General features: G+C 39.6%; 1 protein-coding gene across 5 annotated transcripts; it reads left to right on the top strand.

Annotated features, from left to right (window-relative positions):
* Positions 1 to 41,118: 41,118 nt before the first annotated feature.
* LOC111885976 (uncharacterized) lies at positions 41,119 to 47,381 on the top strand. 5 transcript variants are annotated; one of them, XR_008225246.1, is made up of 15 exons: positions 41,119 to 41,290; positions 41,382 to 43,161; positions 43,233 to 43,270; positions 43,370 to 43,469; positions 43,588 to 43,644; positions 43,725 to 43,819; positions 44,087 to 44,179; positions 44,311 to 44,371; positions 44,497 to 44,551; positions 44,663 to 44,717; positions 44,811 to 44,850; positions 45,269 to 46,135; positions 46,393 to 46,621; positions 47,002 to 47,109; positions 47,215 to 47,381. XR_008225246.1 is itself a non-coding variant. In XM_052765741.1 (2 exons), exons 1-2 carry the CDS (start codon positions 44,598 to 44,600, stop codon positions 44,991 to 44,993), a joined length of 303 nt encoding a protein of 100 aa, XP_052621701.1. In that variant the 5' UTR covers positions 44,561 to 44,597; the 3' UTR covers positions 44,994 to 45,262. The 5 variants fall into 5 exon arrangements, 1 of the variants encoding a protein (XP_052621701.1); XR_008225244.1 differs by having other exon boundaries at positions 43,588 to 43,819; XR_008225245.1 differs by having other exon boundaries at positions 43,370 to 43,644.
* Positions 47,382 to 72,089: the final 24,708 nt, after the last annotated feature.

Genomic DNA, 72,089 nt, shown 5'->3' with positions numbered 1-72,089 from the left:
AACGCCGAAATCCGAGTTATAACGAAGAAGTTATGACCTATCGAAGTTTCGCGAAAGAACCGGCACGACACAACGCGACGTAAATAGTGAATTTACGTTAGAGCGATATTTAGCCAAAACAATCTAAATGAGAATTGAAGATCTCATCAATAATAGTGCAACTACAGATAGACAGACAAAAACGGACGTCAGACGAAAGAGTTATGAGTTTATAACAGAGTTTTCCTATCCCGGCCTACAAAAAAATAATATATTAAAAATAAAGTCAAAATTAGCCAACGGATTCTAAATGAAAGTTGTAGATCTTGTTTTTACCTACGTGTCGATATAAAAAACGTCGAAACCGGAGCTCGCATGCGAAAGTTATGAATTTCTGAAGTTCAGGGCGCGAAACCCCAAAACTGTCAGATACCACGATGTGGCAAGCAGTGCCACGACGTGGCCAGTCTTCTGACACCTCCGGGAGTCCCCTAGATGCAACTTGCGATGACGCATGCAGTGACGACCAAGCCCACGCCGTGGAAAACGGTGTCACGACGTGGCAAGGGCAAATTTTGCCCTATAAATAGATTTGAAGGGCCAGCCGAGTTTGGTTGCTCATTCTCTCATCTCTCACCTGTATTGGATTGATTTACGTGCAAAGAAATACCCCCAAAGCCCCGGTATCAACCCCGAGACCCGAAGCAAGTATTGAAGCCCGAAGATCCCGAGAAGAAAAGAGTTTCCGAGCCAAAGCTCTGTCCGCGAGAAACCTGGTGTGTGAAGTGATCCCGGTTTCACCGAAGAATATCTACTTGAAGAGCTGTAGTGCTGTCCGATCATCTTCTGATCAAGTGAGTGTGTGGTCACTTTCTTCGAACACATAAATATTAAGTATTTGCTATGAAATACGTGCTATGTGTATAATATAAAGTTGTTTATATGTGTGGGTGTATAGTCCCTTTCATAAACATGAGTATAATAAAAGTATTGTTTGAATGTATTAAGTATATGTTTGGGTAAGTGTGTAGTTACTTTCTTCTAACACATAAATACGAAGTATTTGCTATGAAATATGTGCTATGTGTTTATATATTATTTGTCTATTTGAGATGGGCATGGAATTGATGTTTTATATAGGTTTTAAATGAGTTAAACTGTATATGTATTTTATCTCTACAAATATGTTGGGTAGAACATGGGTAGACGAAATAGTTGGTGTGTGATGAAGGATGAGTTTGAGGATGAGACGAAAGATAAACCTTGGTAGCTATGGATTTAGTACTGTAAAAATAAGCCTCGATAGCTATGGATTTAGTACTGTAAAGATAAGCCTCGGTAGCTATGGATTTAGTACTTTATATAGATGAACCTTGGTAGCTATGGATTTAGTACTGTATAGACGAACGTTGGTAGCTATGGATTTAGTACTGTTAGATAGACGATGATAGCTATGGACTTAGTACCTGTTAGATAAATGTTGGTAGCTATGGACTTAGTACTTACACTGGTAGCTATGGATTTAGTACCCGATGAATGAACCATAACAGCTATGGAATCAGTGGTTTACGAAAGAACCTTGGCAACTATTGTCTTAGTGCCTAATAAAGAATCCTGGCAGCTATTGTCTTAGTGCCTATTACGAAGTGAACGAATAGATGACTCTTAGGGTAGACCGTTAAGAGTAAGGAAGATAATGAGGATGGGTAATTGGAATGATCGTTTGATGATTGAATATATATATATATATATATATATATATATATATATATATATATATATATATATATATATATATATATATATATAAGATATAATATTGTGGGTTGAAAACCCTATATGCTCACCAGGCTCCCAAGCCTGACCCAATCAGTTTTCTTTGCATTACAGGTAATAACACAAGAGTATAAGTTGGTGGACTTGACGAGAGATTTTGGAATATAGATCAGTAGTTATAAATAACTGTTGTAAGGTCTATTTTTGTTCTGTTTATGCTTTTGGTCTGTATTGAACATGACATCCCGAGATTTTGTTATATAACGAAAATACATTTCTTTAAACAAATGATTTGATAAATTCTTATCATATTTTGTTTTGGAAACAAATTCCGCAACTGTTTTCTTTAAAAGATTACTCTGATTTTAAAAACAAACCATAAAAAAATCGATCTTTTCTGGCCGTGAAATTGGGGATGTCACAACTGTACTGCTTTGTGCTATCAGTCAACAGATCGGGGCATTCCAACCGAAAGGTTGTAGGCCAAGGAATTCCAATCGGAAGGTTTTGGGCTGGGGTAATCCACCCAGGAGGTTGTGGACCCGTTATGTATGGGGCAAGCCAACCGAAAGGTTGTGGGTCGGGGCATTCCAACCGAAAGGTTGTGGGACGGGGGAAATCCAACTAGGAGGTTGTGGACCCGTTATCTATTTGATTATATGTCTTTGTGGTGATACTTTGGGGGAACTCACTAAGTTTTGGCTTACAGTTTTAGTTTATGGTTTCAGGTACTTCTGAGGATCGCGAGAAGGCAAATGTGTGATCGTACTCAGCTTCTTGTTTTTATGTCTTCGAGTCTTAGGAAAACTCTGATTTGTAATAATTCTTTTGAAATAATGACTCTATCTTTGTAAACAATATTGATTTATGGTTGGTTAGAAATTTTAAGTGTTACAATGGAAATGTCTCGATCATAGACATCCTTGTTTCACTAATTTATCCAATAAGAGAAGTTGTACAAAAATAATACATGGGTAATGGTATTTTACTTTATTCTTTATTTAATTTTGATTAAATACATATATATATATATATATATATATATATATATTCATTATTTTTAATTATTACATATGCTTAGAATAATTGAATTTTTTGTTTCATGTTATTATTATATGTAATAAAAAGCAAATAGCTTATGAAAAGTAAACTTTTGGGTTTGTGAATTTTGGCCATAATATTTTCGTATGTTGGAAAGTTTGATCCATATATAAAAAATATATTACAAAAGTTTTCCAAAGATAATAAAAACATATATTTTTTTTACTAAAGTTTCAAAAAATATCAACATAATAGGAACATGTGGCCTTCATGTTGCATTTTCACATGATATATTTGTTTAGTGATATATTTTTCATAAATATTATTATTATTATTATTATTATTATTATTATTATTATAAAACTATATTAATATGAACACGTCCACCTCCAACCACCACCACCCTCTATCTCTTCCACCACCACCACCACAAATACAAATCATAAATCAAAGAAACATAATCGATAACTTTAGCTCTTTTCACTTGTGTATTTAACATTTGGTTATGTGTTATTTCATCTGAAATCAGTAATAACATATATTATATTAATTACATAAGGGTCCTAGATGAAGTAAAACTTCATCCTAAATACTTTTCCCTTGTGTATGACATTTGGTTAGGTTTTATTTCATTTATAAAAGTGATAACATATGTTAGATTAATTTTAGATGATTCCTATATGAAGTCCAATTCCATCTTAAACACCACCAAAACCAGATGTAACCATGGCAATGAAAAGAAAATCATTTCTATTTCATCTGAACTCAAAATTAAATTTATCAACACCAAAGTAAAAACATCACGCCTATAAAATCACATGGCAAGCCGTATAACAAAAACATCCAATTCTTGCTTTTACACATAGAAGATAACCAATTTCTTTTACATTTTTTTGTATATGGTTTGTAGCTATATCATGGTACACCATTTGTTTAAATTAGGGGTTTATGTATTGTTACAAAGATATTGCCAAGGAAAAAAAATTAGATATACATAATGCTAATTCCATACCCGAGAAGGGTTTCAGTAGTGTAGTTGTAGAGGATGATGAAGATGAGGCTGCATCCTTTATAATTTTCAAATACATTCTAGAGAAAATGGTAGAACTATGGTATTTGGTAGTGTATACAAATTTGGGTTTATTGAAGGAATGGACAGGTTTGTGAGACTTTTCTACAGTAGTTGGCGAAGCTAATATTAACATAAAAATAGTTACAACATAAGGAAAGGAGGGGGCGGGGGAGGTGGTCAGAGTTTTAGAGATTTGATATTAATTGCATCGTATTTTCCTAGAAAGATTCCATTTTCTTTACATAATTTTATTCTGAAACACACAGTGGCATACCATTAACAAGCTCATAACTTTTAGGCTTACAATCAACATTTGAACATTATTCTTTACTATAGATACTAGAGAATGGTGATAGTCAACAGAGAATCTATACAACAAGAAAAAAATAGTAATATATAATTATATAATATTTAACATACCCGCAGTTGGATTAGGAGGCTCATAAATGCTCACATTGTCCCAAAAATACAGAAATAACTATATAGGTAATCATTTATAAGCATATCTACAAACTGATGAGCCGATGGAATGTGTAACATATGAACTTGACCAATAGCATTTTGTTCCTTGAAAATGTAAATAATTTTCCACATGTTTGGTTCTTTAGTGTTGTAATGGTTAAATGTTGTATACATCGCACTCACATCGTCACAAAGAAACAAGGGAAATGGAGAAACATAACTCGAGAAAAAGGTTTTTGAAGCCAGGCATCTCCAATCATAACAATAGTCAGCATCGATACTTAAGTTCGATGTTAGACAAGGAGAGGAAATGTAGGTGTTTAAAGGACCACGATATAAGATTGTCACCAAAAAAGACAAAAAAAAACTAGAACTGGAGCGGTATGTCTGAGGATATCCGGCCTAATCATCATCATAGTAAGAGACCAAATGATAAATATGAGATGAACAAATCCTAAGGCAGAGTGTCATGAAGGTAGCATATGATATGTTTTTGGGAAAAGGAAGCGTGGTTTCTATGAGTCATGCATGTAGAGGCATACTTGTTAAACTGTGTGCACAATATTAAGGCGAGTAAATGTGAGATATTTCAAGTGTCCAACAAGTATGTGTAACATCCCGATATCAAGGTAATTTCAATTTCAACCCTATGTTTGCATAATATTGTATTTTAGCCCTTGGGATTGAAAAGGATTGAAAAATGGCCCATAGTGGCAATATAGTAATATGGTCCAAGTGTAGTACACTGAGCATACTTTGTTTACGCAAAGCATACTAGGGCGCACCCTAGTATGCTGGGCGTACACCTCGTATGCAGGGAGTACGTGAAGAATGTGAGAACCCTAATTTCTAGGGTTTGGTCCATATTTAAACCCTATTATAGCTTCATGTCTCATTTCTTCATCAACCTCCATCTGTGAAAAACGACCTCAAGCAAAATCTAAGTGAGAAGAGTGCATTTTAAGTCCATTAGAGTGTTTTGGAAGTGTTCTTGAAGAAGAAGAAGGTGGTGAGAAGAGCTTGGAGCTTGGAAGCATCTTGGATATGGGATTTCCTTCTTGTTAGCAACCTCCAGGAGGTATAAAGTTTGCAACTTGATCACTCCATTTTGTAAATCTAAGAATTTCTTCCTTTAGAACATTTTTTGTCCCAAATATGGTGATTCTTGAGCATAACATGTTCTTGACCCCATAAGTCGGTCTTTCATACTTTAGGAGGGGTGTTAAGTCATAAAAATGTGGTATTGATGGTTAGTTTTGCTCCATGCATACTATACAAGGTCTTAATGCATTAAGATGTTGAGTTTTTGTGTTTTAAGCACTTAATGGACATGTAAAGTCATAAAGTTGGAAACTTTATGACTCTTAAGGATGTTTTAGCCTTGGATCTACAATTTGAAGCATTAACTCAAAGAAATAAGTAATGAATGGGCTAAGAGGAGGGATGTTGCATATGTTGGGCGTACCACAGGGTACGCTGTGTATATGCAGATATGGCCCCGATGGCTCGGACGCTTGTATGCCCCGCGTACGAAGCCTGTGTCAACTCGACTATTTTGACTCCGTTGACTTACTAAATTTGACCAATGTTGACTAAGTTTGAGTTAAGGGCATTTAGGTATTTTGAGAAATAGTTGAGTCTTGGTCTCTATTTGTTGAATAGGTGTAACATCCCAAAATCGAGACCCAAAATCTTTTGTTTTAAAGTATATTACTTGTAAAAACATTTAACGGAAAACAACATTGACATCCTTTCAAACGTAAAGTCACAAATCACAACTCTCAAAACCATATGAACAAATAGTATAATATTAGAGTATAATCTCAGGTTTCTCATATGCAGAATATCATGTGTGAATATGTGATGAGCTGCTACCCCGCCAGCTCCTTCCCCTTAGATAAAGAGGTACCTGAAACCAAAACTAAAAACCGTAAGCACAAAGCTTAGTAAGTTCCCCCATCATACCCATACCAAATAATGCATAATCTTCGGTATCTTTCAACCGGTAACTGTCGGGCATAGCTAGGAGCTGGGCTCCTCCTCGGTATCTTTCAACTGGTAACCGGGAACTAACCTCCCCTTCTGTATCTTTCAACCAGAAACTGGGAGCTACCCTCCCTTTCGGTATCTTTCAACTTGTAACCGGGGACTATTTCACCCCCTACTACTGCTAACACATATCAAGCACATTAAACATATCAAGCACAATAATCATATCAGGCACAATAAACATATATCATATTAACGCTAGATAATTATCACAAAGACAATCATCTATCCAACACTCTTACTTGTGGGCCGGCATTGTGGTCGTAGACCCACTCCTACTAGCAGAAAACTCACCTCAAAGTCGTGTAGTGTCTGCACTGATCTCGGTATGAAAACCAACTCTCCTCGAATCCTCAATCCCTACACAAAAACTTTTCTAACTAATCAGTTCATCCTCGTAACCCTTACAAGGGTCAATTCAAGTCCATGACAAGGTCAAGCTAAACACCTTGGTCAATGGTCAATCATCTGGTCAAAGTCAACATCTGGTTGACTCGACTTGCCAAGTTGGTCCACTAACTCGTCGATTCCCCATGTTCACCTACTGCCATAATCTCGTCCTTACTCGTCGAGTGTAGCAAGAGCTTGACGAGTTCACCTTCAACAACCCATCTGACTATCTTCAACTGACTCGTCGAGTTCGTCCTTGAACTCATCGAGTTCATCTTCATCCATATGAAGATGTTCAGTCTATGACTCGCCGAGTTCATTCTTGAACTCGCCGAGTCCATCTTCATGTGGTTGGGACATTACCTTGAACTAGCTGAGTCTATTCATCCACTCGCTGAGCCCTATGATTTCCAGATCCAAAACAAACCCCTAGCAGGCTGAGTGCTCCTTCCACTGAACCTAAATCACTTCCAGAAGAGTTTGTGAGCAAAATGCGTCCCGACTTGCTGAGTCACCTAAGCAACACGTTGATTCCCTCCTAGTCCAAAACTATACAATCGATTATAATAAGACTTAATGCATCAAAACCAAAGATCTGACTTCCTAGGGTCCATTTCATATGTAAAGCTACGAACTTGATGTCCATGTATGGGGTTTTTGGCTCCAAAATCCATGAAAAGGGGTTTATAAGATGCATGGACTTCCCATGGCCATAAAGAGTGCACCTTTATGCCATGGGAACCCTCAATGGTTCAAGATCTGAACTGCAACTCCATGATACACACTCAATTCGACTATGGCCTTAGAAATGCCCCAAAATGATAAGATCTAAGCCCTGGAGGAGATCTATCAAATGAGAAGTCAAGGTTGAAGCTTTTTACCTTGAATGGGATGGAAATAAATCATAACCTATGGATCTACTAGTCTTCTCTTTGATCTTCCAAGCTTCCTTCTCTTCTTCAAACTTCAAGCTACCACAAAAACACACAAAAATGGCTCAAGATCACTCAAACGAGGTTAGGGTTTCAATCTAGGGCTTCTATGAGTTAGGAGGGGTGATGGAGGCTGGTTTGAGGCGAGATAAAGTGTTTAAATAGGGTGCAAACCATAAATATTAGGGTTTTGTCCAGACAGCTCCTACTCATCGAGTCGGTCCCCCGACTCGTCGAGTAGATCACTAAAACCCCCCACATAATGTCGAGTCTACTCGACGAGTTGGGCCTCCAACTCGCCGAGACCCAGAGTAGGATACAAAAATACTTGAATTCAAATATGTACCTAGAACCAGGTGTTACAAATCTCCCCCACTTATTTTAGACTCCGTCCTTGAAGTCTGCTGCCGAGTCCTGAAAAAGCTCGGGGTAGTGCTCCCTTATTTCTTCCTCCGGCTCCCGAGTCCATTCCGAGCCCTTGCGGTGCAGCCATTGCACCTTCACCAGCTCCACCCTCTTGTTCCTCAGATCCTTCGACTTCCTATCAAGGATAGCTGCTGGTTGCTCAATGTAATTCAGGCTGTCATCCACCTGAATATCCTCCAAAGGCACCACTGCCGAATCATCCACTAGAAACTTCCGTAACTGGGAGACCTGAAAAGTGCTATGAATCTGACTGAGTTCGGCTAGCAGGTCTAACCTATATGCCACCTTGCCCACCCCGCTTCCTGAACCGAATGACGCCTTTCCAAGGCGACAACTTCAGGAGCACCATATCCTCGACCTGGAACTCCAGGTCCGAACCACGCCTGTCGACATAACTTTTCTGCCGACTCTGAGCAGTCTGAAGCCTGCTCCGCACCTGCTGGATCCTCTCCGTAGTCTTGAGTACCACTTCAGTACTCCCCATGACCCTCTGGCCAACCTCACCTCAACATATCGGGGTCCTACACTTTCTCCCGTACAACATCTCGAAGGGAGGACGGTCAATACTCGCATGATAGCTGTTATTATAGGAAAACTTAGCCAAAGGAAGGTAAGTATCCTAACTACCTCCAAAGTCTAAAACACATGCCCTCAGCATATCCTCTAGATTCTAGATGGTCCGCTCACTCTGACTATCTGTCTGCGACAGAAAAGCGGTGCTAAAGTGCAGACGATTACCCAACTCATCATGAAACTTCTTCTAGAACCTGGAAGTGAACCACACATCCCTGTTGGAAATCACCAAAACTAGCACCCTATGCCGAGCCACTACCTCTCTGATATAGATGTCGGCCAACTTCTCAGCCGAAATGCTCTCCTGAATCAGAATGAAATGTGCACTCTTGGTCAACCGATCCACGATGACCCAAATCGAATCCACTCCCCGCGTGGTCTTGGGAAGCTTTGTGATGAAATACATAGTAATATCTTCTCATTTCCACATGGGGATGTCCAACGGCTGCATCTTTCCATAAGGCCTCCGGTGCTCAGCCTAGACCTTCCTGTAGGTGAGGCATCTCTCAACATACCAAGCTGCATCCCGCTTCATACAGGGCCACCAATAATCTGGATGAAGATTCGTATACATCTTCGTCTCCCCGGGATGGATGGAAAACCTGGATTTGTGCACCTCCTCCAACAATACCTGGCGCACACCCCCATGATATGGGAACCAAATTCTACGGTGTAGTGTCAACAATCCATGACTTCTATAATCGAAGGAGGAAACCTGGCCCACAATACGCCCACTCTTACGGTGTTCCTCCTTCATTGCCTCTTGTTGGGCCTATCGAATCCGCTCCAACAGCGGAGTCACCACAGTCATCCTCAAGCAAATATCTCTGATCGGCGCTGCCTTGCGGCTAAGCGCATCAGCCACGACATTGGCCTTCCCCAGGTGATAGAGGATCTCGCAATCGTAATCCTTCACCACATCTAGCCATCGACGCTCTCTCATATTCAGATATGGCTGATCCATGAGATACCTCAAACTCTTATGGTCCGTGTATATGGTACAACAGACCCCATAGAGGTAATGTCACCAAATCTTGAGGGCGAAAACAACAGCCCCCAACTCCAGATCATGCATCGGATAGTTTGCCTCATGAGGGTTCAGATGCCTCGAAGCGTAGGCGATAACATGCCCCTCTGCATCAATACCGCGCCCAAACCTGATATGGATGCATCGCAATACACAACAAAATCCTCCACGCCCATTGGTAGGGCTAAGATTGGTGCCTTGCACAACCTCTGTATCAATATCTCGAATGCGACCTGCTGCTTAGGCCTCCAGCGAAAGATCACGACATTCCTTGTCAACCAGGTCAAGGGCACGACTATCTTGGAGAAGTCCTGAATAAATCTCCTATAATAACCTACCATTCTAGGAAGCTCCGAATCTTAGATGAAGACCTCGAGATCTCCCACCTCATCACGGCCTCCACTTTGGCCGGGTCGTCCGAAAGCCAATTATGGTTGACAAGGTGCCCAAGAAACTGCACTTCATGCAACCAGAACTCACACTTGGGGAACTTGGCATACCAGCTCTCCCTCCTCGGGGTATCCAACACCTCCCACAAGTGCTCCTCATGCTGCTCCTGAGTCTTGGAATAAAACAAGATGTCATCAATGAAAACTATCACCGATCAATCTAGCATCGGTGTGCACACCCGGTTCATGAGATCCATGAACACGGCTAGAGCATTGGTGATCCCGAAAGGCATCACCACAAACTTATAGTGACCATATCGTGTCCGAAAGGAAGTCTTCTGCACATCCTCCTCTCTAAACCTCATCTGATGATATCCTAAACGCAAATCAATCTTGGAGAACCAAGATGCTCCCTAAAGCTGGTCAAAGAGATCATCAATCCTCGGGAGTGGTTAACGGTTCTTCACCGTACCTTAGTCAGCTCTCGGTAATCTATACACATCCGATGTGACCCGTCCTTCTTCTTCACAAATAGAATTAGGGAGTCCCAAGGTAAACTGCTCGATCTGATGAATTTGTTGTCTAAAAGCTCCTACAGCTGTGTAGACAACTCCTGCATCTCAGGAGCAGCCAACTGGTACAGTGCCTTGGCTATCGGAGCCGCACTAGGGACCAAGTTGATCCTGAACTCCACATGCCTCTCCGGAGGTATCCCAGGCAGCTCCTCTGGAAATACATACGCATACTCTCGTACCACTGGCACATCACTCACTGTCGCCTGATCCGCCTACCGAGTATCCATAACATAGGCGACATGCCCTGCGCAACCCTGCTGGAGGTAGCGCCTAACCCTCGCTGCTGAATTTAAAGTCGGTCTGCGTTGTGGCCTCTCGCCCTGAATCACCAGCTCTCCCCCACGTGGGGTCCTGATACAAACCAACTGTTGTGCACATTCGATCATTTCCCTATTGGGGCTTAACCAATCCATCCCTATAATAACCTTGTTCCCCCACAATGGTATGGGGAACCAAATATACCAAGTAGCGCTCCTTGTACAACCTAAAAACACAATCACTGAAAACCTCTGACGCTCGCATTGACCGGTCGTCCGCAATCTCGACCTCTAGAGGGAAATCTAACATGCCCGAAGACTCAGGAAACCTCTTGCTAAGCGCAAGAGAGATAAATGATCGGGTAGCACCCGAATCAAACAACACATGAACCGGGATACCGTTCACATGGAACGAACCTAAGCAAAACATATAACATAATACATCAATATCACAAGCGACATATAATAAAAGTTTAGAGAGAAGAAACCATACCCGTCACCACATCGGGTGCAGAGCGTGCCTCCTCGGCTGTCAACTGGAAATCTCGACTCCTCACCACTGGAGTCTTTGACTTGACCTTCCGGCCATCCGTAACCCGTGTAGTCACTAGAGATGGCGCCACCACTGGCGATGCTGCTGTTGCTGCTGTCAACCTAGGGCAGTTCGCCTTTTTATGGACCCTTTGATCGCAATGAAAGCAAATGAGGTCTTACATCTGAATAGTGGGGGGCAGGAGCAGTACAATCCCTGCCAAAATTCTCGGTCTTTCCGCACTTATAGCAGCTTGATCCCGACCCAGTGCGGCAAACTCCTTCGTGTGACCTACCGCATTTCCCACAGCGGTCCCGACCCTGGCCCTTCGACCTAGCGTCGAATCCCTTGGGTTTCTTCTCTGAAACCCCAACAACCTGTCCTGCCTCCGCTTTCCTCTTCCTGAGGCGCTCTAAATCAATTTCCCTCTCCCTCGCCCTGGCAATCATGGAATCCAGATTCGAGCAAGCAGAATAGCTGACATGCTCCCGAATGTCAGCCCTCAACATATCATGATAGCGGGTCTTCCACATCTCCTCATCCCCTACATACCGAGGTATCAACAAGGCCCTCTCCTGGAACTTGGCGGTGATCTCATCCACATTCTCAGTAGTCTGCCTCATATCAAGAAACTCCTTGGCCAGCTGTTGAAGCTCCACAGCTGGCGCAAACTCATCCCTAAACCTAGTCATAAAATCTGACCAAGTCATAGCCTCAATGGCTGGGGCCCTCAGTGAATAACCCACTAACTCCCACCAATCTCTCGCTCGATCCCTCAAACAACCCGCAACAAAGTAGACCTTCGACCCCTCCGGGCAAAAGCTCGTCAACTGTGCAGACTCGATGTCTGCAATCCATCTCCTAGCCAGAATGGGGTCCTTCACCCCATGAAATTCTGGCGCACCACTCCTCCTGAAGTCCTTGAAGGACAGTATGTGCGAACCCGACAGGCTGGACACCAAGTCACTCCTAAATGTCTGGAGGCGATCCTCCATCAGCTCAATAATCCCCTCCCTGATCGACCCGAAAAAGACCGGGGTCGCCTCAAGGATACCTCTCGTGATCTCCGACACGATGAACTCGCGTAGCCCGTCATCAAACTACTCGGATCCCGCACCCGAGCCTGATCCTGATCCTGATTCGGATCCTGAACCTCCTGCTCCATGTCGCGTAATCGCCATACTAAAATAAAATACATAAACGTCATGGTCATACATACTCTTAAGAGATCTCATACACTCTCCAAGTTTCCTGGTTCTATCTCAGCCCTCCTTGATTCAAGTACGAATCCTCTGCTTCCAATAGTATGGGCCCATATTCCACAGCTATCCGTACTTTCATCAAAGATTGCTTCGACTTCACCAAGTCCCTTCTACTAATACTGCTTTCCAAACTTATCTCATCCTAGGCTTGTCCTAGGGCACTCTCCGACCAACTCTCCGCTCTTAGCTGCACAAGGAGTCCCTACCGTCTTTCCCTAACTAGCTTGCGGATACTATTACACATCTGCTCACTAGTTAGTTAAAGCTAGTTGGAACCCCTATTACACAAAGTAAGCAGCATTCGTGCATTGAGTAACCATTACCAAGCATAACCTAACCAGGCTATCATACTGTTGACTAACCAGCCTTAGCATATAGCTCAATAACTCACACAACATGTGACAACCGTCAATTTCCGGTCAAGTCAAAGTCAACTAAAGTCAACAAATCAAATCGGTCGACTCAATTAACCCTTGTGTACTAGGGCTTACATTAAGTAATTACTATACAACTCGCTACACTAATGAGAAATCATCAATTGAAAAGTTCGTATATCTAGATTTCCTTAACCTAAAACTATAGTAAGTAACGAACCAAACCGATAAAACAATGTTGCATTCTCATCGGGAGTATGTAAGACCCTTAAACATGGCTTAACGGGGTTTACGGACCTTGCGTTGCGAATCCGGACACTCAAAAGGGTCACAAACGAAACCTCTCCCAATCTCTTTTTCTCTATCTCTCTCTATTTAAAATCTCTCCTAAATATCTCTCTGAATGAGAAATCTCTCCTAGTATGTGAAATCTCTCCCAAATCTCTCTTTGTATGAGAAATCTCTCCAAGTATGCGGAATCTCTAGCAAATCTCTCTTTGTATGAGAAATCTCTCCAAGTATGCAGAATCTCTCCCAAATCTCTCTTTATATGAGAAATCTCTCCAAGAATGTCAAATCTCTCCCAAATCTCTCCAAGTATGTGGAATCTCTCCCAAATCTCTCTTTGTATGAGAAATCTCTCCAAGTATGTCGAATCTCTCTCAAATCTCTCTAAACTTCTTAAAACCACTCGGGGCATCCTGCTCTTAATTCAGCCGAAAACCGCTCAAAAAAACAGAAGTCTACGCGAAAAACAGCCTTAAGGAGTCGAAACCCCTCTTAGGAGCCAAAACTCCTCTTAGGAACCGAACCTCTTAGGAGCCGAACCTCTTAGAGCTGAACCTCCTGAGAACCGAGACCCTCTCAACCGAAATGGACCGAGGGCTCTGTCTATTTCGGTCCCCTAATCATGCTGAACCAAGACTGACTTTCGGCTCCCCTTCCCACCTTCGGTCCGAGGACCTGACTCTCGGTCCCTTCTGATGAGCATGTCTGCGAGACCACTTGGTTCCCATGCATCCGAGCCCCACCTTCGGTCTGAGAGGCGACCCGCGTAGCCGAACCCTTCTCTCTCGGTTTCTTCTCCTGCTCTCGGTTCCAAGCTCCTAAGGAGCCGAACCTTCGCATCCTCGGCCCAAATTTTGGAATTTGGCAGTTTTTGCCCGGTTTTCAATATTTTTAGCGTTTTGAGCCCGTTTTTCGAGATTTTAACACGGGATTTTCACCCAAACTCGTATTTTAACATAATAAACCCCAAATATTCATATTTTAATTATATTTTGGGGGAAAATCATTGCCTAAGAATAAAATCTAGTAGGTAAGATTTATGGGTGGAGTGTTGACTTTGCCTTAGTATATGACACAAGCAACCTCCCCATACCTTCATAGTACAACCCCTAGTCACTATCCACCCATACCTATTCAATAATTGTCCTTTTCCCACTCTTTTTCTGCCATAATGTTGAACAAAAGTTAGAGATATCCTTCTCTCTCCATTACTCCATTTTTCCACCAAGTGACAACTTCATTTTCTCTCACTCCCTCTCTCTAAGATTTCGTGATTCAAGGCTTGTTTCCAAGCTTTTCTTCTACATTTGGTAAGTATCATTCTCCTACACTTAGATATTCTACTATCCTACATCCAAATCATAGATTGCTTACACAAATATCGTCATATTTGTGTTAGATCTTCAAATCTTCAAGCATCTCCCAAGTGTTCTTGAGTTGGGCACTTCTTTCCTCCATCATCCATCTACTGAAATCACTCAAGGGAAGTTCATACCCCTACATTTTCATGTTTTCTTAAGTTTTTAGGGGGGGAATACAAGTTGTATGCTGCGTTCGAGAAGGATGAATCGCTCCCGAAAAGGAATCTATTGATTCTCTCCCAATTGGTTGGACCGTAGGTGCGATGATTTACTTCACGGGCGAGGTCTCTGGTTCAAGTCCAGGATGGCCCAGCTGCGCTAGGGAAAAAAATAGAAGAAGCGTCTGACTCCTTCATGCATGCTCCACTTGGCTCGGGGGGATATAGCTCAGTTGGTAGAGCTCCGTTCTTGCAATTGGGTCGTTGCGATTACGGGTTGGATATCTAATTGTCCAGGCGGTAATGATAGTATCTTGTACCTGAACCGGTGGCTCACTTTTTCTATGTAATGGGGAAGAGGACCGAAACATGGCACTGAAAGACTCTACTGAGACAAAGATGGGCTGTCAAGAACGTCAAGAACGTAGAGAAGGTAGGATGGGCAGTTGGTCAGATCTAGTATGGATCGTACATGGATGGTAGTTGGAGTCGGCGACTCTCCTAGGGTTCCCTTATCGGGCATCCCTAGGGAAGAGTATCAAATTGGCCCTTGCGAACAGCTTGATGCACTATCTCCCTTCAACCCTTTGAGCGAAATGTGGCAAAAGGAAGGAAAATCCATGGACCGACCCCATCATCTCCACCCCGTAGGAACTACGAGATTACCCCAAGGACGCATTCGACATCCAGGGGTCACAGACCGACCATAGAACCCTGTTCAATAAGTGGAACGCATTAGCTGTCCGCTCTTAGGTTGGGCAGTAAGGGTCGGAGTAAAACACCAAGAACACAACTAAACTTTTTCAACAGCTTTCATCAAGAAAGTTTAACTCCATTCACGGATTGCTTTGGCCAACTTAAACATTTTAGTTTTCAAAACTGTATTAGATAAAAATAGTTCAGGTTTATACCTTTAAAATGAGTACTTTCACATATCCATACGATTTTTCTATGATTTATGGTGATTTTTACAAAACAACCTATCATTTCAAGAACAAATCCGGACCAGTCTGTGAATATGGGTATTTTCACACAAGTTGGAGAGCACTAAAAATCATAATAAAATTTATGAACAAACTAGATTCATTTTCCAAACTCTCAAAATTTACGGATTCTGAATTGGACCTTTAATGATTTTTCTATGAATTTTCTAAAAACAGAATAGAAATGGTAATACTAGAAAAATGTTTTCCGTTTCATTTACACCTTGTAACTTGTTGAGCAAAGTGTGTACCTTCATGTGATGATATGTTATTACCATATATGTTATTTTGTCTTTTTATATAGACATGCGTCAGAAAACAAATGGATTCTAACCCTCATAAGTATGGTAAATATATAAATGGTATTACAAGGTTATATCCATCGAATACAAACATTGGTAAACTATGACAAGTATAGTTTATGCTCACTACCCCAACAATTATTTGATAAACTATAATAAGTATAGTTTTTGATTCATTTACATAACAAACACATTACTAAAGGTATTACATATACAAAAGGGTTACTACCACTACGAATAATTATGATAAACTATAATAAGTATAGTTAAAGTTTATTATACCCCCACAAACGAATACGCTAATTATAATCGGTATAGTTAGGGGGTATATACATTGAAAACAATGTGATATACTATAATAGATATACTTTATGTTTCATCTACACTACGAACTCATTACAAGAAAGCATTCACTACCACCACCACTTTTGATAAGCTATAATATGCATAGTTCATGTTCACTACCACTATTGTAATTTGATGAACTACAATATGTATAGTTTATGTTCACCATCACCATCACATTTGATAAACTATAATATGCATAGTTCATTTTCACTACCACTATCACTATTCAATGAACTATGATATGTATAGTTTATGTTCACAGCCACTACTACTATTTCATACACTACACTAGGATTTGGTTCCAGTCTTTGGTTTTAAGACTACAATCTATCTAGAATTGTTAGTCTTCAGCTATAATTTCTAAGTGTATATGCTAGAGTTATATAGAATCTAGTCGTGATTGACTTAGAATTGGTGGGTACGCTTTATTTCCTGTTCCTTGTTTGGTTGTGGGCCTAGGGCAGAACCATTACATTCGACGTTTTATCTAACTTTAATTTTATATAACTTATATATACTTGGAGATTATAGAAGGAAACTATAGGGAATTCTAGGATGCAGTATTTCATAACATAGAAACTTTGAATTCACTCTTTAAGGAAAATATCGGATTTTCTGGAACAACTTAATTGCTTTTACAAGGAAAATAGTATATTTCTCAATTAAATCTCTTATGAACTCACCAACCTTTATGTTGACACTTTTTAAACAACTTGTATTCTCAGGAAATCGTTAAATAGGTAATCAACTGCTTTCGAGGACGGGACGCTAAGGCGTTAAATTCAAAACTTATTTTGTCATCATGATGTAATTAATTTTGAAACATGTAAACTTACCCTATGATGTAACTCTTTCAATTATATTTATGATGGTTGTATTTACTTTGAGCACTATTATACATATTGCTGTGATACTATACATGAAGTCCTCCACCCCCGAACGTTTCCGCCATCCTTGGTTTGGGGGTGTGACAGATTGGTATCAGAGCATTGTTTATAGTGAACTAAGTATATCGAACCATATAAGATATACAAACTATAAATACATTGGGACTGAAAGTCTCTGATTTAACATTTTCCAAATAACTACACTTTTAGAAACAAATAATTTCTCGGTAAAAGTATGAGCACGTGCACACACACTAGGGTCAGTATCATGGTGGGATGGGACAAAGGTGGTGATTGTTGAACAGTACGAGTAGGCTTGGGGATGTATAGTCAGGTCTGGGAATGACATAGCCTGATCAACTATGTCTCACCCAGAAGTGATTAGCATATGCCCAGGAATGGTCGTAGGTGTTAAAACAATTCTAAAAACTAACCAACTCTATCTACAAGGAAACATTGGGAACATAAGACATATATTAAGGTACTATAGGAGTACTTTGAGGTACCATAACTAACTTATGTGAAAACTAAAGACCCCTATTAGTAGGTCTATAACGACAAAGTGCTTACGCTAAGGTTATACATAATCAAAGATATTATAGACTCAGAATCTATGACTTTCTCTACTTCCTGTTCCTCGTTTGGTTGTGGACTTAGAGTAGAGACATTTATTCGAAGGTCTATTTTATCTCAGATTATGTATAACTGGTATGCACTATGTGATTTTAGAACTGATTAATAAGGATCACCCCCTATAAGTAGTTATAGGAGTAGACGTCTATTCTCTTCTACCCCTGTTCTCGCACGAACAACGTGGAGGGAACCCAACTACCAAGAGACCTCTATTCTCCTAACTTGGACAATGGTGGCTAGAACAAAGAAAATCCTAAAGAGGATCCTAAAGAAGTAATAGGCGAAGGGCCCGAAGATGATCCAGAAGAAAATCCAGAGAAAGCGAAACCAAATGAAGATGAAGACAAAAGGGAAATAAAAGAAGACTCTGACGAAGAGCCCGAAGTCTACAACACACCCTCTAGTGTCCCCCACCCCAACAAAACTTCGATAGTCAGACACTTCGATGAACCATAGATTTAAAGAGATAGAACCTGGAATAAGATCAGACACCCCTCCGGAGTAAAGAAAGAGGCTTCTACAACCTCAATAGGGGAGGATCAGTAGATAGGGCCCTCTTTCCATAGTATACCGCATCACTTACCAGAGGATACAAACACGAGCACCGGTCAACCGAATCAGGAAGGTTAGCGCTATCGCCAAGACCACCGCAATGCGCCTTTGTCACCTGGATAGAGGACATGACAGGCCAGGAACCGCATCAAGGGCTGTAGATAGAAGTGACCACAACTGAATCCAAGAATCACAGAGTAATGGGAACTTCAAACAAGTATTAGAGAAAACACGTGATGAAAGCAGAAAATTGGAGAACAAAAGTCAGAGTGGAGGTTAGGGAAATGCGGACTTTCATGTCTTTACTCTATGACCCACAAAGCATAACCCACCACAAGTAGGGTGTACACCATTGACATATCGGTATAGACTTGTTCTACTAGCATGCGTCTAACGACTACCCCATATATGTATAGAGACATTCGAATCCCTCAAAATCCGAAGACTACACTATTCAAGGGAACCGTAGCATTGTCCAAAAATTTTCCTTACGTTAATGAGATGTAGACCTATTTTCCTCGAACCCTATATGCTAAATTATATTAAATAAATTGGTTCGCATTAAAATTCATTGGGAACTTTCCACGTATTTTATAACCTTGTATTACAAACAATTTACATATGGTAACTCCAAGAAATTCTTAATGTATACCTCCAGGTCGGGTGTAATTAAGGGATAATCGACTTAGAAATGGTGAGTCTGTCTTAGGTCCTGTTCCTTGTTTGGTTGTGGGCCTAGGGCAGACTCATTAAGTTCGACGGCCTATTGGACCTTAATTATACACGACTAGTATATACCAAGTGATCTTAGGAGGGGATCAGGCACGAAACAAATCACAAGTTACATTTGAGTCACTACCACTAAATTCATTCATAAGGGCTATGTTATGAATTACATAAAAAATACATTTAAGTCGGAACAGAATACAGAAAAGTATGGCTTGATAACATCTGACTTGTCACTACTATTAGAAACTTATCGTCTGTTCGTCTCGCTACACTAATGAGAAATCATCAATTGAAAACTTCGTATATCTAGATTTCCTTAACCTAAAACTATAGTAAGTAATGAACCAAACTGATAAAACAATTTGTGCATACTCTTCGGGAGTATGTAAGACCCTTAAACATGGCTTAACGGGGTTTACGGACCTTGCGTTGCAAAGTCGGACACTCAAAAGGGTCACAAACGAAACCTCTCCCAATCTCTTTTACTCTATCTCTCTCTATTTAAAATCTCTCCAAAATATCTCTCTGAATGAGAAATCTCTCCAAGTATGTGGAATCTCTCCCAAATCTCTCTTTGTATGAGAAATCTCTCCAAGTATGCGGAATCTCTACCAAATCTCTCTTTATATGAGAAATCTCTCCAAGTATGCGGAATCTCTCCCAAATCTCTCTTTATATGAGAAATCTCTCCAAGAATGTCAAATCTCTCCCAAATCTCTCCAAGTATGTGGAATCTCTCCCAAATCTCTCTTTGTATGAGAAATCTCTCCAAGTATGTCGAATCTCTCTCAACTTCTTAAAACCACTCGGGGCATCCCACTCTTAATTCAACAGAAAACCGCTCGAAAACAAAAGTCTACGCGACAAACAGCCTTAAGGAGCCGAAACCCCTATTAGGAGCCGAAACTCCTCTTAGGAACCGAACCTCTTAACAGTCGAACCTCTTAGAGCTGAACCTCCTGAGAACCGAGACCCTCTCAACCGAAATGGACCAAGGGCTCTGTCTATTTCGGTCCCCTAATCATGCTGAACCGAGACTGACTTTCGGCTCCCCTTCCCACCTTCGGTCCGATGACCTGACTCTCGGTCCCTTCTGATGAGCATGTCTGCGAGACCTCTCGGTTCCCATGAATCCGAGCCCCACCTTCGGTCCGAGATGCGACCCGCGCAGCCAAACCCTCCTCTCTCGGTTTCTTCTCCTGCTCTCGGTTCCAAGCTCCTAAGGAGCCGAACCTTCGCATCCTCGGCCCAAATTTCAGAATTTGGCAGTTTTTGCCCGGTTTTAAATAATTTTAGCGTTTTGAGTCCGTTTTTCGAGATTTTAACGCGGGATTTGCACCCAAACTCATATTTTAACATAATAAACCCCAAATATTCATATTTTAATTATATTTTGGGGGAAAATCATTGCCTAAGAATAAAATCTAGTAGGTAAGATTTATGGGTGGAGTGTTGACTTTGCCTCTGTGTATGACACAAGCAACCTCCCCATACCTTCATAGTACAACCCCTAGTCACTATCCACCCATACCTATTCAATAATTGTCCTTTTCCCACTCTTTTTCAGCCATAATGTTGAACAAATGTAAGAGATATCCTTCTCTCTCCTCACATTACTCCATTTTTCCACCAAGTGACAACTTCATTTTCTCTCACTCCCTCTCTCTAAGATTTCGTGATTCAAGGCTTGTTTCCAAGCTTTTCTTCTACATTTGGTAAGTATCATTCTCCTACACTTAGATATTCTACTATCCTACATCCAAATCATAGATTGCTTACACAAATATCGTCATATTTGTGTTAGATCTTCAAATCTTCAAGCATCTCCCAAGTGTTCTTGAGTTGGGCACTTCTTTCCTCCATCATCCATCTACTGAAATCACTCAAGGTGAGTTCATACACCTACATTTTCATGTTTTCTAAAGTTTTTAAGGGGGGAATATAAGTTAAAACACCAAGAACACAACTAAACTTTTTCAACAGCTTTCATCAACAAATTTTAACTCCATTCACGGACTGCTTTTGTCAACTTAATCATTTTAGTTTTCAAAAATGTATTAGATAAAAATAGTTCAGGTTTATACCTCTAAAATGACTACTTGCACATCTCCATACGATTTTTCTATGATTTATGGTGATCTTTACAAAACAACCTATCATTTCAAGAACAAATCCGGACCAGTCTGTGAATATGGATATTTTCACACAAGTTGGAGAGCACTAAAAATCATAATAAAATTTATGAACAAACTAGACTCATTTTCCAAACTCTCAAAATTTACGGATTCTGAATTGGACCTTTAATGATTTTTCGATAAATTTTCTAAAAACAGAATAGAAATGGTAATACTAGAAAAATGTTTTCCGTTTCATTTACACCTTGTAACTTGTTGAGCAAGGTGTGTACCTTCATGTGATGATATGTTATTACCATATCTGTCATTTTGTCTTGTTATATAGACATGCGTCAGAAAACAAATGGATTCTTACCCTCATAAGTATGGTAAATATATAAATGGTATTACAAGGTTATATCCATCGAAATACAAACATTGGGAAACTATGACAAGTATAGTTTATGCTCACTACCCCAACAATTATTTGATAAACTATAATAAGTATAGTTTTTGATTCATTTACATAACAAACACATTACTAAAGGTATTACATATACAAAAGGGTTACTACCACTACGAATAATTATGATAAACTATAATAAGTATAGTTAAAGTTTATTATACCCCCACAAAGGTATACGCTAATTATAATCGGTATAGTTAGGGCGTATATACATTGAAAACAATGTGATATACTATAATAGATATAGTTTATGTTTCATCTACACTACGAACTCATTACAAGAAAGGATTCACTATCACCACCACTTTTGATAAGCTATAATATGCATAGTTCATGTTCACTACCACATCGTTATTTGATGAACTGCGATATGTATAGTTTATGTTCACCATCACCATCACATTTGATAAACTATAATATGCATAGTTCATTTTCACTACCACTATCACTATTCAATGAACTATGATATGTATAGTTTATGTTCACAGCCACTACTACTATTTCATACACTACACTAGGATTTGGTTCCGGTCTTTGGTTTTAAGACTACAATCTATCTAGAATTGTTAGTCTTCAGCTATAATTTCTAAGTGTATATGCTAGAGTTATATAGAATCTAGTCGTGATTGACTTAGAATTGGTGGGTCCGCTTTATTTCCTGTTCCTTGTTTGGTTGTGGGCCTAGGGCAGACCCATTACATACGACGTTTTATCTAACTTTAATTTTATATAACTTATATATACTTGGAGATTATAGAAGGAAACTATATGGAATTCTAGGATGCAGTATTTCATAACATAGAAACTTTGAATTCACTCTTTAAGGAAAATATCGGATTTTCTGGAACAACTTAATTGCTTTTACAAGGAAAATAGTATATTTCTAAATTAAATCTTTTATGAACTCACCAACCTTTGTGTTGACACTTTTTCAAACAACTTGTATTCTCAGGAAATCGTTAAACAGGTAATCAACTGCTTTCGAGGACGGGAAGTTAAGGCGTTAAATTCAAAACTTATTTTGTCATCATGATGTAATTGATTTTGAAACATGTAAACTTACCCTATGATGTAACTCTTTCAATTATATTTATGATGGTTGTATTTACTTTGAGCACTATTATACATGTTGTTGTGATACTATACATGAAGTCCTCCACCCCCGGACGTTTCCGCCATCCTTGGTTTGGGGGTGTGACAGATTGGTATCAGAGCATTGTTTATAGTGAACTAAGTATATCGAACCATATAAGAGATACAAACTATAAATACATTGGGACTGAAAGTCTCTGATTTAACATTTTCCAAATAACTACACTTTTAGAAACAAATAATTTCTCGGTAAAAGTATGAGCACGTGCACACACACTTGGGTCAGTATCATGGTGGGATGGGACAAAGGTGGTGATTGTTGAACAGTACGAGTAGGCTTGGGGATGTATAGTCAGGTCTGGGAATGACATAGCCTGATCAACTATGTCTCACCCAGAAGTGATTAGCATATGCCCAGGAATGGTCGTAGGTGTTGCAACAATTCTAAAAACTTACCAACTCTATCCACAAGGAAACATTGGGAACATAAGACAAATATTAAGGTACTATAGGAGTACTTTGAGGTACCATAACTAACTTATGTGAAAACTAAAGACCCCTATTAGTAGGTCTGTAACGACAAAGTGCATACGCTAAGGTTATACATAATCAAAGATATTATAGACTCAGAATCTATGACTATTTCTCTACTTCCTGTTCCTCGTTTGGTTGTGGACTTAGAGTAGAGACATTTATTCGAAGGTCTATTTTATCTCAGATTATGTATAACTGGTACGCACTATGTGATTTTAGAACTGATTAATAAGGATCACCCCCTATAAGTAGTTATAGGAGTAGACGTCTATTCTCTTCTACCCCTGTTCTCGCACGAACAACATGGAGGGAACCCAACTACCAAGAGACCTCTATTCTCCTAACTTGGACAATGGTGGCTAGAACAAAGAAAATCCTAAAGAGGATCCTAAAGAAGTAATAGGCGAAGGGCCCGAAGATGATCCAGAAGAAAATCCAGAGAAAGCGAAACCAAATGAAGATGAAGACAAAAGGGAAATAAAAGAAGACTCTGACGAAGAGCCCGAAGTCTACAACACACCCTCCAGTGTCCCCCACCCCGACAAAACTTCGATAGTCAGACACTTCGATGAACCATAGATTTAAAGAGATAGAACCTGGAATAAGATCAGACACCCCTCCGGAGTAAAGAAAGAGGCTTCTACAACCTCAATAGGGGAGGATCAGTAGATAGGGCCCTCTTTCCATAGTATACCGCATCACTTACCAGAGGATACAAACACGAGCACCGGTCAACCGAATCAGGAAGGTTAGCGCTATCGCCAAGACCACCGCAATGCGCCTTTGTCACCTGGATAGAGGACATGACAGGCCAGGAACCGCATCAAGGGCTGTAGATAGAAGTGACCACAACTGAATCCAAGAATCACAGAGTAATGGGAACTTCAAACAAGTATTAGAGAAAACACGTGATGAAAGCAGAAAATTGGAGAACAAAAGTCAGAGTGGAGGTTAGGGAAATGCGGACTTTCATGTCTTTACTCTATGACCCACAAAGCATAACCCACCACAAGTAGGGTGTACACCATTGACATATCGGTATAGACTTGTTCTACTAGCATGCGTCTAACGACTACCCCATATATGTATAGAGACATTCGAATCCTTCAAAATCCGAAGACTACACTATTCAAGGGAACCGTAGCATTGTCCAAAAATTTTCCTTACGTTAATGAGATGTAGACCTATTTTCCTCGAACCCTATACGCTAAATTATATTAAATAAATTGGTTCGCATTAAAATTCATTGGGAACTTTCCACGTATTTTATAACCTTGTATTACAAACAATTTACATATGGTAACTCCAAGAAATTCTTAATGTATACCTCCAGGTCGGGTGTAATTAAGGGATAATCGACTTAGAAATGGTGAGTCCGCCTTAGGTCCTGTTCCTTGTTTGGTTGTGGGCCTAGGGCAGACTCATTAAGTTCGACGGCCTGTTGGACCTTAATTATACACGACTAGTATATACCAAGTGATCTTAGGAAGGGATCAGGCACGAAACAAATCACAAGTTACATTTGAGTCACTACCACTAAATTCATTCATAAGGGCTATTTTATGAATTACATAAAAAATACATTTAAGTCGGAACATAATACAGAAAAGTATGGCTTGATAACATCTGACTTTTCACTACTATTAGAAACTTATCGTCTGTTCGTCTCGCTACACTAATGAGAAATCATCAATTGAAAAGTTCGTATATCTAGATTTCCTTCACCTAAAACTATAGTAAGTAACGAACCAAACCGATAAAACAATGGTGCATACTCTTCGGGAGTATGTAAGACCCTTAAACATGGCTTTTCGAGTAGATCAGAATGTCGTCTATGAACACTATCACGAATTTATCAAGGAAAGGATTACAAACCCTATTCATCAAATCCATGAACGCTGCTGGAGCATTGGTTAGTCCAAACGACATAACCAAGAACTCGTAGTGTCCATATCTAGTTCTGAATGCAGTCTTCTCGATATCTTGCTCTCTTACTTTCAGCTGATGATATCCTGACCTAAGATCGATCTTCGAGAAATAGCTCGAACCTTGCAATTGATCAAACAGGTCATCAATCCTCGGCAACGGATATCTATTCTTTATTGTTGCCTTGTTCAGCTCTCTGTAATCGATGCGCATTCTCATACTTCCATCTTTCTTCTTTACAAATAACACCGGAGCTCCCCAGGGCGATGAACTAGGTCTAATGAAACCTTTGTCCAACAACTCCTGAAGTTTCATCATTAACTCCTTCATCTCCGTTGGTGCTAATCGATAAGGTGCTTTTGCAATTGGCGTGGTTCCTGGTAGCAAGTCTATTCTGAACTCCACTTGTCTATCAGGTGGTAATCCAGGAAGATCCTCGGGGAACACTTCCGGAAAATCACACACCACTGGAATGCTCTGCATCACCTTCTTTTCCTTCTTAGCATCAATCACAAATGCTAAATATGATGTACATCCCTTGGTCAAACACTTTCTGGCTTTCATTAGAGAAATGATTCCAGAATTCACTCTGCGTTTGTCCCCATACACCATAAACGAATCTTTTCCAGGCGGGTTTACTTTAACTATCTTCTTCTTGCACAAAATTTCGGCATCATTGGCGCTAAGCCAATCCATTCCCAAGACGATGTCGAAACCATTAAGTTCGATAGGCAATAACGCCTCGTGAAACTTATTCCCATTCAGATCAATTAAGATGCTTTTCATACGATGACTAACAGGTACAAACTTGCCACTAGCTACTTCGACTAATAAAGCATCATCTAGTCTATCAATAGGCAAAGCTAGCTTTCTACCAAACTCATGCGAAATAAAGGAGTAGTTGGCTCCAGAATCAAACAATATATGAGTAGGTAATTCGTTTACGAGAAAGGTACCTGAAGCGACATCAGCTTCATCTTTCGCAGCCTCAAGTGTCATCTGGAAGGCTCTCGCCTTCGGCTTTGGTGGAATGTTGGGCCTAGCTGCCTCCTTCTTCTTCGGACAGTCTTTCAAAATATGCCCCTCTTCATTACAACCAAAACACATCCTTTTGTTGTTCGGACATTCATTGGCAAAATGTCCAACCTTTCCACACTTGTAGCAGGTCACATCCTCGCTACATTTCCCAAAGTGCTTTTTCTTACACTTATCACACCACTTTGCTTCGCCTCCTTTTCCTCCAAACTTTTTCGAATCAGATTTCGAAAATTTGCTTCTTTTACCGGAACCAGATGTTCCCTCAAACTTTCTTTTCTCACCAACCTCAACCTTGTCGGTGGTTCTTCCCTTTATCATGTTCTCCACAGACTTGGCAGCCCAGATAGCTGCCTCTAGAGTAAGTGCCTGACGTACCGGCACCTCGTACTCCCATGGAAGTCCCTTCGCATACCGATCCACCTTTGTCAGCTCGTCTGGAACGATACGCAAGGCAAACTCCATCTTATCGGTGAAGTTATCGGTGTACTCATCCACTGACATGCTACCCTTCGTCAATGTCAAAAACTTATTCTCCAACTCCAACAGATTTTGAGCCGAGCAGAACTTGCGCTTGAACTGCACCAAGAACTCTGCCCATGACAATTGCAGTGGCTCATTAGGGCTTAAGGTCTTCCCTAGAGTGTTCCACCAACGAACAGCTCCACCTCGGAATTGACGCACGGCATAGATAGTTTGCAACTTACCTCTACAACCACACGTCATGAAGGCTAGCTCCATTTCGAAGATCCAATCCATAACCCCAATCGGATCCTCCTTTCCATTGAAGGTCGATGGTTTACAAGTCAAAAAGTCCTTGTACTTGCATCCCATTCCATCATTCCTTCCATCATGGTTATCTTGCCTAACTATCGGTGGGTTAGTTGGACAAACAGACCCACTGAAGTTTCCACCTTCCGAGTGCCCTTCATTTAATTCAGGCTCTTCCACACGAATCGACAGTTCTTCACGATTTTGTTGAAGCAACCGTCTAGTTTCATCCATCTGACGATCCAACATCGTCTGAATCATCAATTGCACACCAGCCATGGTTATTGGCTCAGGTGCTGCTGCTACGACAGGTATTGGCTCAATCACTGGTGGTTGATTCCTGTTTTCGTCAGCATTTCCAACTCCACTTCTTGTTCTCACCATTTTGATCTACACCGAATAAGGTGAAATTAGATCCTCAATCATGATAGATATTCAAATCATCATTATCGCTCCGAAACGTTTACATGCAGGTTCTAATATCGTAGATGTACGCTTAGAATCCTACACACATAAGGTTTCTAGATCCGGTCGGCAACAGACCATAGATCCGAACAAATAATATCATATATGGCAACATATAACATTTAGCACATAAAGCATTTTAGGCAACTTTCCTAAAATAAACTAGTGCTCGTGTCTAAAACATAACAGACACGCATCTCAAAACTTCACTTAGCATTCTAAGTTTAAGTCTAGAAATCCAACAAATTCCTAGTCCGCTTAAACTAATGCTCTGATACCAACTGTGACATCCCCAAAATCTCGGCTAGAAAAGACCGATTTTCATTTATGCTTTTAAATATTTTCAGAGTAAATCCTTTTGATTTGAAAGAGTTGCGGAATTTGTTCCCAAAAACAAAACATGATAAAACATTGTTTACCGAAGCATTTCATAAAAGAAATGTATTTTCATTATAATCAAAACTCGGGGTGTCATGTTCCGATACAGACCAATAAGCATAAACGAATACATTACAAGTCATATAACAAATATAAACATATGCAGACTTGTAAACAAAACAACTTGATGGTTCATCCATCTCATGCCCTTCCGCCACTACCTGTAATACAATTTAAAACTGAGTGGGTCAGGCTTGGGAGCCTGGTGAGCATATAGGGTTTTCAACCCACAATAAATATCATATTTAATTTTCACCAACCAACAATAACCCAATTACCCATTCCCGTTATTCTCACTTTAATGTCCCTAAAACAACTAACATAAGGGACCTAGTCTAAGAATATTTCATCGGGGCGACAACACATGCTTCGGGGGTACCTCAGCAATATAAGTCAAATAAGGCAACCATGAGGGGGATGGAGTACAGCGAATGAACACCCAAGTTCATTAACACCTACAGGTGGCGAACCTGCTAATGTTTCCACAAGACTGTCTAGAATAGCCAGTGGTCGTCATCTAAACTCCGCTAGATGACTCAATCAAACAACAACGAGGCCTCTCATCTGTTTATTACACACCAACTGTCTACCCATGTTCTACCCAACATATTAGTAGATAAAAATATACATTTGTATACATAGTTTAAAGAAAACCTGTATAGCATGCTTTAATCAACACATATATCACATAACAGATGAGGCACACACACACATAACACATATCTCATAAAGAAATAAGCAGATCTATAAGATAGAAGAGAGTGAATACACATTCACACATAACACAACCAAATATATACACATAGCACGTATTTTTATATAAAATACTTCGTATTATTGTATTAGAAGAAAATAACTACACACTCACTTGATCAGAAGATGATCGGACAGCACTACGGCTTATAAAAGTAGTATTCCTCAGCAGATCTGGAAGATCTCCTCGAAAATCGAACTTCTCGCGGGCAGAGCTTCGACTCGGGAACCGCACTTTTCGGGATCTTCGGGATCTCGGGACTTGCCTCGGGGATAAAGTATGATATCGGGACTTCGGGATAGCTTCGGGGGTTTTTGCGCAGAGCTTCGACACGAAAACGAGAGGGAATTGGCAAAAATACCCGGAACCCTCGCATCCTATTTATAGGAGGCTGGAGCCTCGGAGTACGCGGGGCGTACTGCGTTACGCGGGGCGTACTGCCCAAAACGTCATTGCTTACGTATCCGAAGTGCTCGAGTGCTAGTGTCGACATCCCTCGGAGTACGCGGGGCGTACCTCGGATCAGATCGGTGACTCCTTCGGATAATGCTTCGGAATTTTGAATTAAAAATAAATGCAAAATGATTAATAAACTTCGGAAATTCATAACTTCTTCATACGAACTCCGTTTTCGACGTACTTTATATCCACGCGAAGGTGAGACCACGCACTACGACTTTCGTTTAGACTCCGTCGGCAAATTTTGACTTTATTTTTTATTATTTATTTTTAATAGGCCGGGACAGAAACTTTCGTTATAAATTCATAACTTCTTCGTTTGACGTCCGTTCTCGCCTAACTTTTTATCGCTTCGATACCAACAATGAGATCTTCGATTCTCATTTAGATTGCTTCGGCTAAAAAACCCCTCGATCTCAAATCGAGTAAAACAGGCTGTATATCGCTAAGCCGAAACTTCAATAAATCATAACTTCCTCATACGAAGTTAGATTTGGGCGTTCTATATATATTCGGAAACCTCGTTTCAACTACTACGACATTAACCAAATATATTAAGTTTATTTTACACTTAAATTTTGACGCTTATTTTTATTCTTAATTAATCAAACCACATAATTAAGCAATTAAGCACAAAACACATAATACTCAAATAATACATTATTATTATTTCAAAACGGGTTACAAAGGTTAACCTAGACTATTACATTGCTAAAAGTGGCAAGCCCGAAACACAGGCGTTACACCCTAGTCCCTATCCACCCATACCTATTGAATAATTGTCCTTTTCCCACTCTTTTTCAGCCATAATGTTGAACAAAAGTTAGAGATATCCTTCTCTCTCCTCACATTACTCCATTTTTCCACCAAGTGACAACTTCATTTTCTCTCACTCCCTCTCTCTAAGATTTCGTGATTCAAGGCTTGTTTCCAAGCTTTTCTTCTACATTTGGTAAGTATCATTCTCCTACACTTAGATATTCTACTATCCTACATCCAAATCATAGATTGCTTACACAAATATCATCATATTTGTGTTAGATCTTCAATCTTCAAGCATCTCCCAAGTGTTCTTGAGTTGGGCACTTCTTTCCTCGATCATCCATCTACTGAAATCACTCAAGGTGAGTTCATACACCTACATTTTCATGTTTTATAAAGTTTTTAGGGGGGGAATATAAGTTAAAACACCAAGAACACAACTAAACTTTTTCAACAGCTTTCATCAAGAAATTTTAACTCCATTCACGGACTGCTTTGGTAACCTTAAACATTTTAGTTTTCAAAAATGTATTAGATAAAAATAGTTCAGGTTTATACCTCTAAAATGACTACTTGAACATCTCCATACGATTTTTCTATGATTTATGGTGATTTTTACAAAACAACCTATCATTTCAAGAACAAATCCGGACCAGTTTGTGAATATGGATATTTTCACACAAGTTAGAGAGCACTAAAAATCATAATAAAATTTATGAACAAACTAGACTAATTTTCCAAACTCTCAAAATTTACGGATTCTGAATTTGACCATTAATGATTTTTCTATGAATTTTCTAAAAACAGAATAGAAATGGTAATACTAGAAAAATGTTTTCCGTTTCATTTACACCTTGTAACTTGTTGAGCAAGCTGTGTACCTTCATGTGATGATATGTTATTACCATATATGTCATTTTGTCTTGTTATATAGACATGCGTCAGAAAACAAATGAATTCTTACCCTCATAAGTATGGTAAATATATAAATGGTATTACAAGGTTATATCCATCGAAATACAAACATTGGTAAACTATGACAAGTATAGTTTATGCTCACTACCCCAACAATTATTTGATAAACTATAATTGGTATAGTTTTTGATTCATTTACATAACAAACACATTACTAAAGGTATTACATATACAAAAGGGTTACTACCACTATGAATAGTTATGATAAACTATAATAAGTATAGTTAAAGTTTATTATACCCCCACAAACGATTACGCTAATTATAATCGGTATAGTTAGGGCGTATATACATTGAAAACAATGTGACATACTATAATAGATATAGTTTATGTTTCATCTACACTACGAATTCATTACAAGAAAGGATTCACTATCACCACCACTTTTGATAAGCTATAATATGCATAGTTCATGTTCACTACCACATCGTTATTTGATGAACTGCGATATGTATAGTTTATGTTCACCATCACCATCACATTTGATAAACTATAATATGCATAGTTCATTTTCACTACCACTATCACTATTCAATGAACTATGATATGTATAGTTTATGTTCACAGCCACTACTACTATTTCATACACTACACTAGGATTTGGTTCCGGTCTTTGGTTTTAAGACTACAATCTATCTAGAATTGTTATTCTTCAGCTATAATTTCTAAGTGTATATGCTAGAGTTATATAGAATCTAGTCGTGATTGACTTAGAATTGGTGGGTCCGCTTTATTTCCTGTTCCTTGTTTGGTTGTGGGCCTAGGGCAGACCCATTACATTCGACGTTTTATCTAACTTTAATTTTATATAACTTATATATACTTGGAGATTATAGAAGGAAACTATAGGGAATTCTAGGATGCCCTATTACATAACATAGAAACTTTGAATTCACTCTTTAAGGAAAATATCGGATTTTCTAGAACAACTTAATTGCTTTTACAAGGAAAATAGTATATTTCTCAATTAAATCTCTTATGAACTCACCAACCTTTGTGTTGACACTTTTTCAAACAACTTGTATTCTCAGGAAATTGTTAAACAAGTAATCAACTGCTTTCGAGGACGGGACGCTAAGGCGTTAAATTCAAAACTTATTTTGTCATCATGATGTAATTGATTTTGAAACATGTAAACTTACCCTATGATGTAACTCTTTCAATTATATTTATGATGGTTGTATTTACTTTGAGCACTATTATACATGTTGTTGTGATACTATACATGAAGTCCTCCACCCCCGGACGTTTCCGCCATCCTTGGTTTGGGGGTGTGACAGATTGGTATCAGAGCATTGTTTATAGTGAACTAAGTATATCGAACCATATAGTGATTTTTACAAAACAACCTATCATTTCAAGAACAAATCCGGACCAGTCTGTGAATAAGGATATTTTCACACAAGTTGGAGAGCACTAAAAATCATAATAAAATTTATGAACAAACTAGACTCATTTTCCAAACTCTCAAAATTTACGGATTCTGAATTGGACCTTTAATGATTTTTCTATGAATTTTCTAAAAACAGAATAGAAATGGTAATACTAGAAAAATGTTTTCCGTTTCATTTACACCTTGTAACTTGTTGAGCAAGGTGTGTACCTTCATGTGATGATATGTTATTACCATATATGTCATTTTGTCTTGTTATATAGACATGTGTCAGAAAACAAATGGATTCTTACCCTCATAAGTATGGTAAATATATAAATGGTATTACAAGGTTATATCCATCGAAATACAAACATTGGTAAACTATGACAAGTATAGTTTATGCTCACTACCCCAACAATTATTTGACAAACTATAAAAGGTATAATTTTTTATTCATTTACATAACAAACACATTACTAAAGGTATTACATATACAAAAGGGTTACTACCACTACGAATAATTATGATAAACTATAATAAGTATAGTTAAAGTTTATTATACCCCACAAACGAATACGCTAATTATAATCGGTATAGTTATGGCGTATATACATTGCAAACAATGTGATATACTATAATAGATATAGTTTATGTTTCATCTACACTACGAACTCATTACAAGAAGGGATTCACTATCACCACCACTTTTGATAAGCTATAATATGCATAGTTCATGTTCACTACCACATCGTTATTTGATGAACTGCGATATGTATAGTTTATGTTCACCATCACCATCACATTTGATAAACTATAATATGCATAGTTCATTTTCACTACCACTATCACTATTCAATGAACTATGATATGTATAGTTTATGTTCACAGCCACTACTACTATTTCATACACTACACTAGGATTTGGTTCCGTCTTTGGTTTTAAGACTACAATCTATCTAGAATTGTTAGTCTTCAGCTATAATTTCTAAGTGTATATGCTAGAGTTATATAGAATCTAGTCGTGATTGACTTAGAATTGGTGGGTCCGCTTTATTTCCTGTTCCTTGTTTGGTTGTGGGCCTAGGGCAGACCCATTACGTTCGACGTTTTATCTAACTTTAATTTTATATAACTTATATATACTTGGAGATTATAGAAGGATACAAACACGAGCATCGGTCATTTACCAGAGGATACAAACACGAGCACCGGTCAACCGAATCAGGAAGGTTAGCGCTATCGCCAAGACCACCGCAGTGCGCCTTTGTCACCTGGATAGAGGACATGATAGGCCAGGAACCGCATCAAGGGCTGCAGATAGAAGTGACCACAACTGAAGCCAAGAATCGCAGAGTAATGGGAACGTCAAACAAGTATTAGAGAAAACACATGATGAAAGCAGAAAATTGGAGAACAAAAGTCAGAGTGGAGGTTAGGGAAATGCGGACTTTCATTTCTTTACTCTATGACCCACAAAGCATCACCCGCCACAAGTAGGGTGTACACCATTCACATATCGGTATAGACTTGGTCTACTAGCATGCGTCTAACGACTACCCCATATATGTATAGAGACATTCGAATCCATCAAAATCCGAAGACTACACTATTGAAGGGAACTGTAGCATTGTCCAAAAATTTTCCTTACGTTAATGAGATGTAGACCTATTTTCCTCGAACCCTATACGCTAAATTATATTAAATAAATTGGCTCGCATTAAAATTCATTGGGAACTTTCCAAGTATTTTATAACCTTGTATTACAAAAAATTTACATATGGTAACTCCAAGAAATTCTTAATGTATACCTCCAGGTCGGGTGTAATTAAGGGATAATCAACTTAGAAATGGTGAGTCCGCCTTAGGTCCTGTTCCTTGTTTGGTTGTGGGCCTAGGGCAGACTCATTAAGTTTGACGGCCTATTGGACCTTAATTATACACGACTAGTATATACCAAGTGATCTTAGGAGGGGATCAGGCACGAAACAAATCACAAGTTACATTTGAGTCACTACCACTAAATTCATTCATAAAGGCTTTGTTATGAATTACATACAAAATACTTTTAAGTCAGAACATAATACAGAAAAGTATGGCTTGATAACATCTGACTTGTCACTACTGTTAGAAACTTATCGTCTGTTCGTCTCTACCAACTTATGACAGGACTATGCCACCAAAGAAAAAGTCCAGACCCTCCGGCAGCACAGCACCGCCCCCTCTGCCACCACCTCCGGAGTTTGATCATGTGATGTTGCAGGCTGCAGTAACAGCAGCCGTGGCGGCAGTAATGTCGCAAATAGGTACAAATGGTTCCGGCGGTTCCGGATTCGGGAATACTAACTCGAATCAGGGGACAGCACAGGGCGTACTAAGGAGTGTTCTTACAAAGACTTCACGAATGGCAAACCCCATCCTTTCGACGGAAGCGGGGGAGTCATCGCGCTGATGAAATGGTTTGAAAGGACCGAAGTAGTCTTCGAAATCTGTGCTTGTCCCGAAGTGAGCAAGGTCAAGTATGTGGCATTCACCTTCACAAGAAAAGCTCTTACTTGGTGGAACGGCAGAGTTAAGTCGCTTACTCCTGCAGTGGCTAACTCTATAAGCTGGGAGGATTTAAAAGCTTTGATGCTGAAAGAATATTGCCCAAGAGGCGAAGTGCAAAAACTGGAAGAGGAACTCTGGATCCTCAAAATGTCAGGGATGGATCTCGAAGCTTATACCGCCCGATTCAATGACCTAGCACTCCTCTGTCCCGCAATGGTCACCCCAGAGGAGAAAAAGGTAGAATGATACCTTTGGGGGCTATCATCCCAGATTCATGATAGTGTATTGGCCTCAAGACCAACTACCTTCGACAGCACCAAGGAGTTGGCACAACAACTCATCGACCATCGTGCCAGCCATGACACTACGACAACCACGCCAATTTTTGTTGTTCATGCTGCCACAACCCTCACCATGCCAACTCCCATGAAACAATACGCCGAAACCCTTCCGAAATGTAACAAGTGTAGCTTCCATCACACTGAGGCTTGTAGAGAATTGCATTGCATGAACTGCAATAGGAAGGGGCACACTACCCATTTCTGTAGGGCACCGGTACGACCCATCAACCAGTTCCCCGACCTTGGAGTAAGCCCAGCCTGTTACAAGTGTGGAGAAACGGGACACATTAAAAGGAACTGCCCAAGTGCAAGAGATGCCAGTGGTGGTGGAAGGGTGCTTGCGATCACCGAAGGGGAGACCACCCCGGAACCCGCAAATATCAGTACATGTTTCTAACATCGACATTTATATTCTAAACTTCTTTATATGTTAAATCTAGCATCGATTAAAGCATGCATAGTAGTAATGCCAAGGATTAAACTGAGAGCATAAACAATAAGAAATTCCAAGGCCGACATGTGACATCAGGCGGGTTATTCCTCACTATAATCAATTTCTTGTATTGCGAAAATTTTCCCCCATCTTTCCTCCAAATTCTTGGATCCCCATTCAAAGTGCAAATTTCGGGACGAAATTCCATCTAACAGGGGGATGATGTGACAACCGTCAATTTCCGGTCAAGTCAAAGTCAACTAAAGTCAACAAATCAAACCGGTCGACTCAATTAACCCTTGTGTACTGGGGCTTACGTTAAGTAATTACTATACAACTCGCTACACTAATGAGAAATCATCAATTGAAAAGTTCGTATATCTAGATTTCCTTAACCTAAAACTATAGTAAGTAACGAACCAAACCGATAAAACAATGGTGCATACTCATCGGGAGTATGTAAGACACTTAAACATGGCTTAACGGGGTTTACGGACCTTGCGTTGTGAAGCCGGACACTCAAAAGGGTCACAAACGAAACCTCTCCCAATCTCTTTTAATCTATCTCTCTCTATTTAAAATCTCTCCCAAATATCTCTCTGAATGAGAAATCTCTCCAAGTATATGGAATCTCTCCCAAATCTCTCTTTGTATGAGAAATCTCTCCAAGTATGCGGAATCTCTACCAAATCTCTCTTTGTATGAGAAATCTCTCCAAGTATGCGGAATCTCTCCCAAATCTCTCTTTATATGAGAAATCTCTCCAAGAATGTCAAATCTGTCCCAAATCTCTCCAAGTATGTGGAATCTCTCCCAAATCTCTCTTTGTATGAGAAATCTCTCCAAGTATGTCGAATCTCTCTCAAATCTCTCTCAAAATCTCTCTCAACTTCTTAAAACCATTCGGGGCATCCCGCTCTAAATTCAGCCGAAAACCGCTCAAAAACGGAAGTGTACGCGAAAAACAACCTTAAGGAGCCGAAACCCTTCTTAGGAGCCGAAACTCCTCTTAGGAACCGAACCTCTTAGAGCCGAACCTCCTGAGAACCGAGACCCTCTCAACCGAAATGGACCGAGGGCTCTATCTATTTCGGTCCCCTAATCATGCTGAACCGAGACTGACTTTCGGCTCCCCTTCCCACCTTCGGTCCGATGACCTGACTCTCGGTCCCTTCTGATGAGCATGTCTGCAAGACCTCTCGGTTCCCATGCATCCGAGCCCCACCTTTGGTCCGAGAGGCGACCCGCACAACCGAACCCTCCTCTCTCGGTTTCTTCTCCTGCTCTCGTTTCCAAGCTCCTAAGGAGCCGAAACTTCGCATCCTCGGCCCAAATTTCGGAATTTGGCAGTTTTTGCCCGGTTTTCAATATTTTTAGCGTTTTGAGCCTGTTTTTCGAGATTTTAACGCGGGATTTTCACCCAAACTCATATTTTAACATAATAAACCCCAAATATTCATATTTTAATTATATTTTAGGGGAAAATCCTTGCCTAAGAATAAAATCTAGTAGGTAAGATTTATGGGTGGAGTGTTGACTTTGCCTAAGTGTATTATACAAGCAACCTCCCCATACCTTCATAGTACAACCCTAGTCACTATCCACGCATACCTATTCAATAATTGTCCTTTTCCCATTCTTTTTCAGCCATAATGTTGAACAAAAGTTAGAGATATCCTTCTCTCTCCTCACATTACTTCATTTTTCCACCAAGTGACAACTGCATTTTCTCTCACTCCCTCTCTCTAAGATTTCGTGATTCAAGGCTTGTTTCCAAGCTTTTCTTCTTCATTTGGTAAGTATGATTCTCCTACACTTAGATATTCTACTATCCTACATCCAAATCATAGATTGCTTACACAAATATCGTCATATTTGTGTTAGATCTTCAAATCTTCAAGCATCTCCCAAGTGTTCTTGAGTTGGGCACTTCTTTCCTCCATCATCCATCTACTGAAATCACTCAAGGTGAGTTCATAACCCTACATTTGCATGTTTTCTAAAGTTTTTAGGTGGGGGGGGGGGAATACAAGTTAAAACACCAAGAACACAACTAAACTTTTTCAACAGCTTTCATCAAGAAAGTTTAACTCCATTCACGGACTGCTTTGGTCAACTTAAACATTTTAGTTTTCAAAACTGTATTAGATAAAAATAGCTCAAGTTTATACCTCTAAAGTGACCACTTGCACATCTCCATACGATTTTTCTATGATTTATGGTGATTTTTAAAAAACAACCTATCATTAAAAGAACAAATCCGGACCAGTCTGTGAATATGGATATTTTCACACAAGTTGGAGAGCACTAAAAATCATAATAAAATTTATAAACAAACTAGACTCATTTCCCAAACTCTCAAAATTTACGGATTCTGAATTGGACCTTTAATGATTTTTCTATGAATTTTCTAAAAACAGAATAGAAATGGTAATACTAGAAAAATGTTTTCCGTTTCATTTACACCTTGTAACTTGTTGAGCAAGCTGTGTACCTTCATGTGATGATATGCTATTACCATATATGTCATTTTGTCTTGTTATATAGACATACGTCAGAAAACAAATGGATTCTTACCCTCATAAGTATGGTAAATATATAAATGGTATTACAAGGTTATATCCATCGAAATACAAACATTGGTAAACTATGACAAGTATAGTTTATGCTCACTACCCCAACAATTATTTGATAAACTATAATAAGTATAGTTTTTAATTCAATTACATAACAAACACATTACTAAAGGTATTACATATACAAAAGGGTTACTACCACTACGAATAATTATGATAAACTATAAAAAGTATAGTTAAAGTTTATTATACCCCCACAAACGAATACGCTAATTATAATCGGTATAGTTAGGGCGTATATACATTGCAAACAATGTGATATACTATAGTAGATATAGTTTATGTTTCATCTACACTACGAACTCATTACAAGAAGGGATTCACTATCACCACCACTTTTCATAAGCTATAATATGCATAGTTCATGTTCACTACCACTATCGCTATTTGATGAACTGCGATATGTATAGTTTATGTTCACCATCACCACCACATTTGATAAACTATAATATGCATAGTTCATTTTCACTACCACTATCACTATTCGATGAATTATGATATCTATAGTTTATGTTCACAGCCACTACTACTATTTCATACACTACACTAGGATTTGGTTCCGGTCTTTGGTTTTAAGACTACAATCTATCTAGAATTGTTAGTCTTCAGCTATAATTTCTAAGTGTATATGCTAGAGTTATATAGAATCTAGTCGTGATTGACTTAGAATTGGTGGGTCCGCTTTATTTCCTGTTCCTTGTTTGGTTGTGGGCCTAGGGCAGACCCATTACATTCGACGTTTTATCTAACTTTAATTTTATATAACTTATATATATTTGGAGATTATAGAAGGAAACTATAGGAAATTCTAGGATGCACTATTTCATAACATAGAAACTTTGAATTCACTCTTTAAGGAAAATATCGGATTTTCTGGAACAACTTAATTGCTTTTACAAGGAAAATAGTATATTTCTCAATTAAATTTCTTATGAACTCACCAACCTTTGTGTTGACACTTTTTCAAACAACTTGTAATCTCAAGAAATCGTTAAATAGGTAATCAACTGCTTTCGAGGACGGGACGCTAAGGCGTTAAATTCAAAACTTATTTTGTCATCATGATGTAATTGATTTTGAAACATGTAAACTTACTCTATGATGTAACTCTTTCAATTATATTTATGATGGTTGTATTTACTTTGAGCACTATTATACACGTTGTTGTGATACTATACATGAAGTCCTCCACCCCCGGACGTTTTCGCCATCCTTGGTTTGGGGGTATGACACAACAGGCATATAAGTCATCCTTCCTATATCCTTAACCCTAATATAGCATGCAGTTCTCATAATCACATACCAGGCATACAAGGCATCCTCCCTAGATCCTTAGCCCTAATCTAGCATGCAGTTCTCATAATCATATCATGTAACATAACATAACATGTATGGGTATCTTGGGGAAATCTTACTTGAGCTTGGCCGGTCGCACACATCACACACCTTGTTCTTTCCCACACTCCTTATTTTTAAATTTTAGAAAACTATTTTTCTTGTAAAAATCCATCAAGCCCTCGTTTTGAGTCTAGACACCCTTGATGGAGTGCCCGAATCTCTCAAACCAAGGCTCTAATACCAACTTGTAACATCCCAAAATTGAGACCCAAATTATTTTGTTTTAAAGTATATTACTTGTAAAAACATTTAACGGAGAACAACAATTACATCCCTTCAAACATAAAGTCACAAATCACAAGTCTCAAAACCATACGAACAAATAGTATAATATCATAGTACAATCCCAGGTTTCTCAAATGCGGAATATCATGTGTGAATGTGTGATGCACTGCTACCCCGCCGGCTCCTTCCCTTAGATGAATAGGTATCTAAAACCAAAACTAAAAATCGTAAGCACAAAGCTTAGTGAGTTCCGTCATCATACCCATGACAAATAATGCATAATCTTCGGTATCTTTCAACAGGTAACCGGGAACTAACCTCCCCTTCGGTATCTTTCAAATGGTAACTGGGAGCTACCCACCCCTTCGGTATCTTTCAGCCAGTAACCGGGGACTATTTCACCCCTACTACCGCAAACATGTATCAAGCAGAGTAAACATATGAAGCACAATAATCATATCAGGCACAATAAACATATCTCATATCAACGCAGTATAATTATCACAAAGACAATCATCTATCCAACACTCTTACTGGTGGGCCGGCATTGTGGCCGTAGACTTACTCTTACTAGGAGAAAACTCACCTCAAAGTCATGTAGTGTCTACACTAATCACGATATAAAAACCAACTCTCCTCGAATCCTCAATCCCTACACAAAAACTTTTCTAACTTATCAATTCATCCTCATAATCCTTACAAGGGTCAACTCAAATCCAAGACAAGGTGAAGGTCAAGGTCAACACCTTGGTCAATGGTCAATCATCTGGTCAAAGTAATGTCAGATCTTTAGAAAAAGAATTTTAGATGTGCATTCTTGCGAGCCCTAGAATTAGTGTCTCACAAAAAAAACACGGAGGGTGCTTATGTTAAAGGTGTGTCGTCTAGAAATGTCGCTTTATAATTTTACAAACGCGCTCTTCAGCAGCTAGCGGTGGGAAAAAGGAAATAAAAAAAATTAGAAAACCCGCCTTCCTTCCTTGTTTCCCCTCTTTAACTCTGGGTGTGTTCTTTGACCACAAAAATCTTCTCTGGTCTTCCTCCGCCTCCCTACATCGAGTGTTGCTTGATTCTTTCCCTTGCACTCCGACCGACGCCTCCGATTCTTCCCCGTTCGTTGACATCGATCAAGTCTCATTTACTTCTACCCACTGGAACCACCATATCTCCCACTCGATGTTGAAATTGTCAGAAAAAACCCTAATTCAATATTATACTCTCAAGTCTCAATATTAAGAATGCAAATCTTGATTATCGTTTGTTTCTTATTCCCTACAGATAAATCGAAAAAGGGGAATTAGAATGACGAAGGCAGTGGGAGTTTTGGTCCGGTGGTCGTGGTTCATCTATCGGGCAAGGAAGATGGGAACGCAACCAACCATGGTGGCTCGATGATGGCAATCAATCTAGAAAGGGGAAGCACCTCTGGTGCGGGACCGATTTGAAGAAAGGAGAAGGGAGAAGCGTGTCTATGAGTCCCAAAGCACAAAATCAAGACTAGGGATTTTTTCAAAGATCTATCTCCATCTCTCTCTCTCTCTCTCTTAGGTTCCAGATGGTGGCTTAAGGGAAGGAAGAAGACAGCGAGGGTGGCTTAGAAGAAGGAAGACACCAGGATGGTTATAGGTAAAACTAGGGATTTTTTGATCGGATACCTTACAACCCAGTTGCTTCACTCTCGATTGCAGCGTCGTTCGACAACTAAGACTCCTCCATCGTATTGGTGCTGCGACTCTTCAGGCTACGACATCGGGCACTACACACCTGTCTATTAATCACTCTCATACTCATCACATAAGAACGAAAAGTTATCTATCACCATCGTTACATCAGTATCGACTCCTCAGGCTCACTGGTCCACCTGCCCTCCACCCTACTCCATCTACTAAAACTCCTCAGGTTTGCAAGCCCTAGGTCTAATTGCACTAAGGTACGAAAATGATGCTTCTACCTTGCCCTATTTCTTCATCCGTTCAACAAATAAGAGGAAACGTAATTTCTCATTCATCTATCGACTTCATCTTCTCAATCAAGCAAAACGGCTTATGAGTTTTTCTTGCATCTACGATTTCACTTGGTATTTTCGATTTCTCCTTTATGCCTCCATTTTTTTCCTACATCTACTTCTCATCTCTGAAAAAAACTTGATTTCACCATTTCAGCTTACCGTTGCTTTTAGTTTCATTCTCTGAACAAGTTGTTGTTTGGGAAGCTACATGTCAAGTGCATGCAACAGATATCCAATTATTAGTATATACAACTAGGCTAGAAGAATAACTTCTTATAATCAAGAACCAACTAGTCAAACTAATGTTATATTCTCTAATATGTGATGTTTTTAAGTATAACTAGTTTTTTTCTAATATTTTTTATGATTTAATAGAGTGATGGTCATCTTTTTTTTTTTATTGTTTTTCTTGTTCCTAGGTTTTTTTAAGACCTGGTAGACAAGGATATGAGTTATATACTCTCTTATATGCCATGTTTTCTTGAAATTGTAGTGATTATTATAACTTCTTTTCATGATACAATATGAGGTAGTCAAAAACAAAATGAAGGCCTGCAATACAAAAGTGGAAGGTGAGTCGCTTAAGTTTTAGTGAGAAGCATATCATAACCTTTTCTCCTTTAACATGACTGAACTTCAACTCAAACAGGTAAAAAGTTAATGAATTTTATTTGGTCAATTTCTTGCAGATAAATTTTATAAGTTTTAAATATTTCTTATCTGATCTCAAGGTAAATCTCCCTTTTTCATTGTGCTTTTTTCATGTTTAATAACAGTAAGTTTGATTTCATGTGTAGGATGGAGAAGCTTATGCTTACCTACTAAATGTTCTTGCACCAAAACATTGCGGCCCAACCACATTGAATACCAAGGGTCTGGTATCCTCTTTCTTTGAGCTGTTCATCATAGAAGTAGGTGGATGTTGTTGAGTTGCAATATTTGGATTAAAAATATCTGGAACAGCTGTTGAGTCATACCCCCACCCCTACCCCCCACTTGACTTCCAGAAGCATTTCCTACACAAAAATTCTGAGCATGCATCTGTTGCAGGTAAAATTGCTGTTAAGCTAAAATGCTACTTATAGCAGCATAACTTACAGGTTGAGATCCAAATGTTGCAGGATTCAACATAAATCTTGAAGAGTTTATTCTTTATCAGGTATATCTTTATTTTTTGTAGAGTGTATTCTTTTGTGATTTGAATATAAAATATGATTCTGGGCCTTTGGGCTTTTTTTATTTTTTTTATAAAATGCAGTCTACTTTTGAGATGTGAGTGTTGTTTGTTTAGCAATGGTGAGTATGTGAAAGTGGGATTGGCTGAACTAGACCACTGGTGTTTTAACGCAACTTATGAGGTAACTCTTGAGTGATATTTTCTTTCATTGGAATGGAATTAACGATTCCATTCCTTCCTCAATTCCGTCATGCCAAACAATATTTTCTATTCTTATTTGCTAAACAAAAGGACTGCAGTATTCAGGTTCTGCTTGGGATGAACTGAAGCATATACGGCAGGCTATAGCATTTCTGGTAAAGTTTCTTTTATTATATAAAAATTTAGTCTTTATGGTTTTAAAGATTTTATTTTAATCAGTTTTAATCCCATTCAGGTTATACATCAAAAGCCAAAGAAAACACTGGAAGAAATAAGTCATGACCTCTGCCTAGTGATGACAAGTATGGGACACAAAGCATCTCCCCAGATGTAAGTTTCATAATAAGATCAGGTGCTTTTCTAACAAGTAAAAAATCTACCTTTTAGTGAGAATTCCACTTTTAGTTTAGATTTAATGAACTTTTTTTTGATTACTAAAGTCCATCGAGAAAAAGAAAGGCTACTACTAGAAAAAAATTGTTATCTGTTATTGAAATTCATCCAATGTCCATGTCCTTATCATGCTTCCATCACACCTAAAAATGATAAAATTGTATATGCAAGTATTCTGAATTATTGACCTGCTTTCTTATGCAGGTTGTGATCCTCATAATTCTTGTGGTGAATACTCTCTTTCCTATTTTATATGAAGGGACTGGTTCAGCTCTACTGGAAAAGCCATGTTTTAGGGTACTTATCTTTATCTTGAACATCAGCTATGTCATGAATACATTCAAAAATCAAAACCCTCTAATATGATAAAATGCTGATGTATTTCCATTGTTGGTGAGGCTAATTTCCTTTTTGTTATCTTGATTTAGGGACTTACAATACATGCTTGTTGTCTTGTCTGTAATGCTTGTCACATATCTCAATGTGTTGGTATGTATTTTATTACGTTATCATGAATTCATGACTAGTTCTCTAATTTCTAGTGTTCGCCCAAGATATGAAAAAGATGGCCATTATGTTATGAGTTTTAAAGCTAACTTCTAAATTTTCTAAAGTTAACATCAGGTAGAAAACTTTTTGTTGGAGGCGTTGCTTGGGAGACTTCAGAAGGTATGTTAATGCAACTTAATTTCTTGATTATACTCTTCTTTAGTATATGGCTGTTGGAGTAAATGGTGTTGTAGGGAAGCCAATGATACGTGACTTTCATATCTTTATCAGGCGCAGTTTAAGAGACATTTTTCGCAAAGTTTCAAATTTTGCCTTGGAAGTGAAGGTTTGGGCTTCAAATTAAACCCACTTTCACAGTTTTCTGTTTTTATATCTTTTCATAATATGATGGAACTCATAAATCCACTATTGTAAACAGATAGGCTCATTGCATACCGTGGTGTCTGACAAAGAATATGGTATTATTACCAACTGTCTTGTCATGACTTTGGGTGAACAACCTAACCTCCCTCCTCCTTTCCGTGACATAAACTCTGACAACTCAGATACAATTCGCCTCCTAGCTGACAAAGTCAAAATGACCAGTCAAGTATTCTTGTAATGTTCAGTCAACATAATGGCAGTTCAGATGGAACAAATAAAACCTGATAAATCTAGTGCATCATCTGTCCCCATAAATAAATAAGTTCTTGTGTCTTCTTAGCTTTCCTCCTTCTCCTTTCCATTGTAGACTTTGTTCCTAGCTTTAGAAATTATGCATAATCATTTGCTTTGCTAAAAGAGAAGGATCAAATTGTCCCTTGTGTATCCTAATTTATGACTTAAATATAAAGAAGTATCAATCTCTTTTCATGACGTATATAGTTTTTTTTACAGGTATAACAAAATGTCTAGAAGGAATCGAATGCCACGGGGCCCACATGAGGGCCCAATACACCAGGCCCACGGGCCCCTCCCTCCTCACCCTGCTGCACTCGAAGAAGAACTTGAACTCCAACATAGAGACATCCAATGAATCATTTCTAATCATTTCTAATCTTTTCTCCTTTAAGCCCATGAACATAAACTTAATAAATGGATAAATCACATTTTTCATCCCTATATTTGTTGATTTTTGTGGATATGGTCTAGCAGTTTTACTTTTAACCTTTTTTTCCTTTAAAAAGTATTATTGTCACACTTTCAGTCCCTAATGGACCATGTTTATTTGAACCTGTTAAGCCAATGTAAATGACTATTTTGCCCTTTCCTTTATATATTATTATCATCATAGTTGTGATTATTATTGGTTTTTATTATGATTAACATATGGAACTTAATAAACAGGTAAATTACATTTCCCCCAAGGTTTATCGATTTTTATTGATATTGTAGGACAGTGGTGACACAAATCTAGAAACAGTGTTAAAGGAAGCTTCCATGGAAAACAAAACGGTTATTCTAACAACTCTAAATAAAGCATGGGCAGATCCACAAAACTCAATTTTGGATCTAATTTTGGAAAGTTTTAGAATTTGTTACAAAACCAGTAAACTTTTAAATCATTTGGTGATTATTGCCCTTGATCAGAAAGCATTTATGAGATGTAAACATGTACACTCTCATTGCTTTGCACTTGTTACTGAAGGATATGATCTCTCACAGGAAGCCTATATTATGACCCTTGATTATTTGAAGATGATGTAGCTTAGGATTGACTTTCTTCGTTTTGTTCTTGAGTTGGGATACAGCTTTCTCTTCATGGTATTCTCTCTCTCTCTCTCTCTCTCTCTCTCTCTCTCTATCTTACACACACACACATTCTCTCTCTCTCTCTCTACATAGGAAAAAGTGGATTTTTGTGTTTAGAAGTTAGAAGTTGGAACAACTCAAAACGAATTAGTTTTAAGTTAAAAATAGAACCCCTTGTGAACGGTGTTCTTATTTCTTAATTCTATTTTTTTTCTTTTTAGTTATTTAATAATGATATTGCTGACTCTGCCTTTGGTTATTTTAACCAGGTTGCCCTCATGCTTGAAGGGATGGGTTCATCAGCACAAATCTTGAAACGTTACTTATCATTCACAACTATAAAATTTGTCCCTGATTTTTCAGTGCATGCATCTTTGCAAGTTTATTCCTGTTTTTCTTGTCATTTGTATTGCATTTAATGATAAGGATCAGGAGGGACTTTATGTCTTTTTTTATCCTTCAAAGTTTTGGAGCAGGGAGCTGATTCGGCAAGCAAGCGTATGATATTATTCTCATTTTTTTATAACAAAGATTATGTCTTAATAAGTAAAATCTTGGAAAGACTAAAAAGAAAGTCAAAGTATGTGAATATGTCCAAGTAGTGATATCGTATGATGTTGGCGCAGGAACTTGATCATATTGTGGAAGAACTTGAAAATATTGCTAAAGTGAATATCCTATAACATAGATCCATTATTTCACTAATTGAATAGGTTTATTTATTGTCACATCGTAGAAAATTTGCTATTCTGGAGTTCCATAGATAGCACATTTGACTAGTGTCAAATTGTTCTTGCATATGCTACAACTTAAATGGGATCTTACTTAACTTACCAACGTTTTTACTTAACTTACCAATGTTTTTATATTTATGATAGATTGGTCCTTTAGAATGTTGGTGAGGTGGGTTATGCCTTTCAAGATCTATTGGAGATAGAGATGTTGGGGAGTTCATTATTCCAGTTCCTCATGTCAAACAAGTGAAGGTTAGTTTAGTAATTAAACTCAATTTATTCCTCTTTTTATTAAAAACTTTTATTTATTCATGATCTTCATCTATCTTCTACTGGTGGGCGGCTTGTAATTTCAAGTGATGGAGTCGCGGATTGGCTCTGGAATCAGCAGCAGCACAAATTATCAAAGTACGGAAACAAAAAAATGTTAAATTTGTAATAAAATATTATGCAATGGATTCTATTTTTTGTATATGATATTTTGTATGACATTAAATTTTATGAATTGGATTATATTTTTTGTATATGATATTTTATTTTCTATTATGAGACATTAAATGCAAATTTAATTTAAAAATTAGTAAATCTATAAAAAATATTTTTTTTAAACATTTAAAATTATGATACGCAAAAATGTGTGTCATCTTCATTTATGACATGGGGATTTCTTGATACGCATTGCGTGTCATTAACACGCGCGTCGTAAGGTTACGACATGCGAATGCGTGTTGTCTTCCTCTATGACAGAGCCTTCCTTCATACGCATTGCGTGTCGTAAACGCGCGTCGTAACTCCACATCGTAGATGAGCGTCGTCTATAGACGACGCGCAAAAGCGTGTCGTCTCTCTTTATGACAGGGCCTTCCTTGACACGCATTTGCGCGTCGTCTGAGCCTTTTACGACGCGCAATGAGCGTCGTAAAAGGCTGTTTTTCTAGTAGTGGTGGTTGGGACATTACCTTGAACTCGTTGAGTCTGTTCATCAACTTGCCGAGTCCTATGATTTCCAGATATAAAATAAACCCCTAGCAGGCTGAGTGTTCCTTCCACTCAACCAAAACCACTTCCAGAAGACATTTGGGGGAAGATGTGTCCCGACTCACCGAGTCACCCAAGCGACTCGCCGAGTCCCTCCTAGTCCAAAACTATACAGTCGATTATAATGGGACTTAATGCATCAAAACCATAGATCTAACTTCCTAGGGTCCATTTCATATGTAAAGCTACGAACTTGATGTCCATTCATGGGGTTTTTGGCTCCAAAATCCATGAAAAGGGGTTTATAAGATGCATGGGCTTCCCATGGCCATAAAGTCGGCACCTTTATGCCATGGGAACCCTCAATGGTACAAGATCTGAAGTGCAACTCCATGATACACACTAAATCCGACCATGGCCTTAGAAATGCCTCAAAATGATAAGATCTAAGCCCTAGAGGAGATCTATCAAATGAGAAGTCAAGGTTGAAGCTTTTTACCTTAAATGGGATGGAAATAAATCAAAACTTCTGGATCTACTAGTCGTCTCTTTGATATTCCAAGCTTCCTTCTATTCTTCAAACTTCAAGCTACCACAAAACACACAAAAATGGCTCAAGATCACTCAAACAAGGTTAGGGTTTCAATCTAGGAATTCTCTAAGTTGGGAGAGGTGATAGAGGCTGGTTTGGGGCGAGATAAAGTGTTTAAATAGGGTGCAAAACCTAAATATTAGCGTTTTGTCCAGACAACTCCTACTCGTCAATTCAGTCCCCTGACTCATTGAGTGGATCACTAAAACCCCCCGCATAATGTTGAGTCTACTCGACGAGTTGGGCCTCCAGCTCGCCGAGTCCCAGAGTAGGATAACAAAATAGTTGAATTTAAATACATACCAGGAACCAGGTGCTACAATAGGTGACCTGTAGAGCCGATATTAGAGTTGCTTATCGTTCAACTTTTTGTCAGATTGTGAGGTGAGTCTTCATAATTGTACTTATGGGTCGAAGGCACCAAGGACGGCCCATTGGATTGAATCTCCTGTTATATGATAGTATGTTATTATGTTGTAGAGATATGTTAGATCAGTATCCTGGTATATAGGACGTTAGCATGCGGTAGTTATCTATAGATCTGCCTCCTGTCTATGGACTAATTATATGTTTACCTATTATGTATATGTCGACATGTTATGGTTGGTGAGGTTGAGGCGGTCCTTCTCTGTGCTGAATGCCAGGATACCCTAGGCGATCTAGTTAAAATGTAGGCCCTACGAGGCGATCCAGTCAGGTTGATGGCCCGACGAGCGGTCCGGATAGGCTGTAGACCCTGCAAGGCGATCCAGTCATGTTGAAGCCTCGGAGAGCGGTCCAGATAGGTTGTAGGCCCTACGAGGTGGTCTAGTCATGGTGAAGGCTCATTTATGCATGTTGTGGTTTTTTATGTTTATGTGGTGGTACTGTAGGGTAACTCACTAAGCGTTGGCTTATAGTTTTGGTTATGGTTTCAGGTATATCCCAGGACTGTGGGAAGGTGAAGGCGTGTGTCACACCCCAAAACCAAGAACGGCAGAAACGTTCTGGGGCGGAGGACGTCATGTACAGTATCACAACACAGTAAATGTAAATAAGCAAACAACATCATCCATTTCATTAAATATATAATTTTAATACAAGCGTGTTCCGTACAGTTTTGGACACCAAAAATATAATGTAAATCAAAATAATATGATGAGTCTTGAATGCGCTCCATCTTCTCAAAAGCTGGCATCGGTACCTTTCTACTGATGACCTGAGAATGCAAGTTATTTTGAAAGAGTTTATCAGCATTAAGCTGGTGAGTTCATAAGTATTTTAGTGTCGATGTTTGTTATCAAAACGTTTGAACGTGTCTCAAGTGTAAGTTTGTAAAATGTATGTAAGTGTTTGTAAAAGTTTGAATCTCTCAGAAAAACCTATATTTTCTATTAAAGTAGCCTTCTACCAAGGCTTAACCGGTTTGTATGCTCGTTTGTTGTGAAAGTGTGTAATTTCCCAAGTGTAACTATCACTTAACAAAATATAGTTTGTACATTAAAGTTTGAGTGAAATAATCACCAAATAATTGTGATGGGTAAATTATCGTAGTACTGTAGTGTTGTATTATAAGAACTACTGCTGTACTAACTACCTTAAGCCGGATTTATATTAAGGTATTATGTGGCTAATTGCACCATACTTTCGACTGGTAACAACGACATACGAATGGTCGTAATAACGGAATGACGTTTGGCACCCGCAAACCTGCAGGTCCGGCTGTAGCTAGCAGCAAGGTGTAGGATAGTCAATCCAGTATAGATCTATACGCAAACTCACGCTCTCCCTTCAAGAGACTCTGGCTACAACTCGGGCCATGGCATTTAAGTCATGCTCCGATTCATATCACAATAATGAACGTATTCTAGTATATGTAATGTAATGAACTGTTCTATTATAATTGTATATGTTCTTCCTCTAGTATAGTTGTATATGTTCTTCCTCTAGTATAGTTGTATATGATCTCTTTCTAGTATAGTTGTTTATGATCTCTTTCTAGTATAGATGTATAAGTTCCCTTTCTAGCATAGTTGTATAAGTTCTCTTTCTAGTATAGTTGTATATGTACTCGTAGTAATAAGTATTGACTCATGAATGAACTGACTCATCGATCTAGAAATTTTAGTAGTATGATCCTGTGTTACCCCGATGGTAACTTACTGATGATGTACTGATAAGTATGAATAAAGGAGTACTTTTATGTCTATATATTTACATTTGATATATAATTAATATTGAAACGACCTTCGGATGGTTACCCGAAATCCCACCAGACCACATCCAAATCGAGAAAAAGGAAATAGGGCGGATGGCCTTCCTAAGCCCTTTAAACATTACTTATATATCTATACATATATGTGATGGGTTTTAGCCATAAGAACTTTTCTATGTGCGTATGCAAAACCCTAATGCTTGGATCTAGGCTTTCTAATTAAACATGCTTTGAATCCAAGACTTCTAATGAATAATTAGGTTAAATAACAACATTGAAACAGATCTAGAATCATACCTTTGAGTTCCTTCTTGATCTTGTGGTCTTGGAGCTTCTAGAGTCACAAATGTCACTCCTCTAATGGCTTACAAACACCAATAGCAAGAAAGATGATTTAGGAGAGAGGAGAGGGGAGGAGATCGGCCAGGGTTCTCTTACTTTAGGTGAGGTGCCGATTTGCCTTGCCCATGGGATCTATTTATACTTGTAGACTCCTTAAGGGTTACAACCTAAACCCTAATTGGATAATCTTCTCTTAAGGCTATCCAAATCCTTTCCTTAGATAAGTCATGGACGATTTTGAAGCTATCCTAGCTTCTAGAATCCGTCCCTTGTATATCCATAAGGATTTACAGTCTAAAGCTTAACTATCACCAAATTAATTCCAATTAATTCTATGACTTATATTAATCAAATAACAATATATTATTCTTTATATTATTCTCATAATATACTAATAATATTTACTCTCTCTTATTAAATCATCCCATCAAGTTGCTATGGTGAAGGCAACCCAAAAGGACCATGCACAACCGGGTCAAATACTTGCCCAATATGGTTGCAGCCTTAGACACTATTCCAACAATCTCCCACTTGGATAAGTCTAGTAACTATATGCACAAGTACAATTCGGTTTGCAATCGTAGCTCTCAAAGACGCTGTCAAACTCTGATCTAATCAATCTTGTCCTTTAGATAAGGGATCGTACAGTCCTCTGTTAGATATCATGCTGACAATCCTATGGAATAGTTAGTCAAGCATTTAGGTTTCTCGATCTCTGATTTATTCGACATAGAACTTAATCGAACACATCAATTCAGTTCTGACCGGGCCCAGCACATAAGTCAAATCAAATCATCGAGCGGCCGAGATATCGCTTTTACCTTCTTAGATAAAAGTTACAGATAAACTTCGACTTATATGCATTTACTTATTCATTAATCAACTATACACAACAATGCGTTTTATAACACCGAGTTACTGATGCGTTTTCGCATTATCAATGTACAATCAATTAACAAATAACAAACCATATATCTAGGTTTTAAGACTATATGATATTATCGTCTTGCGATCACCTTTTATATCGTATTCCATAAGGTGATTCCAGCAAGCGCAGGTTTGTTCCAATGCTCAAAACTAGTTCATAAGCACTCATGAACGTTGCATCAACCCTTTGCTATGTCTAAAACCATTTAGACAATCTACACACCAATTCATGACAATCTTCATTCATATCTACTTCCAACATATGAACGATTGTGGACAATTTGAACAATTCCATTATTCCTAATAATTTCAATTATTCTGGAAGTCAAAACATGCAAAGTGAAACAATAGCTAAACAATTAACATAAGATAGTAACATTACTCACAAATAAAACTTCTTTATTTAATCATCAAATGTTAATTACATTTAGCTATTACACGTTTCTAATACTATCTAATCTATGCTAATATCATCCTTCAGCCCAATACTCCTAGCATGCTGCAAGTGCTTAACCCTACTCAGTCCCTTCGTAAGCGGATCTGCTGGGTTATCTTCTGATGATATCCTCTTCACTACGAGTTGTCCTTCTTCTACACGATGTCTAATGAAGTGATATTTTCTGTCGACATGTCTTGATCTACCATGATCCCTCGGTTCCTTGGTCAAGGCAACCGCTCCTTCGTTATCACAGAAAATCTCCATGGGCTCCTTTATGGCAGGTACGACTCCAAGATCACCGATGAAGTTCTTTAGCCATATTGCCTCCTTTGACGCTTCGCTCGCTGGAATGTACTCTGATTCGCACGTTGAATCAGCTACGGTCTCCTGCTTGGAACTCTTCCATGTCACTGCTCCTCCATTTAGGGTAAAGACCCAGCCCGACTACGAACGGTAGTTGTCCCTGTCGGTCTGAAAACTGGCGTCACTATACCCTCGGACCTTCAAGTCATCACTCCCTCCGAGGACTAAAAACCATTCCTTCGTCCTCCGAAGGTACTTAAGGATATTCTTCACCGCAATCCAATGTGCTCTGCCAGGATTCCCTTGATATCTGCTAACCATGCTCAAAGCGAAGGCTACATCAGGGCGAGTACAAGTCATAGCGTACATGATTGAGCCAACTGCGGAAGCGTATGCTACTCGGCTCATTTCTGCTATTTCAGCTTCGGTACTCGGACTTTGAGTCTTACTCAACTTGGCATTACTTTGTATCGGTAATTCTCCCTTCTTTGAGTTTTCCATACTAAAACGTTTTAGTACCTTCTCTAAGTAAGTGTTCTGACTAAGTCCAATTAGTCTCTTACTTCTTTCTCTTACTATCCTTATTCCCAAAATGTAAGAAGCCTCTCCGAGGTCCTTCATAGCGAAGCACTTCCCCAGCCAGGACTTAACCTCCTGCGGAGTCGGGATGTCGTTTCCTATGAGTAATATGTCATCGACATATAGAACGAGGAAGCTTACTATACTCCCACTGGCTTTGACATATACACAAGATTCGTCTTCGCTTCGTACAAATCCAAACTCTTTGACTTTCTCATCGAAGCAAAGATTCCATCTGCGAGACGCTTGCTTAAGTCCATAAATGGACTTCTCAAGCTTACACACTCTATTTGGATGCTTCGGATCCACAAACCCCTCGGGCTGAGCCATGTAAACATCCTCAGCCAACTTTCCGTTAAGGAAAGCGGTCTTGCCATCCATTTGCCAAATCTCATAATCATGAAATGCGACAATCGCTAGCATCACTCTAATAGATTTAATCTTCGCAACTGGTGAGAAGGTCTCATCATAGTCAACTCCGGGAGTTTGAGTAAAGCCCTTCGCAACCAATCGTGCTTTATATGTGTGTACCTTTCCATCCACGTCGGTCTTCTTCTTGAAGATCCATTTGCACCCAATGGTCTTACGTCCGGGCACATAATCAACCAAATTCCAAACTTGGTTGTCATACATGGATTGGATCTCGCTATCCATTGCCTCTTTCCACTTTGTAGACTCCGGGCCTGCCGTGGCTTCCTTATAGCTATTAGGTTCATCAAGATTTATTAGTGTACCGTCACTAATATACGTGTCCCCTTCGGTAGTAATATGAAAACCATAAAACTGGGGTAGAACTCTAACTCTATCGTAACGTCTAAGAGGTAAGGATTCGTCAATTGGTTCAACCGGAGTTTCCTCCTCGGGTTGAGTGCCAGCGGTAGAGGTTCCTTCATCTATCGACTCTTGAATTTCTTCAAGTTCGATTTTCCTCCCACTGTCTCCTTGGCTTATGAGTTCTCGCTCTTGGAAAACTCCTCTCCTCGCAACGAAGACAACATTGTCCTTCGGTCTATAGAAGAGATATCCAAAGGATGTCTGTAGGTAGCCGATGAAAATACATCGTTCACTTCGAGGTTCGAGCTTGTCGTGAGTATCTCGTCTTACGAAAGCCTCGTAACCCCAAACCTTGATATGTGCCAACGAGGGAGCTTTCCCTGTCCACATCTCGTGAGGTGTTTTGGCAATCTTCTTAGTAGGGACTCGGTTAAGGATATGGGCGGCAGTCTCTAAGGCATACCCCCAAAAAGAGATAGGTAGTGAAGCACGACTCATCATAGAGCGAACCATATCCAATAAGGTTCGATTACGCCTTTCTGCCACACCATTCAACTGCGGTGTCCTAGGAGGCGTCAATTGCGAAACTATTCCACACTCCTTGAGATAATCGTGGAATTCAAGACTTAGGTACTCTCCTCCTCGATCAGATCGAAGCATCTTGATTTTCCTGCCCAATTGATTCTCCACTTCATTCTTGAATTCTTTGAACTTTTCAAAGGTTTATGACTTTTGCTTGATTAAATAGATATACCCATATCTACTATAATCATCGGTAAAAGTCACGTAGAAGCGGTTCCCATCCTTCATGGTTGATCTAAACGGTCCACATACATCGGTATGTATTAGGTCCAATAGACCCTCACCCCTTTCACATGTACTCGTGAAGGGTGATTTACTCATCTTTCCAAGTAAACAAGACTCGCATGTGTCATCTTCCCTAAGGTCGAATGACTCTTACACTCCATCCTTTTGGAGTTGGGCTATGTGTTTCTTGTTGACATGTCCAAGACCACAATGCCACAAGGATGCTTTATCCATACTAGTGGAAGAATCTATATTCAAAACATCATTTCCTAAGTTATCAACAATCATAACAGTCTCATATATTCCATTACATGGTATAGCTTCAAAGTAAAAGACACCATTTAGATAAGCCAAAATAGAACCATTATCATTATTAAAAGAAAATCTAAAACCTTGTCTAAACAAACCATGAAATGAAATGATGTTTCTAGCCATTTCTGGCGAATAGCAACAATTGTTCAAATCTAAACACAAATTATTCCTAAGCACTAAAGAATACACTCCAATCTTGGTCACAGGCGACGATCTTCTGTTTCCCATGATTAGATTGATCCTTCCCTGCTCCACATCCCTACTTCTTCTTAGTCCCTGCACATTAGAACAAATGTGATAACCACAACCGATATCAAGAACCCAAGAAATAGCATGATTAGAATCGTTAGATTCAATTGTGTATATACCTGCGAAAGATGGCTTGATCTTTCCCTCTTTGATTGCTTGCAGGTACTCTGGGCAGCTTCTCTTCCAATGTCCTATCTTGTGGCAGTGGTGGCACTCTACCTCCTTCGGGTTAGGACAGGGCTTAGCGGGATCAACTTTGGTCCCACTAGAAGAGGCACCATCTCGGGCTTTGACCTTGCGATAGTTCTTCGATGAAGCCTTCCTCTTCTTTCCCTTTCCTTGACCAATAGCCAAGACAGGAGCAGCAGGTGGATTGGGAGTCGGTGCAGCAGACTTGTCTTTGAAGTTGCTCTCAGCAACCCTCAAGAGACCTTGGAGCTTGCTTAGGGTGACCTCTTCTTTGTTCATGTGGTAGGTCATCCTAAACTGGTTGTACATCGGAGGCAAAGAGTGAAGCACCATGTCGATCGCCAAATCTTCCCCGAAGTCAACATTTAACTTGCGAAGGCGGTCGACATACCTTTGCATCTTTTGCAGGTGCACGGTAAGAGATTCTCCATGACCCATCTTAGCGGAAATCATGTTGGTGAAAATCTCATAACGCTCTTGTCTCGCGTTTTGGTGGTATCTCTCCAATAAGTCTTGGTGCATCTCGTACGGGTACATGTCCTCGTAGGACTTTTGGAATTCGGAGTTCATGGTGGCAATCATGATGCAATGTACCTTCGTTGCATCTCACTCATGAGTCTTAAAAGCGGTGATTTCGGCCGGAGTAGCGATTTCGAGGTTGATTTTCTCGAGCTTCTCATCAAGGACATACTCCTTGTCCTCATAGCGAGCAATGGTGCGAATGTACCTTATCCATTCGCTAAAGTTCGTTCCATCGAAGGTGACCTTTTGGCAAAGGCTCATCAACGTGAAAGAACTAGCAGCAGCGTTGTTTGCGTTCGACATCTACAAAAGAAAAAGGACAAAGATAGATTAGAATAAGAATCCCTAATTATCACCCAATAAGAAAAATTAGGGCTAGGATCCAACAATAACATTTACATACTAGAAAAGGGATGCCGTAATCTAACATGCAAATAAATTGAAGGTAAGTGAATGACGATTCACTAATTCTCCATCACAAAAACCTAAACTATTAGTCCTAAGTGTATTGAGAATTCCTAGGTTCGGATGAGATTCATTGAAACTATTCAATGGCATGTTTAAATCTCGATATGCCCCTCTTGTTTGTGACTGGGATACCGAGGATCACAAAGCGGGTGTGAATTACCATGCAAATTCACATGGTGCCTTCATTGTAACGATCACCAATTCGATGTGCCGGTAAACCACACACGCTCCATCGAACTATGATAAACAATGAATCACCCTTTGCCACCTTTGCTTAGAACCAATTAGTGTGCTGGTAAACCACACACGCTCCACTAACTTCTTAGCAAGGGTGCAAAGTGTAATTTCATGGGATTGCATCAATTCACTTTTCCTACAGTAACTAAGATTGGGAAATTTTAAAAAGTGTGTAGTTACTTTGTATTACTTATTATACTTTTAATGAGAGGATGAGGTTGCCCTATCCTACCCGTTCGGCTAATGACCCTCCACCAATCAAGCAAGCGGTGGGTGTGAGTGTACACCCATTAAGCGCCATTTTATAGGCCGCAACCTTATACCCACCTTATAGATCGGCTTCGTGAATGAGGTCTACTAACGGTAAGACTAGCATTTAGTTATACATATATATATTATTCTAGTAATATCATATTAGTATAGGGTTGTATTTTAAACCTTTTAAAATCGAGGGTTTTTGAAATTTAAGTTGTCTAAATTAAACTTTTAATCACAAATTATAAATTTCAAAACTTGAGGGCAAGTTTTAAACATTTAAAACATAGATGATCAACTAACAAATAATTCCAATTAACAATTAATATCCTAATTATCTATATTTGATTTTATTCAAGATTTCTTTGAAAGATAATTACCAAAATAATTAAAATAATTAATTAATTATCATATAAGGAAATTAAATATTTTATTAGTTGATAAATACCTTTAACTAGATCAAGATAATAGTCATATATATCAAAAAATCGGATTTAGGTTGATCTATTATGATTAAGGTAAGTTTCCATAAGATAATTATGAAAAAATCCCGAATCTGGCCATTCCTGATGCCTGGACTCGCCGAGTTCACAAAGGGACTCGCCGAGTCTACTTTGGAACTCGCCGAGTCCATGACTCAGAAACCAAAAAATCGAATTTTGCAGGTTTGTTTCAGTTAATCAAGCAACAATTTAAAAAAAAACCAAGCTAGTCTCTGATACCACTGATGGGTTTTAGCCATAAGAACTTCCCTATGTGTGCATGCAAAACCCTAATGCTTGGATCTAGGCTTTCTAATTAAACATGCTTTGAATCCAAGACTTCTAATGACTAATTGGGTTAAATAACAACATTGAAACAGATCTAGAATCATACCTTTGAGTTCCTTGTTGATCTTGTGGTCTTGGAGCTTCTAGAGTCACAAATGTCACTCCTCTAATGGCTTACAAACACCAATAGCAAGAAAGATGATTTAGGAGAGAGGAGAGGGGAGTAAATCGGCCAGGGTTCTCTTACTTTAGGTGAGGTGCCGATTTGCCTTGCCCATGGGATCTATTTATACTTGTAGACTCCTTAAGGGTTACAACCTAAACCCTAATTGGATAATCTTCTCTTAAGGCTATCAAAATCCTTTCCTTAGATAAGTCATGGACGATTTTGAAGCTATCCTAGCTTCTAGAATCCGTCCCTTGTATATCCATAAGGATTTACAGTCTAAAGCTTAACTATCAAACAATCGACAGTTCATACCCCTTTATGTAATTAATCTCTTTAAGTCACCAAATTAATTCCAATTAATTCTATGACTTATATTAATCAAATAAAAATATATTATTCTTTATATTATTCTCATAATATACTAATAATATTTACTCTCTCTTATTAAATCATCCCATCAAGTTGCTATGGTGAAGGCAACCCAAAAGGACCATGCACAACCGGGTCAAATACTTGCCTAATATAGTTGCAGCCTTAGACACTATTCCAACAATATGGTCATGCAATTTATAAGAAGTATAACAAAGTTTAAATAAAATTATTTGACAAGTAAAAGAGTTTGTAATACAGTTTGAAGTAAAACGGTTCGATAAACAGTTTGAACAGTGATAAAATCATTGGTTTTCTAGTTATTAATCACATGTGATTTAATGTAATCACATGTGATTGATGCAATAACTATAAGCATTTAAATTGTATTCCCCCCCCCCCCCCATAAAATTATTTAAAACATTGAAAAGTACTTCAAAGGTTAATTAAAGGGGTATGAACTCACTTGTGGTGAGTGGTTTGGATTGTAGTGTCGGATACCGTGTTAGGTGGCAAACGGAGACTTGTTCACACGCACGAGCCTAGTTATCATATAATGAGCATATATATAACTAATTAGCCAAATAATAACTTAATGAAATAAGTTGGGACACTTAGGAACATATAAACACTTTGTATAAGTGTTATAGGTCCTAATGGTTGCATCTAAGTTGTTATGGCACAAGGCTAAAGGGGTTTAATGTACCAAAGGACCTTGTATAAGAGTTTACTACCCAATAAATCCCACACAAGGAGTTTACGGTCGTAAACCCTTGAGTTTACGGCCGTGAACTCCAATCTTGGTGGTTTTGGGTGTTTTAAGGTGCTAAATGATTTCTAGAATAAGCCTAGCTTGGTGGTTTAATCCGTTGGGTAGTTTAGGGCATAGATTATACTCCTTTGAGGAGTTTACGGCCAAAAGACCATATCCCTTAGAGTTTACGGCCGTAAACTCTCATGGGATGGATGTTTTAATTCTTTCAAGTCTCTTGCACAAGTAGGATAATTTCTAGGCTTTTGTTTAAGGCTAAGGGGAACCCTAGGCACACTTTGGTGCCCTTACTTGGTGTTTACGGCCCAAGAGCATTTCTTGGCCGTAAACTCCCTTTTAGGGGTGATTTTGATGTGTAAATGTCCCCATTTTAGCTACAAGTAATTGAGGGTTAAAGTCTAAAGCCTTTGGGAGTGATTAGGGCACATTTAAGCCCTTGAAATTGGTGTTTACGGTCCAAGAAACTCTTGGGCCGTAAACTCCCTAAGCTATGTGTTCTTGATTGATTTCTAGCCTCAAATGATCATACATATTATCCTAAGCTAGTTACCTAACAAGGAAATGGGACTAGATAGCCTTAAAGCTTCATTTTGGAGTTTACTCCCCAAGAACGTTCTTGGGCGGTAAACTCTCGGATCTCACATATTTGACATGTAATCTATGTTATTAAGCATATAACAAGCATTATAACACAACTAGGGAGGTGTACTCACGATTTGGGATGAAAACCCGAAGATCCGTGAGAGAGAATATGGCTTTTCTCTAGTTGGAAATGTGAATAATGAATGAATTTAGTTCAGAAATCTATTTATAGTCCTGAAATATTTTGGCAGAAAATATTTTTATTCTGGAATTGGACTCTAACATTATGAAGTTTTGAAATGCTCAAGTTTCACAAACCCATGAGCATCCACTCTCCTGATATCTCCTTAAACGTAAACCCTAATGTACACAAACTTATTCGGAAAAGTGTGAAATTCATTGAAACTGGACTAGCTTCTATTGAATAGTTAATGTCCGTACAAAATGGAAATTTCGGGTTGTCACATCATCCCCCCGTTAGAAGGAATTTCGTCCCGAAATTAGAATTGAAGCAAATAAGAAGTTAGAAACAATTAATCGAAAAGATGAGGGTATTTCAGTTTCATCTGATCCTTGCGTTCCCAAGTGAAATCCGGTCCTCGCTTGGCGTTCCAGGGAACCTTCACGATAGGGATACGGCTTTGCTTCGTCTGCTTGACCTCACGGTCCATGATCTCTACTGGTTCTTCCACGAAGTTGAGGCTCTCGTTGATCTCGATCTCGTCGAGTGGGATTACAAGAGTCTCGTCGGACAGACACTTTTTCAAGTTAGATACGTGGAATGTAGAATGTACATTATAAAGTGCGTCGGGTAGGTCGAGTTTGTAAGCTACGGGGAAGACTCTTGCAAGAATCTCGAAAGGCCCTATGTACCTCGGATTAAGCTTCCCACGCTTGCCGAAGCATATCAAGCCTTTCCAGGGTGAGACTTTGAGAAGGACTCTGTCTCCCACCTGAAATTCCAAAGGTTTTCTTCTTTTATCAGCGCAGCTCTTCTGTCGGTCTCTAGAGGCTTTTAATCGTTCACGAATCTGAACGATTTTCTCTGTCGTTTCCCAAATGATCTCCGGACCGGTGAGAGTACTGTCAGAAGCTTGCCCCCTGGCTAATTGGGTATCACCCACCTCAGCCCAGCGCAGAGGAGATCTGCACTTTCGGCCGTAGAGAGCTTCAAATGGAGCAGCCTTGATGCTCGCGTGATAACTGTTATTATAGGAAAACTCGACAAGGGGTAAATGAGTATCCCATGCCTTTCCAAAGTCAATCACATAGGCTCGCAACATATCTTCCAGTGTTTGGATGGTCCTCTCACTCTGTCCGTCGGTTTGTGGATGATAAGCTGTGCTCATGTCCAACCTTGTTCGTAAGGAATGTTGTAGTGATTGCCAGAATATTGAGGTGAACCTACTATCTCTATCGGAGATAATGGACATAGGTACACCATGTAGCCGTACGATTTCCTTAATGTATTTTCTCGTAAGTTTCTCCATTTTGTCGGTTTCTTTGATAGGCAGGAAGTGTGCAGACTTGGTCAATCTATCGACAATGACCCATATGGTATCAAGTCCACCCATTGTCTTGGGCAACTTGGTTATGAAATCCATAGTGATCCGCTCCCACTTCCATTCTAGAATCTCTGGTTGTTGCAGTAAGCCAGAGGGCTTCTGGTACTCGACCTTAACCTTTGCGCAAGTAAGGCATTTACTTACGAAGGTAGCAATCTCTGCTTTCATATTAGGCCACCGGTATAGCTTTTTAAGATCCAGATACATCTTATCTGAACCTGGGTGGACGGAATACTGAGTGTTGTGCGCCTCGGTCATGACGAAGTCTCGGAAACCACCGTGTTTCGGTGTCCAGATCTGGTTCATGAAATATAAGGCTCCGTCACCCTTGGCTTCTAAATTCTTGTCCATTCCTCTAAGGGATTCACTCGTCACATTTTCAGGTTTCATGGCTTCAAGTTGGGCCGCCTGAATTTGCTTAGACAAGTGTGAATGGATGGTTATTGACAATGACTTGACTTTACGACCAGAATATTCGTTCCGACTTAGGGTGTCTGCTACTACGTTGGCTTTACCCGGATGATAACGAATAGCGCATTCGTAGTCACTGAGTAGCTCGACCCACCGTCGTTGTCTCATGTTGAGCTCCTTCTGATCGAAAATGTGTTGTAAACTCTTGTGGTCGGTAAAGATAGTGCTTTTCGTTTCGTACAAGTAATGTCTCCAGATCTTCAGAGCAAACACCACTCCTCCTAGTTTGAGATCGTGGGTCGTGTAGTTAACCTCGTGTGTCTTCAACTATCTCGAGGCATAGGCGATGACCTTGCCTCGCTGCATCAGAACACACCCGAGCCCTTGATTTGATGCATCGCAATAGACTACGAAGTCTTCTATCCCTTCGGGGAGGGATAGTATTGGCACGGTGCACAAGGCTCGTTTGAGTGTTTGGAACGCTCTCTCTTGTTTCTCTTCCCAGTCAAAGGCCACGCCTTTCTGGGTCAGGGTTGTAAGAGATTTTGCTATTCGGGAGAAGTTCTGTATGAATCTGCTGTAGTAACCAGCGAGGCCTAGAAATTGACGAATTTCAGTAGGCGTCTTCGGTGCTGACCAGTTCTCAATGGCTTTAATTTTGGATGGGTCCACGTGGATTCCCTCTTCGCTTACCACGTATCCTAAGAATTCGACTCTTCGGATCCAAAATTCACATTTCGAGAACTTCGCATAAAGTTTCTCTTTTCATAATGTCCCTAGAACTTGTCGCAGGTGATCGCCATGTTCTTCCTTGCTTCGGGAGTAGATCAGGATGTCGTCAATGAAAACGATGACGAACTGATCCAAGTAAGGTCGGCATACTCTATTCATCAGATCCATGAAGACTGCAGGCGCATTGGTCAATCCGAATGGCATCACCACGAACTCGTAATGTCCGTAACGAGTTCGGAAGGCTATCTTCGGCACATCCTCCTCTAGTACTCATAACTGGTGATATCCGGATCTCAGATCAATTTTGGAAAAATAGTTCGCCCCTTAGAGTTGGTCAAATAGATCGTCTATGCGAGGCAGAGGGTAACGATTTTTGACCGTCAGTTTGTTGAGTTCTCTATAGTCGATACACATACGGAATGATCCGTCTTTCTTCTTAACAAACAAAACCGGTGCTCCCCAAGGTGAGAAACTCGACCTTATAAAGCCCTTACTGAGCAGTTCGTTAAGTTGACCAGAGAGTTCCTGCATCTCAGCTGGTGCTAAGCGGTAGGGCGACTTGGCTACTGGGGTAGCTCCTGGGACTAAGTCGATTCTGAACTCGACCTGTCGTTGCGGAGGTAATCCAGGTAGCTCTTTCGGGAAAATGTCGGGGAAGTCGCTCACTACTGGGATGTTCTTTAGTTCTTTCGTTTTGAGGCTCGTGTCGACGACGTGAGCAAGGAATGCATGGTATTCTTTACGCAAATACTTATGCGCTTGAATACTTGATATTATACGAAGACTCGCACCGGGTTTGTCGCCGTAGACTATAAGAGTTTCGTTAGATGGGAGGTTTAGACGGACTGCTTTCTCGTAGCACATGATGTCGGCGCGATGAAGACTTAACCAATCCATGCCGATGATAATGTCGAAGCTTTTAATGGAGACCGGCATGAGGTCGATTGGGAATGAATGCTTATCTAGAGTTAGGGTACAACCTAAGTATATGTTGTTCGTACTTTCAGTTTTTCCATTAGCCATTTCTACTGTGAATTGTTCCTTAAGTGTGTGTGGTTGTTGCTTAAGCATGCGGGAAAATTTATGGTTTACGAAGCATCGCTCCGCTCCTCTATCGAACAAAATACATGCATAGGAGTTATCGAGGAGGAACGTACCAGTCACCACTGTCGGGTCAGCAACTGCTTCCCCATGGTCTATAGCTAGTACCCTCCCTGCTCCTCCAACATTCTTCGCTTTGGGGTAGTCCCTCTTAAAGTGGCCTGCTTCGCCACATCCATAGCAGGTCGGGCTCGCGCCAGAGCCAGAGACTTAGGTGATCGGTTTCGCCGGGAACTTACAGAAACGGACGGTGTGTCCTTTCCTGTGGCAGTTAGAGCACTGCATTTCATGGCAGGGGCCATTGTGGTGGTAGTTGCATTTGTTGCACTTGGGCAAACTTCCAGCATACTGACCCACCGGAGCAGTAGTAGCAGCAGCAGCAGGGGTTATTGCGGCATGCACTGCCATAATTTGTTGCTTTTTGGCAGCCCGTTTCGTCTTCTTCTTATCCTCCCAAAGTTTCCGCTTTGTGTCACGGGTTTGGAGGGTTCTGAGAAGGCTAGGTTTGTTGTGATTGCAGGGGTTTTGACTCCATGGTCAATGAGTCGTTGTGCCAATCTTTTGGCACTGTCGAAGGTAGCAGGGTTGGATGATAGAACATTCCCTTGATACGGAGGCACTAGCCCCCATATGTACCTTTCGATATTTCACCCTTAAGTGGGAACCACACTGGCGCAGAGGGCCACCAGTTCACTGAACCTGGCGGTATAGATACTACGTCGGAGCCCTTCATAGTCAGGTTCCAAAGTTCCTGCTCCAATTTCTGGATTTCGCCCCTCGGGCAGTATTCCTCAATCATGAGGTCTTTCATCATTTCCCAGCCCATGTCGTTGGCTATGATGAGGGTTAGTTCCTTAAGATGGCCGTTCCACCATGTCAGGTCCTTTCCTTCAAAGGTGCATGCGACATACTTGACTTTGCTCGCAGCAGGGCATGAACAGATTTCGAAGACTGATTTAGTCTTCTCGAACCATTGCGAGAGGGCAATGACTCCGCCGGTGCCATGGAAAGACTTCGGCTTGCAATTGGTGAAATCCTTGTAGGAGCACTCTCTCGAGCGTACAGGGGTTTCAACCGGAATTGATTCCATAGGGGTTCCACCTCTGCTGGCATCAGATGAGTGATACTGAGCCATGGCAGTTGCCACTGCTGCAGCTACGGCAGCATTCAGGGCTGCGGTATCGATGACCGGAGGCGGAGGAGGTGGTGGAGGTGCAGGGTTATTCCTGGCACATTTGCGAGGAGGCATCTTTCAGCTATAAGTTTATAAAGATAAGAAAAATGGTAAGAATCAATTTGTAAGCAACGTGAGAGTGACACATGGACTAACTAACCATAGCCCAACAGTTGAATGAGTGTTTGAGGTCACAACAAAGAATATTAGTAGGAAACACAAATGTACATATTTTTCCCACAGATTAGATAGATGTCAATAATACTGGTATTACTGATGTAATAAGTTCAAGGAAAATCGACCTATCAGTAGGTCTTACATCATACCATACAGAAAAGTTTGACAGCTCTTAGATTCCTAAATAGAGTACTGAAAGTTAGGAATATTTTACAGAAAAGTGCTACTTAGAGCACAGATGTTAAAGGCTATTCCTTAACCAAAAGATAGAGATGTAGTAGACATCATCTAACGGCGATGGGAATTCCTCGGGCGAGCCCTGAGGTCTGACACTTGACGAAACACCTCTTGAAGGTGTCGCTCCTGAGCCCGCTGGCGGGCTCGAAGTTCCAAGACTTCAGCTCGGGAGGTAGCCAGCTATTGCTGCAGGGTTGATGGGTTTTGAGCATTCTAACACTTCCTAAGTGTACATGCAACCCTAATAACCTTGGATCTATGTTTGTCTAATTATCATGCAAAGTTGAATTCCAAGGTTATATTCCTATCTAGCATACATGGGGAACAATTTTAACTTGAATCATAGATAGAATAACTTACCTTGTTGTTGCTTGTGTTCCTTGAAACCTTGTGAGCCTAGCACCCCAAGTGTGATGCCTCAAATGCTTCACACAACACCAAATGCTCTTGGAAAGACTCTTGAGATAACACACACTTCTCAAAATCGGCCAAGCCCTCTTGTTTCCTTAGTAGTGCCGATTTTGGTGGAGAATATGCTTCTTATATAGTGTTGACACATCTAGGGTTACACCATGTAAACCCTAATGTGTCATGACTCTTCATTTTCATGACCCATGGGTTTGTAACTCCCATGGAGCATCCATGGAGCATCCTATGGGTAGAACCCAACTTGATAATCCATGGAGCCTCTTAGCCCACTATACAAGATATGGATGATTTACACAATCAACCCATATATTTAATTAGTTATCCTTTGATCACTTAATTAATTCCAAATTAATTCTTTGATCAACTAATCAAATAATATTATTAATATATTAGAACTTATAATATATTAATAATCTCCAAGTGTTATTTCTCTCATTTAGTCTATCCAATTGCATGGTGCCATGCAACCCAAATGGACCATGCCGGGTCGGGTCAAGTACAAGCCCGAAATAGTTATGGACTTAGACACCTTATCCAACAGTCTCCCACTTGGATAAGTCTAATAACTATATCTCTAGTACTTCAGGAACCGACCGGCAATCGTAGCTCTTTCAAGGTCTCTCGGAACTGAGAAGATGATGGTACGCCATTTAAGATAAGTGATCATATAATCCTCCGTTCTAGATATCAGCCGGACAAATACATGGAACATAGTCTTGCTTATTGTCCAGCATTTGTTTCCCGATTTCCGATTTGTTTGACATAGAACTCAATTGAACACATCAACTTAGTTCTGACCGGGCCCGGTACATGGGTCAAAACAAAATCATCGAGGGGCCCAGATATCAACTTCTAATCCAAGAAGGAACAGATAAACTTCGACTCATATGTTTGTTCTACCACTCATTGAATTACACACAAAAGTACGTTTTATAACATCGAGTTACCAATGCGGTTTCGTACAGTCAATGCATAACCAACTTGTAAGTAACAAATCATATCTCTAGGTTTGAAGACTTATATGATATTACCGTCTCACGATCACTCGAGATAGAATTCCATGAAGTGATTCCAGTGAGCGTGGGTTGAGTCCAATGCTCAGAACTTATGAGCACTCATGATTGTTGTAGCCTTGTCCAACACCTTGGACCTCTACAATCCATCATGACAGTCTTGATTCATACCTACTTCCGACATATGACCGACTGTGGAGGTTTGAATAATATGTTACACCAAACAAAATTATTCTGGAAGTCAAAACATGCAAAAGAAATATAGTAAACGATTGACAAGAGATAGCAACACTTTACTCATAAATAAAACACCTTTTATTCATCATCAAATGTCAATTACACTTTACAAATTTCTGAGTTATCTAACTACTAAAACTTATATCATCCTTCAGCCCTATGCTCCGAGCATGCTGGAGATGCTTAACCCTACTCAGTCCCTTCGTGAGGGGATCTGCTGGGTTCTCATCCGATGATACCCTCTTTGCCACGAGGAGTCCTTCTTCGATCCGATGTCTAATGAAATGGTATTTTCTGTCGATGTGTCTGGATCTCCCATGATCCCTTGGTTCCTTGGCTAAGGCAACAGCACTTTCACTATCACAAAAAATTTCCATTGGCTCTTTAATAGCTGGTACAACTCCAAGGTCTCCAATGAAGTTCTTCAGCCATATCGCTTCCTTTGCTGCTTCACTAGCTGCAATATACTCTGATTCACAAGTAGAATCAGCCACTGTCTCTTGCTTGGAACTCTTCCAAGAAATTGCTCCTCCGTTTAGGGTAAAGACCCAGCCCGACTGAGAGCGGAAATTATCCCTATCAGTCTGGAAGCTAGCATCACTATACCCTACAACTCTCAAGTTATCACTCCCACCGAGGGTAAGGACCCAGTCCTTAGTCCTCCGTAGGTACTTGAGGATATTCTTTACCGCAGTCCAGTGTGCCTTGCCAGGGTTCGCCTGATACCTGCTAACCATGCTCAAGGCAAAAGCTACATCGGGTCGAGTACACGTCATAGCATACATGATCGATCCTACAGCCGAAGCGTAAGGTGTTCGACTCATTTCTGCTATCTCAGCCTCAGTGCTAGGGCTTTGTGTCTTACTCAATCTGGTGTTACTCTGGATGGGTAACTCTCCTTTCTTGGAATCCTGCATGCTGAATCGCTTCAGCACTTTATCCAAGTAGGTACTCTGACTAAGTCCAATTAGTCTTTTACTCCGATCTCTCAAGATTCTTATCCCTAGAATATAGGCAGCTTCACCAAGGTCCTTCATAGCGAAACACTTCCCAAGCCAGGACTTTACTTCCTGCAGGGTTGGAATGTCGTTTCCTATGAGCAGTATGTCATCCACATACAATACCAAGAAGCTAACTATACTCCCACTAGCCTTGACATACACACAAGATTCATCTTCACTCCTAGAAAAGCCAAATTCCTTGACCTTTTCATCAAAGCAAAGATTCCATCTGCGAGGTGCTTGCTTCAATCCATAAATGGATTTCTCAAGCTTACACACTCTATTAGGGTACTCGTTGCTGACAAAACCCTCTGGCTGACTCATGTAAACATCTTCAGCCAACTTCCCATTAAGGAAAGCGGTTTTGACATCCATCTGCCATATTTCATAATCATGAAACGCAGCTATGGCTAACAGAACCCGAATAGACTTAATCTTGGCTACCGGAGAAAAGGTCTCATCATAGTCCACTCCAGGAATTTGAGAGAAGCCCTTTGCAACCAGTCTAGCCTTATAAGTGTGTACTTTACCATCCATGTCGGTCTTCTTCTTGAAGACCCATTTGCACCCTACTGTCTTACGACCTGGTACATTTTCATCCAAGTTCCAAACTTGATTGTCATACATGGATTGTATCTCGCTATCCATAGCCTCTTTCCATTTAGCAGACTCGGGGCCTGCCATGGCTTCCTCGTAGCTGTTAGGGTCATCTTGACTTACTAGTGTCTCATCACTAATAAGTGTCTCACCTTCTGCAGTAATATGGAAACCATAGTAATGCTCAGGTGCACTCCTAACTCTCGTGGAACGTCTCAGAGGTACAGATTTGTCAATTTGCTCAACAGGAGTTTCCTCCTCAAGTTGAGGGCTAGAGTTTGAAGTTCCTTCACCGCTTGACTCTTGAATTTCTTCAAGATCAATTTGCCTCCCACTGTCTCCTTGGCTTATAAACTCTCTTTCTCGAAAGACTCCTCTTCTTGCTATAAAGACCACATTGTCACTAGGTCTGTAGAAGAGGTAACCAAAGGAATGCTGTGGGTAGCCGATGAAAATACACCTCTCGCTTCGAGGTTCGAGCTTATCATGAGTCTCGCGTCTCACGAAAGCCTCGCAACCCCAAATCTTGATGTGGTCTAGTTTAGGTACTTTACCAGTCCACATCTCGTGAGGAGTTTTGGCAACTTTCTTTGTAGGGACTAGATTGAGGATATGGGCGGCAGTCTCTAAGGCATACCCCCAGAATGAGATTGGTAGCGTAGCTCGACTCATCATGGAACGAACCATATCTAACAAGGTTCGATTACGCCTCTCAGCCACACCATTCAACTGTGGTGTCCTGGGAGGTGTCAATTGTGAGACTATCCCACATTCCCTTAGATAGTCGAGGAACTCTGAACTAAGATACTCACCACCACGATCGGATCGAAGCATCTTAATGTTCATGCCCAATTGATTCTCGACTTCCTGTTTAAATTCCTTAAACCTCTCGAAAGTCTCTGACTTATGCTTGATCAAGTAGACATATCCATATCTACTATAATCATCAGTAAAAGTCAAATAATAACGATTAGCATCCCTTGTGGCATGTTTGAATGGTCCACACACATCCGTGTGTATAAGGTCCAACAAACCTTCACCCCTCTCACATGAACCTGTGAAGGGTGACTTTGTCATTTTTCCAAGTAAGCATGATTCGCAACTATCATCTGACTTTAGGTCAAACGACTCCAAGACTCCATCTTTTTGGAGTTGGCCTATGCGTTTCTTGCTTATATGTCCAAGACGACAATGCCATACTGATGCTTTATCCAAGTTATTATTAGTAGAATCAATACACAAAACATTATTTCCCAAGTTATCTACAACAGATACAACTTCATACACACCATCACAAGGTAATGCTTTAAAATAAAAGACATTATTATAGAACACATCTATAGAACCAACTTCATTATTAAATGAAAAGGTAAACCCTTGTTTGTACAAAGCATGAAAGGAAATAATATTTCTTGCCATTCCTGGCGAATAACAACACTTATTCAAATCTAAACTAAACCCACTACTTAGCGATAAAGTATAAACTCCAATCTTGGTAACAGGTATAACTTTCCTATTCCCCATGATCAGGTTTATCCTTCCTTGCTCCACATCCTCACTTCTTCTTAGTCCCTGCAAGTCACAACAAATGTGAATACCACACCCGGTATCAAGGACCCAAGAATTAGAATGGGGTGAGTTATTAGAAATGATAGTGTAAATACCTGCATGGTTGGGTTTAACTTTCCCATCCTTCACATCTTGCTGGTATTTTGGGCAGTTCCGCTTCCAATGAGCTTTTTCATAGCAATAGAAGCATTCAGCCTCTTTTGGGTCAGAAGAAGGAGTAACGAAACCTTTCTTGGTTCCACTTGAAGAAGAGCCATCAAGGGTCCGAACCTTGGTACCCTTAGAAGAGCTCTTTCTCTTCCTCCCTCGATTCTTCCCGATTGCCAAAACCGGAGTAGAGTTTTGAGTAGGAGTGATAGCAACCGACTTCCCCTTAAGACCTGTTTCTGCGGTCTTGAGAAGTCCCTGAAGTTTGCTGAGAGTGACTTCTTCCTTGTTCATGTGATATGTCATGCGGAATTGATCATAGCACAATGGTAAGGAATGCAAAATAATATCTATTGCAAGATCCTCCGGGAAGTTCACATTAAGCTTCAGCAAACGATCCACATATCTTTGCATTTTCTGCATGTGGCTCGTGACGGATTCCCCGTCCTTCAACATGGTTGTTATCATGGAGCAGATGATTTCATACCTCTCTTGTCTTGCACTTTGATGGTATCTTTCCATCAAATCTTGGTGCATGTCATAAGGGTAGAAATCCTCATAAGACTTTTGGAGTTCCGCTGTCATCGTGGCCGTCATGATGCAAGCCACTTTCGTAGCATCCCTTTCATGCGCCCGAAATTCAGCGATCTCCTGAGGAGTTGCAGTGGACTCATTAATCTCCTTAAGCTCCTTGTCAAGGACATATTCTTTGTCCTCGTAGCGGGTAATCATCCTGATGTTTCTGATCCACTCATTAAAGTTGGATCCATCAAAGGTGACTTTCCCACACAAGTTCATAAGGGAAAAGGAGCCATTAGGATTAGAGCCAGAAGCATTGTTGAAAGACATCTGAAGGAGAGAGGACAAGATTAGTTTAGATATAAGAGAGTCCTTAATAAAACACCCAAATGTAATATTAAGGCTAGGATCCAATCACAATATAATATAACTTAGAAGAGGTATGCCGTAATCTAAGCTATATCATATTTGAAAGGTAGGTGAATGACGATTCACCAATTTCCACCACGAAAACCGCAATATTTTACTATTAGGTTTTTTGAATGGTTCTTAGAAATTCCTAGATTCTTTGAGATTCAATGAACTTTTCAAAGGCATGTTTCAATCTCGAGTGTGCCCTCCAAGTTTTGTGACTGGGATACCGAGGATCACAAAACGAGGTGTGAAGTAACCATGCAAATCACTTGGTACCCTTAAAGTTTATCACTCAATCGATGTGCCGGTTAACCACACACGCTCCATCGATACTATAATAAACCCTAAGTCACCCTTTACCTACCTTGTTAAGTCCAAGTTAGTGTGCCGGTTAACCACACACGCTCCACCAACGACTTAATCAAAGTGTAAAGTGTAATTTCATGGAATAGCACCTTATTCACATTTTTCCTAAAGTAACTAAGATTGGGAATTTAATAAAACATTTAGTTACTTTATAATATTCATCATACTTTGAATGAGAATTAATAAGTCCTTGTCTTACCCGTTCGGCTAACGACCCTCCACCGATCAAGCAAGCGGTGGGTGAGAGTGGACACCCATTAAGTCACCATTTTATAGGCAACAACCTTATACCCACCTTATAGACCGGCTTCGTGAATGAGGCGTACTAGCGGTAAGACGACTTTGTTCTTATACATATATATATAATTATTAAATCATAATAATATAAGTATAAGGGTTGAATTTTAACTTTTAAAATTCTAGGGGTTGGAACTAAAGTTTTAACTTAACTTTACTTGTTCCAAAACTTGAGGGCAAGTTTTGTAATCTTTCAAAACTTTTCATTTCTTGTAACTTATGAGTTTAATAGAGTAATAAAATGAGAACTTTTCATTTTTCTAACTCTTGTGTTCTTTTAATGGTTTTTTTTTAATCCAAGAGACTTTTGGTTTTCCATAACTTGAGGACAAGTTATGGACTCCATTAAAACACATTATGATCATGAATTAATCTACCACATAGGTTACAAATAATTCCTATGATCATCTAAACATC

The sequence above is a fragment of the Lactuca sativa genome, chromosome 1 (assembly GCF_002870075.4).
Source record: "Lactuca sativa cultivar Salinas chromosome 1, Lsat_Salinas_v11, whole genome shotgun sequence".
Lineage (NCBI taxonomy): Eukaryota > Viridiplantae > Streptophyta > Magnoliopsida > Asterales > Asteraceae > Lactuca > Lactuca sativa.
This window is presented reverse-complemented; position numbering and strand designations above follow the sequence as displayed.

Excerpts from the sequence above, each read along its gene's own strand:
- LOC111885976 (XM_052765741.1), top strand. The coding sequence starts at position 44,598 with ATGGCTGTTGGAGTAAATGGTGTTGTAGGGAAGCCAATGATACGTGAC. Across the intron at positions 44,718-44,810 it reads ATTTTGCCTTGGAAGTGAAG|ATAGGCTCATTGCATACCGT; the intron begins GTTTGGGCTTCA and ends TATTGTAAACAG.